The sequence below is a fragment of the Spermophilus citellus genome, assembly GCF_964194105.1.
Source record: "Spermophilus citellus genome assembly, chromosome: 18".
Taxonomy (NCBI): Eukaryota; Metazoa; Chordata; class Mammalia; order Rodentia; family Sciuridae; genus Spermophilus; species Spermophilus citellus.
The window spans coordinates 51,046,123-51,117,104 of record NC_138200.1 but is presented as its reverse complement, the minus strand read 5'-3'; the positions used below and the strand labels follow the sequence as shown (position 1 = coordinate 51,117,104).

Below are 70,982 nucleotides of genomic sequence, written 5' to 3'. Positions count from 1 at the left end.
CTACAGGCAACGACACAGGCCACTCACAAACAGGGTGGAGTGACAGTAGCCAGACACCGTTTACTTCCATTTATATTAAGTCTCAAAGCATGATGTTGGGAGTCTGGGCAGTGTTTACACTGGGGGTGATGGAGTGACAGAGTGGGGGCTTCAGACGCCCTGGGATGCTGTTTTTTTGATCTGGGTGCCGGGTACACAGGGGTGTTTTGTTTGTGCAAATTCTTTGAATAACACACTATGTACATTTAAATGTATGTGGATTCTACTTTAATAATAAGAAGAAAAGGATGGGCAGTCATTGTGCATGTGCCCCGCTGAGGCAAGAGAGCTAGACACCCAGCTTGAAAGTGGAAGAGGAATTTGGGATTTCAAACAGGGCCAGAGGGAAAGGAATTGATATTTATTCAGTCTGTGGGAGAACTTGCTTTCCAGGCTCACTAACAAAAATAGTTTCATTTCTTCTGAAAAACAGTTTGCTTTTTTGTTTAAAATACTCCTCAAATCTGGTGACTCTTAAAACAAAGGGCCTCCTTCTGCAATCCCTGCTACTTAAAGTTGGTTTTGTGGGGCCACCCTTTGGCAAGTGTGGGACTTGTGCCTTTCAGGGTCATCTAGGGCTTTTTCTTTTATTTCCTATCCTTATTTTTCCTTTGTCCCAATTCACTCACTTATATTTTTCAAAAAGTTGTAGTGGGTGTGTTTCCTTTGTCCTGATTCACTCCTGATTTTTTTTTTTTTTAAATCGAGATATGTGTATATTTTCTTTGACCAGATTTACTCGCTGGTTAGAGAAAACATGGTACCGTGCATGTGTTTTTAAGCGGCTTTGATTCTTTTGGAAGGAGATGGTGTATAAATAAACAAAACAGTGCAGAAAACATCCATAGAGAGCTTATGTGTGGGTGTGTGTGAGAGAGTCATTTCCACGGTTCATTTGAGAGCATAAGTGGAATAGGGTCACATTCAGGAAGGGTAGAGGCTGGCCTGGTACACAGATGGTGTCCACCCTCGTGAGGCATTGGCCAGCAGAGAGAGAAATTCAGAAAGCACAGAGATATGCTCTCAGGGCGGGCTCAGGAGCTCAGGGTTTGAAGCCAGGATACCTAAGTTCAAATCTCCTCTCTGCCACATACTTGTTTGTGTCCTGGGGCAAATCACTTGTCCTTTCCTAATTTCCATCCAGCCGAAAGGGTCTCACTCAGGCACCCCCTGGGATCTGTGTCCCTCTACCCCCCGTAGCATCTTCAGACTGTGGCCCCCTCTGCTAGAGTGGCTGCTGGGAAGGGGACTTTTGACCTTGTCTCTTCTTTGTGTCCTGGCCCTCTCTCCCAGAGCTTCTGGTAGTTTTGGGGAATGCCTGAGAGTCACACTGTCACCTGCACACATCCATGACTCAGAACAGGGAATCCCAGAACCCAATGTGACACAGGGGACGAGGGTGTGGGGGGGTGCTTCCTTTTCAACAGACTCCTAGGAGAACTGCCAGAGTTTGTGTGCCATTCATTTTTTGCTTATTTATTTATTTAGTTGTAGATGAACACAATACCTTTACTTTATTGATTTATTTTTATGTGGTGCTAAGATGGAACCCAGTGCCTCACACACACTAGGCAAGTGCTCTTCCACTAAGCCACAGCCCCAACCCTCATTTTCATTTTTAATGGACACATGATAATTGTGTGTATGTATAGGGTACCCTGTGATGTTGTGATTACCATTCATTTTCAACTGACCATAATAAACTTGAAATGCTACCGAGGGAAGTTTTTCCCTAGAAGAACCTTAATGGTGTCACCTGATTGCAGTATAGTGGGTGATCAATTTACATACTGGACAAAGCAGCTGAGCTGTCTACCACGCGGCCTGCGCAGTGGTTTCATTAATGAGGTTCTAGGCATAAAGTTAGTTAGAAGAGATCGAAATAAAACACACAGACAGTACCTTATTTATATTGCTAGGTCCGAGACGGCTCACCTCTCTGGTTCCCACCTCTAGCCGCCCAGCAGGGCAGCGAGGATTACTCAGGGCTAGCAGGAGAGAGAGAGAGTGAACACGCCGGGGAGTAGCCTTTTATTTGGGGAACAAGAGATTCAGGGGAGAATTCCATCCAATGAAGGTTGAGAGGGGGCTGCACTCCAAGATCAGGGTCAGTGATTGGGTCCCCGGGGTCAGTGGTCAGGCACACCCCCACACGGATGGGCTCTCTCATCAGGAAAGGGTCGGGAAAGCTTCGACAGAGCCAAAGCGCCTCAGGCCCTTAACGGGAGTCACCCAATCACGTGTCAGAATGGCTCCCCACAGAGCTGCAGGTGGAATGAGGCAGGGCAGCCTGGTGGTTAGCAAAGACTTGAATTTGGCCTTGTGGCTAAGGACAGCTTTTCTGTGTGTATTATTTCCTTGGTCCTTTGCAGTGTCACACATGTGCTGCCCTATAACAGGGCCTAGACTCAATATCACCTCTCTGAGACTCAGACACTTGAAGGGAAGACACCTCCCTGCTTTGCAGCCTGGGGAGCTTCCTTCTGCCCAGCCCTGACCTTGATGGAGCCCTTCAGGGGCTTCCCATTGCTGCAGGATGGAGTCCCTCAGCCCTGGGGCAGGAGAGTGTCTTTCTGACTTGGGCTCTGCCCATTTCTAGTTCCCTCCCAGCCACTGTCTTCCAGTCTGCACCCCTGTGCCGTATGCAAGTTGCACCTGTGATATCCCAACACTCCCTCCTTTGGAGACTTCTCTGGCCTGGCCTTTCCCCAGGTTGAATAAACAGCTATTTCATCTGGGGACCCACAACACCTTTTCTATAATTAGAAAAAATTATAGAAATTGTGAAAGCTGTTTTTTTTTTTTTTTGATTTTGTGAATATTTGCTGCCAAAGGCAGAAACTGAGACTAGTTCAACACAATGTCCTCAGTCCAGTTTTATGTAGCCCAGGCCTCCATAATCCTCAGTTGCACATTTGGAGCTGGGTCATAAAGACACCAGCAATTGTGCTGGAACAGGGTGTGGGGCATGAGGCAGAAGGTGCCCTGAAGGCTCCCCAGGTGGACAGGCCAGTCTGCCCGGGCACAGGTCAACTTAGAACTGCCTCCTACTACTTTCTCTATCCCTGTCACCAGGTAATTATGTCCCTTCCAGCTCTCTTCCTCTGTCTATTTGGGACTTCTAAGCTTCTAGGTTTCTTGACAGAACAATATGCATGATTGAGAAATAAAGATACTATGTTCATGAACAGTCCAGTGAAGCAAAAACAGGTTTGGTGGGAAGGAATTTATTCTTGCCTGGATGTTGCTGGCTGCATAGTTCTTTAAAAGACAAACAAAACACCCTTTTAATTTTATTTTTGATAATTTTACACTTACAGAAAAATTACAAAAATAATATGGAGAATTCATACATGCCCTTCATCATTTCCCCCCAATGCTAGCAATTTAGCTAACCATAGTACAGTGGTCAAAATATTGTGCCGTTTGCAAGTTGCACTAGTTTTTCTCTAATGCTATTTTTCTGTTCAGAATTTGACTCAGAATTTTGCATTGTTCTTTGCTGTTGTGCCTCCTGGTTCCTTTTTCTTCTCTTGCTGTTGTGGCCTTGACTCCTCTGGTGAGTATTGATCAGTTCCATAGAAGCTTTTTTATTTATTTCCGATTCCTGGTTGGTTTCCAGACAATTGAAGTTTCTGGAAGTTTGCCCTAAGGCTGAGCTCTGAATAAGTGCTGCTTTTTCTTTCCTCCTCTCATCCTCCTTGCTTCACTTGAGATTTTTCCGGAGCAAGAGTCAGTTAGAAACACATTAGAAGGAGGGGATTCGTGTTTCTTGACCTTGTTCGTTCCTCTCCCTTTTGTAGCTAGAGTTCCTGATGCCACGTGCAGTTGATTTTGTGATTCGCTATGCACATTGACCTTGGGATTAATGCTGACTCCTTGATCCACCTCTTTTTCTGCATATCTTCCTTCAGTTCCCCATCCTGTGGGCTGGTTCTCTTTGCTAACTGATTGGCAGGGGTAGGTCTCCAGGTCTAGTAAGTGGGTACATCCACTTCCTAGGAGTCATGGCACTCTGGGACACCTGCCAGGCCTGCAGGAGGAAGTGAGCAGTGGATTTGGAAAGTGGGGCTGTTTCTGTTGCTCCAATGTATTTGCTGATGGGGTCATGGGCTCCATGGGGTTAGGGATAGGAGCAGTGGACTGAGCACAAAATGTCAATCAGTGCAGCATCCCAAATTGTGAACTAAAAGTAAGACTCTTTTCTTTATACATTATCAGGCTTTGGGCATTTTTTTTTATAGCAGCAGAAAATGGACTATATATCATAATAGGGAGAATGAAGTGGGCCCAAACTAAGGGTAGAAAAGTAGAGAAGGAGAGAAGAAGGATTCAAGATGTCAGGAATAGAATTAAGGGAGTTTGGTTGGCACATTCTTCAACAGATGTTTTAGAAAAAAAATGAGTGAATGAATAAGTGAGAAAGTGTGCCTGAGCTGCTGTACCGATGAAATCACCAATAAATTGATCATTTATAAAGTAAGCTAGACCCGATTAAATCTCTCTCCATTCTTAAAAAGTTTTTGTTAGCAATTTTTAAAATTAAAATCATACAGGAACATTCAGTTTTGGAGTATGATTCTCTGATATTGACAAATGTATAAACTTGTATAACCACAACCACAATTAAGATATGAAATAGTTCCATCACCCCAAAATTGTCTTATGAAATTTTTTTTTGTCAAATTCTCTGTCTTCCCCCAACACCTGGAAATCCTGATCTGTTCTCTGTTGCTAGTTTTGCATTTTTAGAATGTTGTATGAATGCATTCACACCGTATGTAGTCTTTTGAGTCTATTGTCCTTCGCATAGCAAAATGCATTTGAGATTCACCTAAATTCTTGTATCACTGTTTTCTTCTTTTTAATTGTTCAATAGTATTTCATTATGTGGTTTTGCCAGAGTTGGTCTGTCCATTTGTATTTTCCATTTGGACTCTATAACAAAATGCAATGGAGAAGGAGGCATACAAACAACAGAAATTTATTTCTCATGGATATAGGGGCAGGTATTCCAAGATCAAGGTGCTGGCAGATTTGGTGTCTGATGAGGGCTCACTTCCTGGTTTATAGATGGCACCTTCTAGCTGTGTTCTTATGTTGTGGAAGAGGATCCTCTGGTCTCTTTTAGAAGGCACCAATCCCACTCATGAGGACTCTGCCCTTATGACTTAATTACCTCCCCAAATCCCCACCTCCAAACACCTTCATACTGGGTCTCAGGTTTCAGCATGCAGATTTCAGGGGACAGGGACATTCAGACTATAGCATCTTTCCTCAGCTGAGGAATATTTGAGTTATTTCTAGTTTTTGTGTTATAAATTAAACTGATATAAACATATGAATTCAGGTTTATGTAATTTTTTTGGGGGGGGGAATTAAAGTCAGGGGTACTTTACCACTGAGCTACATCTGCAGTCCTTTTATTTTTTATTTTGAGACAGGATCTCACTAAGTTGCTGAGGCTGGTCTTACTTTAACTTGTGATTGTCCTGCCTCAGCCTCCTGAGTTGCTGGGATAACAGGTGTGCACCTCTGTGCCTGACTCAGGTTTATGTGATAAAGAGGTCATTTCACCTGAGTATTCATTGGGATTGCTGGGTCATGTGGTTAAGTGTCTAACATAAGAAACTTCCAAACTGTTTTCTAAACTGTTTCTAAACTTCCAAACTGTACCATTTTGCATTCCTCAACAACACAGAGTTTTAGTTGCTCTGTATCCTCAGCAACACTTACCAGTATTTTTTCCCCCCATTCTAACAGGTATGTACTAGTAGCTTATTGTGTTTTTAAAAAAATATTTTTAAGTTGTCAATGGATTTTATTTAATTTATTTTTATGCGGTGTTGAGAATTGAACCCAGTGCCTCTCACCTGCTAGGCAAGTGCTCAACCACTGAGCCACAACCTTAGCCTTCATTGTGGATTTAATGTACATTCCTCAATGACTAATGATGCTGAGCATCTTCTCCTGTGCTTATTTACCATCCATGTATATTTTTGGGTGAAGTGTCTCTTTATATCTTTTGCCCATTTTAAAATTGGATTGCTCATTTTCTTATTTGCAGAATCCTTGGAGAATCCTTTATATATTCTGGATGTACTTTGTCAGTATGTGACCCATGGTAGATTATCTTTTGATTCTCTTAATAGTGTCTTTCATAGAGTAAATATTTTTAGTTTTAATGAAATCCCATTTACCATTTCTGCCTCATCTCAGGTCATGAAGACCTTGCCATGTTTCCTTCTAGCCATTTTAAGGTTTATATGCTTTACATTTAGGTCTATGACTCTTTTACAATTAATTTCTAAATATAATGTAACACACAGGTAATTTGTTCCTGCATATGGATGTCCAATTGTTTCAGCACCATTTACTGAAAATACTATCCTTTTTCTATTGAGTTGCTTTTTCACCTTTGTCAAAATCCAGTTGATCACATATGTGTGGATCTATTTCTGAACTCTCTGTTATGTTCCATATAGATACATAGATAGGTATACATGAGAATTATTTACACACACACATACACACACACACACACACACTCTCTCTCTGCCAATACTATGCTGGCTTAATGGCCATAGCTTTTTATAAAATCTTGGAACCAGATGGTTTGAATCCTTCCCCACCCCCCTCCTCCTCCTCTTCTTTTAAGGTTGTTTGGCTCTTTTAGGTTCTTTGGATTTCCATATGGATGGATGTTAGAATCAACTTGTCTGTCTGTCTATCTATCTTTCTTTCTTTCTATAAAGGGCCTGTTAGACTCAACACAATCACAATCAATGTTCATGTTGAGTCTATAGATCAACTTGGACAGAATTTACATTTTAATAATTTTGAGTCTTCAAACATGAACATGGTATATCTCTATTGATGTATATCTTCTCCAACATTTTCATTGGTATTTTGTGCTTTTTAACATACAGATCCTGCACATATTTTCTTAGTTTATAAAACTTAGAAATATCACCTCATGAACTTGCACCTCTCTAGTCTTAACACTTCATCTCCTGACTTGCCACCGGTATGTCTTCCTTGGTGAGTCTTTTCTTACTGTAGAATGCTCACTGCAAAGGGAAATTATAACTCTTGCAAAGGACAACTGATTTCATGAGGTTGATGAGAGTGTTTTTGGAGAATTACTGTAACCCACACAGCTGCTGATAAAGGAAAGTCCATATGAGTTGGGCGAATTAACAACAAAGAGAAATTCGACAAAGAAAATGACAAAAAGTGACTTTAACGGAGAAAACTTTGATCATCAAAGGATTATGAGATATCTTTGGGAAAACTAATTAGCCTGAAATATTTGTACAGAATTGCTCTGTGTAAATCAAAGATATAATATAAGGAAGCTACATATATACATTTTCCTCTGTACTTTTTGCTGGGAAAATATCATTTTGTCACTTTAGTTAGAAATGGTTGTAGTTAAAGCCTAAATTCTCTTAAATAAAATATGAAAAATTTTCCATAATTTTTATTTTCATTTCATCCTTCTCTCCCTCCCTTTCCTTCCTGTTAACACTGAATGATTGCTATGTTCCATATTTGATATCTCTTCTCTTTTTCAAGATTTATTTCCTTTAAATTTCACAAAAACTCTGAGAGTGGGCATTGTATTACCCTGTTTTATTTAAGGGTAAGGAAACCCGGGCTCAGAGAAGTTAAGAAATGTGACTCTGTAATTGGCAAGTTCTGACTCCTGTAGGTTACCAGCTTCTAGAGCTCTGGCTCACAACTGCCCCATAACCTGGCCTGGGACTGAGAGATTTTCCAGCACTCAGGATTTTAGTTAAACCCAGGAAAGTCCGGTGCAACCCTTCAGCACTCTTGTCACCAAGTTATGATGTTGGTCAGCAAGTGCCCCGGATCACTTTGCCAGCTTCCCTGTGCTCTGCAAAATGTTGGCTGCATCATGTGGTACTCCAGGCAGGGCTCTACTAGTTCCTGCTCACTGCCCCGTGCCTATAGCTCTCTCCCTACTCAGCCAGGAAGAGTGTTCTCTGGTTCTTTGAGTTCAGAAGTAGAGTTTGGTTTGCTTGGTAGATTCACTTCCTGCCCCCTTGATCAGCACAGCTCCCGTGTAACATCCTTGAACATCCCCCCAGCAACCATCACTCAGGAACATCATAAGTAAACTGCACATCCTATACTCTAAGCTACAAAAGCACACTGCAAAGTCCTGCAAGTCTCTGAGTGTTGGTGGATTCCCAAATTTTCCAGAGATCCCAAATGACCTCTGATGAGCTGAAAGAAATTGGTCCTAGCTGTTTCTCTTATGGCCTTGAGACAGAGGAATATTAGGCATTTCTATGCATTGCAGAATCTGTGGGGGATCATCTGCCTGGAAAACCAGCTTTCCCTGATCCCATAGATCCAGAAAATGAGTGGAAATTTTGAGGTTAAAGAACTCTAAAGGGACTGGGCACTGTGGCGCTTGCCTGAAATCCTAGTGACTTGGGAAGCTGAGGCAGGAGGATTGTGAGTTCCAGGGCATACTCAGCAACTTTCTTGTCTCAAAAACCAACCAACCAACCCCCTAAAATACAAAGGCTAAGAGATTTTGATCCTACAGACTAAGTTCTCTAAGTTCTAAGTTCTCTCCAACAACAGTTTTTCTGTTGTTTTTCCAAAGTAACAATTTCATAAACAATTTAGTTAATAAAAGCTTTGTTACATTATTAGTGAACTCAAAAACATTTTAAGACAGAACTTTCAATATTAAAAATGTAAACTAGGGACAAACTTTGCTTATCAATTCACTGTTTTTCAATTGCAAGCATACTTAAAATGAATGTGTTTTAGTCAGCTTTTTCACTACTGTGATTAAAACCCGACAACTTTAAGGAGCAAAAATTTATTTGGGGGCTCATGGTTTCAGAAGTCTCAGTCCGTAGCCATCCAGCTCCATTTCTTGGGGCTCAAGGTGAGGCAAAACTTTCTGGTAGAAGAGTGGGGTGGAGGGAAGCAGCTCACATGAGATCAGGAGAGAGAGAGAGAGAGAGAGAGAGAGAGAGAGAGAGAGAGAGACTGACTTCACATATCAGATATAAAATACATACTTAAAAGGCACACCCATAATGACCCTCCTCCTTCTGCCACACCCTACCTGCCTTAAGTACGCGCTCACCCCACCATCCAGTTAATCCCTTCAGGTAATTAATTCACTGATTAGGTTAATGCTCCCATGACCTAATCATTTCACCTTCTTACATTGTTTCACACATGAGCTCTTGGGGGACACCTCACATACAAACCGTAACATGATGTTAAAATAACTTCTCTGATCATAAAATTACAGGCGGATTATAGAAAACTTGGAAATGCAAATAAGAAGGAAAAGAAAAATTATTCACAATTTCATATCCTAGAGGTACATATCTACTAGAAAAAGAAAATTGTTGGGATCTGACTGTAAATAATGTATTAGGTTTTGCTTAACTTTTTTTTTTTTTTTTTTTGCTTTACCTTGAATTCAGTTCAAGGTGATCATGTCACAACATGATGTTTAATGGCTGCCCAGCACTGTTTTATGACTTTGCTATAATTTACCTAACTAATCTTTTATTGTGCGACATTGACATTGTTTCCAGTTTTTTGCTTTGTGAGTAATACTGAACTTAGCATAGAGGCAGATACACCCTGTGCTAGCCTCTGAGGCTAATCCTTAGAAGGGGGATTGCTGGGCAGCTTGGAATTGGGTTGTGAGGATCAGAAATTCAATGGGTCACCTCTAGGACAGTGGGATTTAACATAAGGATTCTTGACCTGGGAGGTTCCGAGAACTGAGACAGGTAGGGACTTCAGCTGTTTCTAGCCCAGAGTCGACCCTCCAGGACCGGCTTGGGACACCCCAGAGGGACAGAACAGCAGAGTTGGATGTGGACACCAAGGCAGGGGCCCCTGGGGCGGGGAGGGCTGATGGGGGTGGGTTGATGGGGGTGGGCTGGGACTATCACAAGCCCAAGGTCCCAGCGTCCTGGGCCTGTTACTCCTGTGACTTGAAATTCTCCGTGTTAGCTGCAGGAGACCTCAGTACCCCATCCTCTGGAGAGGGATGGGTGACTAGGTCCTGCCTGTCTCTCCCCAGTTAGAACCTGGCACCAAGGAGGAGCAGAACCGGAGCCTAGGCGGGTTGGGTGGTTGGACTCCGCGGCCACCTCTCTGATCCAGGTTGTCTGTCAATGTCCAGGACCCCTAGAGCCTGCAGTCTGTCAATATGTCCCGGCACGCAGCTGCGGGAGGAGTAGGAGGTGACCCTGGAGCCGAAGGGGAGGGTTGGTGATGCGGTTCAGGGTTGAGCATTTGTGGACACAGCTCGCCCACTAGTGGTCATTTCCCCATGATAAGTGCGCCGTGTGCGGAGGGTGAATACTGGTCCAGCCTTCAGCTCCCAGGTCTGGGGAAGCCAGGGGGCCAGATCCAGACCCAACTCTACTCTAACTTACTGGGTGGTTCTGGCCACATCCCACCCATCTCTGGGTCTCATTTTGGTCATCCGTGAAATAGAAAAAGTCCTGTCTGCCTCATAGATTTGGCCTGGGGTGGGGAAGGATTCTAGCTGCTGTTCCTCTTTGCCCATTTTGGTCAGGCTGGAAACCCCAGCATGGTTTGAGCACGCATGTGCAGAATATCCTAGAGAGCACTGGGTTTGGGCTCTGCCATGGTGCTGGCTAAAGCCTCCAGACTCAGGGTGGGCCCTCAGCCTCCATGAGGGTCTCTCCTCCTGCCTCTGGTTAAACAGGAGCCAAACAGAGGAGATGGATGGAGTGGCCAAGAACTCAGAGCCAGGCCCCACTGGAGGGTTGGAAATGACAGGCACTATCTCATTCGGAGGTGACTTAGGGCCTGGGCACTTCTGATTTGAAGCTCCCTTGATGCAAACAGCCTTTTCTCTTTGGGCATTTGTTGGAAACAATCAGTACTGACTGTTTAACAAGGCAGCTGTGTCAGTCAGGGATAGCAGCTGGGCAAGCAAGGAGCTGACCAAAAAATTTAAAAGGAAAAGTTGAGGAATGAGCTGTCCATGGAGGGTTTTGAAAACTTTGGCATATTCATAGGACTCTAGAAGTCCATATATGTGTAGGACTGTGTGTGTGTGCTAAGGAAAGGCCCTGCCCTATTTGCCAATTGCAAATGGTGTTGCAGCCCCAGGTACCCGAGGCCCTGCCTTCCGTGTAGACTGTGAGCAGGAGGGCTGGGGTGTGCATAGGAGGTAGGGGAGGGTGCTGGGCAGAGAAGGCTGGACTCAGTGTCCTTTGTTATTTTCTTTTGCAATCCATTTTGCAAACCCACTAGGTTCCTTTGATGATGGCGGTGGCAGTTGTATGTGTACCCGTGTATATGTATGTGTGCAAGTGTTCATATACGTGTGTGCACACACGTGTATTTGTTTCACATGAGCTCTCCCAGCTTTAGAAATAGAAGAAGAAATTCAAGATTTTTCTTTATTTAGGTATAAAAAAAATACAGTACGTCTCATTCACCAGTGTGGCCAATATATAGTCATTATCTGTAGAGCAATTACTACAATTACAGAAGATAGAAGGTTACAAGAATTGTTTATTCAACTAAAAATCCTGAATTAAAATTGTTAACCTAAATAGCAACCTGCTTATTATGCAAAAACCCTATTCTATATGTTTGTGAGGGCTACGAACTTTGTAAGTATTATTAGTAAAATAATTATGAAAAATTAATCATTGGTTTAAAAAGACAACAGTGTTACCTACAGTGCCTGGCAGTGTGAGGGGCCTTGCAGGGGAAGGAGGCTTGATCTGTGATGAAGGGTGGGCTGGAGAGCTTGTGTCCTCCCTTGTCCCTCTCCTCATCTGAACGCCACTTCCACAAGGCATGTTTGCAGTGAAAAGTTCCACACGCAGCTTAAAGTGGGCAATGCACAGGTGCTGCCAAGCTCGGGCAGAGCAGGGGCCTCGCCTTCCGCAGGGTGTGCCTGGGGGTCAGTTCCCTGAGATGTGGCAACCACGAAGCGTAAAGGCAAATGGCATGGCTCTGTCATACACTCACATTTGGGTTTGGACATTGGCCAGACTTGTTGAGGGCCACATCTTGGTTGCCTCTAAATCAAGAGATAAGTAGACGGAGAAAATAAAGGGGGAACTCGATGTGACCTGTTGAGGCAGTGACAGGGAGAGCTCATATGCTCCAGAAACATCTACCCCCTCACAGGCAAGCCTGGGTGGGTGTGGATGAGTGTCAAGTTGGGGTATCACCTACACCAGATGCCCTCCGGAGATGGTGGGTAAATGGAGGTGGCCCTCACCCTATGATCTGTCACTCTTAGTCTTCACTGTCTCTCCAGGATGAATTCACAGTTGCTTCAGGTTCAACAAGCCACTTCCCTGAATTTGGCTGACCGGGTCAATGCTCTGTACAGCACAGTTACTGGAGTGGCAGGCCAGTGAGGTCACCTCAACCCAAGGTCAGGAGCTGCCAGGTGGCCCCTTCTTTCCTCTTGTCAGGCCTGGGGAGGGGCTGGGGGATGGTGGGGCACTAAGAAGGCATGAGGGAGTCACAGCAGGCAGGCTGTGAGGGCAGGCATGATGGACAGGCTTAGTCTCCTTTGGAACAGGGCTGCAGAGAGTCTTATCCCACAGGTCATGCCATCCAGCCCTGTCACCAGGCAGACAGTCACCAGGATCTCACCAGCCCACTTCCCCAGGGACCCCTGGGGAAGACCTCCCAGCTATTGAGCACGATATGCTTTGCTTGGCAGCTTTGCAGAGCCAGAATAAGTCTTTGGGTTAGATGTGTGGTCTGGGGGCCAAGCCCAGAACTGACTTTCCCAGCATTTGGGGGTAGCCATCACTGAAATATGCTCCTAGATATTTCAGAGACCTGGAGTTTGCTACCCTGGGGATGGTGAGGTCTTTGGTGCCCACCAGAGAGGGTGCTGGACTGGAAAGTCAGGGCCACACTTGGAAGGCTTGGTGCCTGGTGTCTGAAAGGCCTGGGATGCAGTGGGTTCGGGTCCCCAGGACCAGAGGGCTATGACCTCTAATACACCAGCTCCTCGCGGGGGTCGGAGCCGTAGAGCTCCGCCAGCATCTTGAACCTGGGACCCCAGTCATTGAGGAAGTCGTAATCAATATCGGAGTCAGAGGAATCAGTGCCCAGGGAGCTGAGCGACTCGGCGATGGACTCGGAGCCCTCATAGCCATAGATGTGCAGCGTGTCGTAGGGGGGCCCGCCGCCATCCTGGTCCGCCTCGTCCTTCTTCACCTCGATCATGGTGGCCATCTCCCCGGGCCCGCCGTGTCCCCCGGGCGCCAGTCGCGGTGGCTTCTGCACCTGGGTGTAGACCGCCGGCTGGGCGTCCAGCGCGGGCCGTGGGGGCTTGGTCCCGCCGTGGCGCACCGAGTTCAGCACTGACACGTCATAGCTGGTGGTGTCCATCTCGCCGCCGCCCTCTTCGTCGTAAGTGACCAGCTGCTCGTGGATCTCTGGCACACTCTTACCGTGAGCACGGGCCTGCTTCCGGAGCCGCCTCCGCAGGAAGATGAGCAGGGTGATCACTGCCAGCCAGCAAGAAGAGCGAAGGGCCGTCAGACCAGACTCAGCGCCCGGTGTCCCCACCCGAATCACCTGCTCCTTCCTGCCACACTGCAGATTCCAAGGCCAGCCCAGACTCCCAGGGATACCTCCAGGGCTGGGCCAATGTAGGTTTGGTTGGGTCTAGGCACCAGGTGGGTCCACCCCACCCCATGGGATAGTCATCCTCCCTCCCCCATGCTCTTGACTGGGCGGAGTGTGTGAACAGAGTAGGGCTTCCTCAAGTTCATTCTCCTGCCAGTCTCAGTCCTTTTTACCTGCATCCTCATTTCCTATCTCACTATTTCTATTTTATAGTTTTTCTGTTTTATAGCTATTTCTATTTTATAGTCAAGAAAACTGATCTCATGGAGGCTGAGCGACCCACCTAGAGTCCTGTGGATCTCCACCCTGGTGGAAACTCTGAGGGGTGTGGCCTTATCAGTGTCTAAGATCCCTGAGAAGGGGTGGACCATGTGGTACAGGGAGTTCCTAAAATTAGGCTCAGGTCATCACCCTGGGCTCTGTCCTGCTCCCCTTGAGTTACTTCACAAGCTCTTCTATACATAAGGGAAGTTGGATGCCCTGGGAGACATCTCCCGGAGTCTCAGTTTTCTTGTCTGTAAAATGGAAATGATGATTTTTTTTTTCCTGCTCTGCTTATATTTGGGGAGGGTGGTTATGAAGCTGAATGCAATTTTATAGGTGGTGGCAATGCCATTTTGTTCTTATTATTAAGCATTATTTGAGGGAGAATCTGGGTCTCGACTCTGTACCATGGAAGCCAGGGGTGGGGCACACCCAGGGGAGACACTATCAGGAAAGGCCTGAAGCATGTACCATGTTGCCCCACAGCATCCTAGTCCTTGTCACTGTGGTGCGAAGCTGACCTGATCCCCCACTGGCTTCTTGTAGGACTGACCCTGGGCTCATCTGATGGCAGGGGAAGTATAGGAGAATTTATCCCCTTGGGAGGAGCCCTCAGTGACTGGCATCACTTTCCCCATCTCCTGTGGAAGGATGCTAAGTGAACTCCATGCTGCTTTCTATTCCTTCAGTGGGACAAAGCTTATGGCCGTGGGTAATTTCTGTGACAACTGGTCCTTTATGGCTGTCTTCCTTTCTACTCCAATCCCCCTCCTGTTTATGAGGTCTCCAAATAAACTACTTGCACCCAAATCCTTGGCCCAGGGTTTGCTTCCTGCTTCTGGGGAACCCAAACTAAGGCAAACTCCTAAAACGTATGAGACCCAAACCAAAAAAACAAAAACCAAAACAAAACAAAAAAAACAAAACCAGAAAACAAAAAACAAAAACAAAAGCAAAAACCAAAAAACTATGACCAAAAACAAAAAAATAGATAAATATCAAAGTTCGAGGAGAAATTCTATAAAAGCAAAGAAAATCTCCAGTGACAATCTGGAGGTTTTCAAATGTTGCATTTTAGAACTTTTAAATTTTTTTTAAATTAAAATAGGTTTTATGTAAATAAATTCCAAGAACAGTGCTTGGCACACAATAAGTGCCCCAAATGTATATTTTGAATGAGTGAATGTGTAAATAGAGATTTTCATTTTTATTTATTTTTTGGTGCCGGGGATTGAACCTGGGGCCTCACACATGCTAGGCAAGTGCCCTATCACTGAGCTACATCCAGGTCCAAGCTACTTTGAAAAGGAGTTGGCTTGAAGAGTGGGGCGGGGTCTTGCGCCCTGCCCCACCCTCCCCTCTTCCTTGTGCTGTCCTCCCACCTTAGTACCCAGGTGGGTGGAACTCAGCATCCCAGTATTCTGCACATGGAAACTTGAGGCCCAGGGTGGTGCACTGGCCCAGGCTTCCTTGTGGGCTGGATGCAGGACTGAGCCCGGATCCCTGGCTTCTGTGAAGCCCCCTCAGAGTTTCCTCCCCACGCCCTGGGCACTGACCTGTGATGGTAAGGATGCAGAGGAAGATGGCTACCAACGCCTGGATGCTGACGCCCATCTGGGCGGCCGCCTCCTCACAGAAGGTGAACTCTCCCCACTCGTTGCACTTGCACACGGCTATGGACAGCATGTTGGTGCTGGTCAGGCTCGGGTTCCCATTGTCCGAGATAAGTATGGGCAGGTAATGCATCTTGGCACGTTCCCGGTCAAACTGCCCATACTTGACTGTGACATTGGCTGTGTTATCTGGAAACACCAAGGTGATAGAATGAGGCTGTTTCTAGGAGAGTCCACCCCCTTGCATGATGGAACAAGGGAGCCCTCCTCAACTGCACTAGCCCCCTGCTGCCTGGGCTGCTCCTCTGCCCAGTGTCTCCCTGTCTCATTTCCAGCCATTGGAGCTCAGGCCTGTTCCTTCCTAGAGGGGATATTTTGGGCAGTTGCATGGTCCCAGCTGAGAAGAGTGGTTCATCTGGAATTTAAAATCCTGTGGGCAACTGATGTGCCAGTCCCCTTCTTTATCTCCAAAACCCTTTCCAAGAGCAGGGGACTTTCTCTTTGGCTTAACTAATTACTGTGTTGCTTCAGGCTTCCACAGCAATCAGAAAAAGTAAAGTTTTAAAAAGTCTTTTAGCATTGGGCTAACTCCTAGACCTGTGTCTGCCATCTTAGCGAATCCTTTGTTATAGAGGAGATTTACAATAGCAAAAATGATATCCTGATCCCCAGCAGTGAGAGAGGATGATTGCATTTGCCATTGAGGGTTCTCTGGCCAGTTTACAACTAGGAATATGCTTTGTCTAAATATTGGCTTCCCCTCCTAGCTCCACTGGTTTCCTGTACATAAGAATCTCCCATGGAGCTTACACACACACACACACACACACACACACACACACAGACACACACACACAGACACACACACACACACACATTCTCTCTCTCTCTCTCTCTCTCTCTCTCTCTCTCTCTCTCTCTCTCTCTCTCTCGTTCCTGGCAAGTGTGATGCCAATGGTCAGAGGGTTTACTAAATCAAACAAGGTGGACATGCTCAGGAAACCAGTTGAAAGTCAAGGCTTTTCAAATGCAAGGCAATTACATTTCATTATTCATAATTACATTGAAGTCTTAAGTCTAAATCAAAAATAAATGATATGCCATTGGCACTTTGTAGGAGAAATGAGGGATATTGACATTTAGGACATTCATGTGTAATTGAACCTGAGATCCATAGGATCTTACCTTCTGGGTGCATGTGTCTTTAGGGTGGAATTTAAACTTCTACCCCATGGCAGGTCCTACCCAGGTGCATTTGAGGTAGACATTAGGAATGGTATTTTTGCCACGTTACTTCTTATGAAAGAGAGCCAAGTGTTGAATGGTCTGTCATTAATTGTCAACACATAATCCCCTTCTCATCCCACAGGAGGCTTCTTAAGACAGGTCTGTGGCTGATCTCTGAGTCTGCTCCTCACTGACAGGGGATGTCAGTGGGCTGTTTCAATATAGGGGTCCTCACAGGCTTCTCAATAAGGAATGGCAGAGGTCACCTCCCCTGAAGATCCTGGGTGAAGGATTGCTTTATTTAAACCTTAGGAGGATTTCCTCTATTTTTTTTTTCTGAGGAAGTTGCAGATAAGGTCATGAAAACCTTTGCACTTTTGACTAGAATTAAGTCAACTCAGCATCATCGTTGCAGTAAGTGCACATCCATCAGAAGCTCTGATCAGCCACTACTGACCTCGTAGTGGCTGACCTCTGGGTTTTGATTGGTGGGTCAGATGTGCTGTGCTGTGCTGTGATTGGTGGACCAGATCCTGTTTAGGGGCCACCTGATGGTAAGTAGTCATTGTAGCTGAATTAAAACAAAATTCATGATATTCTTGGGATTGAAAGCTTCACAGTTTTGACTATTTGGGAGAGATCTCAAAGCTCCATGTGGTAGAGCGATTTGAAATCTTTCTGAGGCACAGAGACCCCCCCGGTGTGGAGAGGGATGATTTGACTCATTCGTGAATGGACCTAGCTCTATTCTGTACTCCTATTGACCAGAGCATCTTGGAGGGGAATGGCAAACTATGTGGATGAGGCAGTTTGGTCAAGGCGGCTCTGACCACTGTATGATTTATATAGTGGAAATTGTACAAAATGTCCTGTAACATAAAAATCCCTGTGGGGGACTGCCCCCATTTTCTGGCTTAGTCCTCGACTCTGGTGCCTCAAGAACTCAAGTAACCCCATTCCGGACCCTGTCACAAGCCTGCTGATTGCTGTGTTGCTCACCATGATTATCCGTGAGGGTGAAGTTGCTGTCCTCAGTACTCAGGGCGTATTTGAACTTGACGTTCCGTGGAGTTATGTCCTTGTCTATTGCAGAGATCTGCACAACCAGCTGGAGTATGGGAGATGGGGGATGGTCAGTGTGGTTTTGGAGTGGCCTGGGGTTCAGGCATGGAGACTTTGGGTTTAGACCTGAGCATGGCTGCCTCTCACCTGCAACCCTGACCTACATGGTCTCCACAAAGCCACTCTTTCCTCCACTGTCTTTGACCCCTGACCCTGGCTCTTCATCTACACTTCAGACATTGTCTGAGGCTCAGTTTCTCATTTGGAAAATGGGGATGGTATTACTTTCCTTCAGAGCTGTTGCTACAGAGTGCAGGAAACTCACTGGAACTGCAGCTGGCTGTCTGCCCCTCAGCCTGCCTCCAGGGGGCACTGCCTCACCCTCCGCCCAACCCAGACTCACCTTGCCCGCAGCCACATTCTCACACACTTTGGGCTCGTAGGGCTGGGCGAACATCGGAGCGTTGTCATTCTCATCTAAAACTTCAATGTGGACCTGCACAATGGATTCTTTACCTGTGGGGACCCCTGTAGGGGAGAGGATTGGTCACCAAAGTGGGCTCAGCTCATGCCAACCCCTGGGGGATGGAAAAAGAGGGGAAGCCACTCTTTTTCAGGAAGAGGGCTCCGTAGGCCTCTAGAGGAGAGGCCAGGGGTAGCATTCTGGATGGAAGAAGTGTGGAGGAGGTGGCCGGTAACTCTTTGCACAAGAGGAAGTGTAAAGGTAAAATTTCTAAGCTGATTCTAAGCTGCAAAAGTCTGAGTTAAAGTGTAAAAGACTAGGGCATTGTAAAGCTTCTAGATTACAAGGCCTGGGCTAAAAGGTAAAAGCCTATTGTTACAATTCCTCTGCTATCCCCGGAACCTGTAAGTTGTTAGGACAATGCGGGAGCTGCTCAGTAAATATCTCCATTGATTCCCTGGTTGTTTAATAGCTAAGGGCTCCAGGTAACATGGCACGAACGCATATAGGCCCCAGGACCAATTAGTTTGAATGTGTGCCCCACTTGGAAGTGACCAATCACCCCTGCCCAAACTGTTCCCTCCAATGAATGGACTAATCATGTATCAGAATTGTTGTTCAATTTCCCCGCGCCTCATGATGATTTGTTCTGATGTATGCAAAGCCCACCGTCCTCTCCAAAAAGTGTACTTAAGCTCTGCTTGACCTCTGCTCTGGGCTCTGGGCTGCTCTCCCTTCTTGAGTGAGCATGGAGCCCCAGCACGCTGGAACGGATCCCCAATAAATCCCCCTTGCCATTGCATGGAGCTAGTCTCGTGTGGTCTCTTTCTCCGACGCTTCGCCGGACCCTTACAGAAGTTCGCTGAAGTATTACTTATAAAAAAATCAAAAAGGTAAGCAGCCTAAGTGCCTCTAAAAAAAGTTTAACAACAAAATTAATAATTAGAGTAAGTAGCATAATTCATTAAAATAGAGTAAGAAACATAATTCATTAAAATCCTGTAATTTAATAAGTAATTGTTATTATTCAAATAATAATTCACCCCCTCTCTGGGGGTGAATTATTATTTGAATAATATAATATTATTATTATATTATTGGGACCAGTGGGACCTGGGTTTAGTGGGAATATCTATCCTTCCCCTTGAGGGTGGTTGTGATTTTCTCATATAGGTCATGCTGAACCTCCATTTGTCAGAAGTCATACAGTTTTTGGAGAATCTAACAATCTTGAATTGAAAACTGCTTCAGGTTTTGAATTAAACCCATTAACTGGTGCTAATACTGTTTCCCTCCCCTACAAAAAAAAGAGTTTACCGAATGTCCTTGATGATAAGAATCACCACGTGGTTCTTGTTACATGCTCACCCTTGGCCCCGTCTCTGATCACTGCACCAGAACATCGAGAGGGGAGTCCGAGAAACTCTATGTTTAGCAGGTGATGCTCATCACTGAGACATCTACTTAGCCTGTTTTTATAACAGTGCTTCTCAAACTCTGTTGTACACATGAGATTCTGATTCAGTCTGGGGTGAGGCCTGAGATTCTATACTGCCAGCAAGGTCTCAGGTGACATCGATACAGCTGGCCCGAGGACCACACTCAGCCATGGAAGCTTGATAGCATCCCAGCCAGGGATGCTTTGCAAGGAGCTTGTAATACCTCTACAGACCCCAAATGACAGATGATACCAGCTTTGAAAGAACAAGGGAAAAAGAGAAGAGCCTGGGGCTGGGGGAAACCTCTGGAGATGGGGACACTCACCACTAGAATCCAGTTCTTTGGCCTCCACAGTCAGGTTATACCAGGGGTAGGTTTCTCTGTCTACTTCTTTCTCATTGAAAATGTGCCCCTGTTTGGTTATGCGGAAGAATTGGCCTTTGTCACTGGTCCTGCGGATGGCGTATCTGTCCAGGGGAAAGAGTTTCATGGCTTTCCATTATTTTTTAAAATATATTTTTAGTTGTTGATAGACCCTTATTTTATTTATTTATACGTGGCACTGAGAATTGAACCCAGTGCCTCACATAAGCCAGGCAAGTGTGCTACCACTGAGTCACAGTCCTCCATTATTTTTTTGTTGTGTCCAAATTCCTCAGCATGACAGACGAGGCCCTTCAGAAGCTATCCCCACATCCTTCTCCATCCTTGTATCTCAGAGTTCTGGTTGTTTTCTACCACCCAGAACAGTGAGCATACAACATAGAGGGATTCAGGAGAGTGAGACCATGTCTGATCTGAAGAGTGCTGGGGTACCTGAGACTATCAGTAGCCCTCTAGAGCTGAGCAGGTGACACTCTAATCAACCAGATCACAGATGTGTGTATGATCAATGAAAAGATAGGAGGGAAAGAGTCAGGAAAAAATAGAAAAGGAGCTGAAAGAGATAAGAAGTAGCAAATAAGATAAAATTTGTGAAATAAAAAATGGAAAAGTTCTCCCAGAAATCAGGAAGTTAGAAAGATATGAATATGTGTGTATGTGAGTGTACATGTATGTATATATGTCAATATACATATCATATGAATAAAAATAGTTGCTATGACTGAGAAAGATCCCAGAACAAACAGAACAGAAGAAATAACAAAAATATAATAAAAGAAAACTTTCCTGATCTGAAGAAAAACTGGAGACCATAGATTCATAGATGCCGTTGATATCAGGCGTGTTTAATTAGGCATATCTTGATGGGACTTTTGAATTTCAAGGTTGTGTGAAGAAACTTAGAAAAAGAGGACAGACTCTCAGGAAAAAAAATGAATTCCTTATTAATAAAGAGAAATAAGACTCACCCCAGATGCCCCCATAAAATTAAGTGGGAGAAAACATTGATAGTCTTTTTGAAGGAAAGTGTTTATTATCTGAGGATTATATAAGCACACCCAGGTGATATTAAAATAAGAAGGAAAAAAAACATAAGTTTTTCTGTAAATATGCAAGAACTTAGGAAGTATATCACCCACAATAATGGGTCCTGAAATTTGTTTTTGAAAACTTACTCTAAGAAATGTCTCAATAGGAAGTAAAAACCTGGCTTAGGAGGAATTAAAATAAAGCTGTTGATTTCTTAATCATACATAGGAATGCAATGGGGTGTGTGTGTGTGTGTGTGTGTGTGTGTGTGTGTGTGTGTGTGTAGTGTTTTAACTAGAAAATATAAATCCAGGAAAACATTTAAAATTTTATACATAGAGGTAAATCTGATAGGTAGAAGTAAAAAATGGATATATTCCACCCAAATATCTAGGAGGGGGAGATAAATAGGTTTATAGCAAGGATGAAGGACAAGAAACAACACCATTACATTTGAGAAATGGGAAGTGTTAAACAAGAACTAAAAGAATTAAGATCAAACATATCACTTATGGTAAAAAACGTAAATAGGTTGAACACAAAGTGTGTCAGTTTAGATGAAAGAGCAAAGCCACGTGCATTCTCCTTTCAAGAGACAACTTAATGTCAAATGACCTAGAAAAGTTAAAAGTAAAGGATGGAAAATTTACATCAGGCCAATAGAAACACCACGAAAACAAACCAAACCAACAAACTCACCATTAGGCAGCATGGAACCAAAGGCCAAATATTCAAGTAGAACAAATTGGGTGATTTCTTAGCACAGAAGTTACAAGCCATAATGAAGGTAAAATAGTCGTAAATCTTAGTAAGCTGAATAGAAAAATTAAAAGGCACAAAGCAAAAGCTTTGATGTTTTAGAGAAAATAGGCACAAGTACCATTGTTATCACTGTTGTTATGGTTTGGTTATGAGGGTCCCCCCAAAGCTTCTGTTAACACAGGAATATTCAGAGGAGAAATGAGTAGATGATGGGACTTGTAACCTAATCAGTTCACCCTAGTTTGAATGGACTGATTGGGTGGTAACTGTAGGCAGGTGGCCAGGGCTGGAGGAGCTGGATCACTGGGGACATGCTCTGGAAGGGTTCATCTTCCCTGTGGCTCCCGTCCCCCTCTCTTCTGCTTCCTGGTTCTCATGTCCTGAGCTGTTTTTCCCCTCCAAACCCTTCTGCCATGATGTCACGTCTCACTTCAGGCCCAGAGCTATGGAGTCAGCTGATCATGAACTGAGCCTCTGAAACAGTGAGCCAAAATAAACTTTTCCTCCTCTAAGTTGTTCTTGTTAGGTCTTTTGGTCACAGGGACTTGAAGCTGACTAAAACAATTACATCACAAAACAAACTAAAACAAGTCAAAAAAAAAAAAACACCAACAACAAAACAAAACAAAACCACCCTACCACTTGTAAATAAAAAGAAAAACAATCCAAGTCAATGTCTTAAACAAACCTATGGATCAAAGGAGTAACAAAAAATGTAATTATTGACTATGGAATAGAATGGCAAAGAAGAAGTCGTCCCCAAATTTGTGAGATGTAACCAAAATGCGGAGACTTGTTTTATCCTTGATAAGAAGGCCTAATACCACAGAAACATTAGCTCTTCCAAAACTGATTCATAAACATAAGTCTTATTGGAATTCAAATGTTTTTAAAAACTAGCTAAAGGATTTTAAAATTCATATGGAAGGATGAACATTTCAGAATGGATAAAAATTGTATAAAACTAAAAAGAAACAATGGGGGAGAGACTTGCCTTACACATACTAAAATTTAGCAAAAGCTGCCACAATAAAACAGAATACCACAGAACAATAGAGAATCCAGAAAGAGATTCAAGTCTACACAAGAACTTAGAGTCCCACCATGCTGGGGAAATAATGACATTTTTAAAAAATGGTGCTGGCATTGCTGGCTACCCAGGTAGAATAAAATAAGATTGGACTGAAGTCATATTTACTATCAAATATCACATAGCTTGTTCCAGAGGGTGGAGGAAAGACGTCTAGTTAGGATAGAGTAGCAAGTACTTTGGTTTGAACACATTCCCCACATGTTCATGTGTTGGAAACCTGATCCCCAAATTCATATGTTAATGGCATTTGGAGATAGGACTTTTGGGAAGTAATTAGGATTGGATGAGGTCAGGAAGGTGGGGTCCCCATGAAGGCATTAGTGGCTTTAAAGAAAGAGGAAGAGAGAGCTAGGCTGGAAGCCTGCTCTGTCTTGCCAGGAAAGCCCTCTGCCATGTTATGATGCAGCAAGGTCCCCACCAGATGCCACGTTCTTGAACTTCTCAATCTCCAGAACTGTGAACCAACCTCCGTTCTTCATAAATTACTCACGTCTGTGGTATTCAGTTATAGGAACAGAAAACCAGGTAAGACAGAAAGTGCCAATGAAAAGGACATGACACCATCCAATAAAATTTTAAAAAACACAAACAACAGCAAAGTCAGTATAAATCTGTCTATGTATCTGTATGATCATAAGGAAAGGTAGGTGGGCAGGGCTGGAGGAGGTGGATCACTGGGCATGTGCTCTGAGAGGGTTCATCTTCCCTGTGGCTCCCGTCCCCCTCTTTTCTGCTTAACTACAAGCCACTTAACATGAGCTGTCTGGATGTGGGAGTTATCAGTTTTCTTTACAGACCTTTGTACTGTTTCAGTGTGTGAAATAAACATGTCTTTACTTGTGTCATTTTTGGGAGACAAATTTAGCAAAACATGTTTGGTGAAGGGGCTTCAGGTATGTTATCTGATTGGCTGCTCTTTTACTGTTGGGTCTCTTAGGTGGACTTGTGGTCCAAAGGACAGGCCCTTCAAAGCCAAAGAGAGATCAAACAGAGGGAGGATGGCTTGGACCATGGGGGTTACCTGGGAGGGTGAAAGCCCAGCAGGCTGGAGGTGTTGGTGGAGAGGCTTGGGCCACTGGCCCTGATTCTTCCACTTCCCATACTAGTGCAGGGGGAAGCCAGTTTTCCTCTCTGATTCTTGGTCTCAACCAGCAGCCACAAGAACATCAGTGCTAGGACTGTCATGGTCATCATCATCAACACGCCCACTGCCCCTTACCCAATGCTGCGCCGGGCCTCATCGGGATCTACAGCCATCACGGAGCCGATCAGAGGTTTCTTCTGGTTTTCCCGCAGCTGGAAGTGGTAGAAGTGTTGCTGGAAGACGGGGGGCTCGTCCACATCTGTGATGTTGATGATGACGCGGGCTTTGTTGCTGCCCGAGATGCCACTCAGGTATCGGAGGTTGATGGTGGGGTCCGTGGCCTCGATGGTGAACACGTACTGCCGGATGAGTTCATAGTCCAGGGGCTGCGTGAGGGAAAAATATGGTAACGCCGCTCTGAGCCAAGCATCCTGCAAGGTAGGACTAAAATGACAACTGTTTGGCACTAGAGCCCAGACCAGTGACATTTCCAGGGTCATCAAGACTGGCCAGGTCTAGTGTCTGTTTCCAGCTGCTCTGTACCTCATTTCAGCAGTCTCAGGGCCACACCCCCCAACCCTGGCCCTGTTCCCAGTAAGTACTCTGCTCTTAAGAGGATCACAGACTAGTGGCTTAAGCCTTTGCTCCAAAGGCTTCCCTTGTGCTTGTTATCCCTCAAGCAGCTGTGAGAAGGTAATCAGAGGCCCTCTCAGAAGCCCTCCTAACTGGTGATGCTCTCTGCCTTCTGTTGCTGTGTAGCGATAAACACAGTGGCTGTACTTTTTTTGTTTGTGGGTCTTTCTTCCCCACTTGCTGAGAGCTTTGTTGACCCGGGAGGCTGGTTGTCTCCCCCTGGGTCTCTGATCTCCAATGCGGGGCTTGGCCATAGAAGAACTCAGGCTCAGGACCCCTGGTCCTCTGCATGGCCATTCTGGAGGCACTTTTAGCCCCCTGACAGGACCTCTCCCTCCTCTTCCATACTTAGTCTGACATTAGCAGCTACTGTCCATGGCCACCTGTGTCCTCATGCACTCATTGTTTCCATGCATGCTGATGACTTTCTACTGGCCAGCACACAGGGAAGAACAGAGAGTGTCAGAGCAGTGCTCTGTCAACACTTGGTATATACATACCCCCACTCCCACCCCCTGCTGCAACTCTGAGATGCGCTCTTACTGTCCCCCAGATGCCCTCCATGGGATGGGGCCCCATTTGCCCACCTGCTCATGAATGAGCTGAGTATCAGCTTCCTTCTTTTCACCTGAAATTGCTCCCAGGGCTTCCTAGAATCACTTTCCTTGAATAAGCAACACACCCAAATCCTTGCTCCAGTCTTCCCAGGCACATAGCCAGTTCTGAGCTGATCCAGAACATTGTCATTTGATGTTCTCTGGCCCAGGAGAAGCCCCAAGGTAGATCCTATGGCCACTGCAAGCCCCAAGCCCTACATCTGAGGCTGTGGCTGCAGACCCACAAACCTTCATGGGTTTGATGATGCCCTCGTTGCGGGTGGGATCCGTCTCGATGGTGAAGGTATCCCTGTATTCGCCCTGCACGATGCTGTACTTGGTCATCCTGTTCTGAGGCTCGTCTGGGTCATGAACAGACAGAAAGCCCAGAGGGCTGCCCACACGGATGTCTTCAGGCACCGTAAAGGTGTACTTGGCTGATGCAAATAGAATACCCCAAAAGGCATTGGATTAATGAGATGGATGAGGTTAGTGCTCTTTCATATCATCCTACCATATTTTGATCCAGAAAATGGACACAATAAAATAATGATGATGAGAATAATAATACTCCTTAGATTTGGGATCTTAAGGCAAAGGGGTCTATTCTATCTGTTGATTCATCCATTTGTCCATCCCTCTGTCCATCCAACACATGATTATTGAGCACTGACTACACGCCAGGCACTTTGCTAGGGACCTATTAGTTGATAAGAGAGATAAGCTGTGCCTTCAGGGAGCTCATGCCACACAAAACAAGGTCACTGCAGAATTGGCTGGTTCTGCAGCTGGCTGAGCCTCTGATTTACATTAGCACTGAAGGATACAATGAGTACAGCCAACCAACTCTCTTGCCCAGACCCACCAAGGACACGGGACAGGCTCTTGTAAGATATTTTTTTGGGGCAGGATTCAGTTTTAGGTGGGGTAAGGCTCAACCCCAGCTGTAGATCCCTGCTGACTGGCTCATGGGGATTTTCTAGCTGGGGCCGAGTCTCAGGGTCTGGATTCTCCTGAGCCCATGGAATCTGAGTGAAATTTCTCCTATGTCCTAATGGGACCCTACGCACAGTGATCACATCTAGCAGGGCCTGTGATTTCCCTTTGGTCTATGAGGAGACCATCACCAGGGGCAGCTGGACAGCCTTGGGAGTGTGGAGCAGGACCCATCTTGCACCCAAACATCTTCTCTGGGTCTTAGGCCCACCTGGGGTTGGGGGAGAGGTAGAGGAATTTGGGACACCTCCCTCAGAGTTCCCAAGTCACTGAGTATCCCAACCCCCGCCCCCCACCCCCCCCCCACACACAGGGCCCTAGGGAGGGGCTCACTCTGAGTGAAGATGGGGAAGTTGTCATTGACGTCTTGCAGAGTGATTAGCACGGTGGCTGTGCCTGATTCTCCATGGAGGCCCTGTGCATCTCGGGCCTCTACCATGATCTCGTACCTGGCCTGCTTCTCTCGGTCCAAGTTTTTGGTTGTGGTGAAAATGAGTCCTGCAAAAAGTAGCCCCAAGAGTCATGTTACTGGAGGAACTCTGAGAAAATACAGATGTCTGGGCTGTACATAGAGAACCTATAGGTGATTCCACTGTTCAGCCAGGCTGAGAACTACGTGTCTACAGGCTACTGTTTTGTGTCCTACCCCTTGCTCCATTAAAAATGACCAAACAGGATGGTCTAATATTGGTCTAGCTAGCTGGAGCATTGTGTTGAGAAATACCATGAGGCCACATGCAGGCTCAATGTGGAAGTGTTCTGTGATGGATTAATGATGTCTGCCTTGGTACACCATAGGGCAGTGCTGGTGTCTGCTATGTATTTGTTATTACTCTGAAAGACACTGGAGCAGCCCAAACAACTGGCCTTCTTGCTCCCAAGATTCAGTCTTTACTTTTCTTTTTTTTTTTTTTATCTGTTAAATCAAACTAGGTTTGACCTGAGAATTCCTCTGTACTTGCATATTTAGGTCCTTATGTAACCGAAATGCAATCTAACTTAGCATGTAAATGAATTGAAACCTAAATGTGCTTCGGTCAATCCCAGGCTGCCAGATGTTCAAATGTTTGAGCTGTAACCAGTCTAGCTTTTTCTGGGCCTCACTTCTGTTTTCTGAATATTACTTTCCTTTCTTTGTCCATAAATGTTATCCAGACCTGGAGTTTCTCCAATCCTATTTTGATTCTGGGATTGCCTGATTTGTGAATTTTTTCCCCTCAATTTAACTCTGTTAAATTAAATTTGTCTAAAGCTTTTTTCTTTTAAAAATTCATGAAACACTATGTGGCTATGCTCTCCCGAGATTTATCTAACTCCAGCTTTGCGGCTATCATAGGTGATGATGAGCAGTCCTATTTTCTGGATGAGGGGAGTAAGACTTCCAGAGGTTAGTAGTCTTATCCAAGGTCTCTAGAGAAGGGAAGTAGCTGAGTGTGGAACACAGGTCAGATCTATTTGAAGCTGTCCAAAGAACTGTTAACCAGCACTCTCTGCTGCTTCTTGCTCACTGCTTGGGTACCGAGATCCTGAGGTCCCCTGGGTTTGAGCCCATGTCTTGGGTACCTATTTGCTTCCTGTTCCCATAAACCATCTATACTTTATCTTTCTGCAGGCTATCAATCAATTCCATGGGATAGTGCTGTTTAGTAGTTGTTGACACACGTCAGGCTGGACTTCCCTCAGTATCTGTACCCAGAACATTCATGTCCCCTACTCCCCCAAGCTGGTGCCTGCCTGGGAGGGTTAATCACACAGACCAGAATTATCGATGGCAAAATACTCTTCCCCCTTCAGGACTTGGTATGTGATAGTGGCATGGTCTGACACCGTGGGGTCATCTGTATCCACTGCTGTCACACGCGTGACCGAGGTTCCTGTGGAGAGAGAATTCGGGGGTTTCTGTCTCACAACAATGGCCCCTCTCTCCATTCCTGGGTGAGGGCAGATGTGATTCTGTTGTTCCTCTGTCCCCGTGGGCTGAGGGGGGGGGGATCCTGACTGAGGATAAAGGGCTGCAGTGGTGGGACGCACCCAGGCCAACCTGGAGGGGGCCAAGAGCACAGGTGTTTGTGCCTTGAGGGGAGAAATCAGGGTCAGGAGTAGAAGCCCAGAAGAGCAACGGCTGCTTCTCCCTCTCCTGAAAAAAAGTGAGAACAAGGGACTGGGAATGCACACAAAGGAGTGGTGACACTTCTCATCCCCTTGAATTTCAGGGACCTCACACTTAACAGGAAGTTCTGCCCCCAGGGCTCTGATTGGGGATCCTGGACTGAGTGGGTAGAGAGGAAAGCTCTTTCCTGGCACCTTCTGGACACTCGGACAGGACTGAGGAAGGAGTAGTGACCTTCTTAGGCTGGTGACACACTTTGGGTCCAGGTCTCTGTCCCCCACCTCTGCTCCTACATGACCCCTAGAGATGATTCTTCTTAGTTTGGTGACAGAGCCTGTCACACACTCTCAGTGTGTCAGTCCTGGGGTTCAGAGGCAGTGGGTAGTATGTGTTCCAAAGAGTAGTGAGACATATGTGTGTCTCTGATGGCCAGGGCTCAGCCCACGGCTGGGATCAGGGATCAGTCTGTGACTGATCAGAACTCAGGCTGGGGCCAGGTCATAGTGTAGCCTTTAAGGATCAGTTTTTTCAAATCATATTAAGTGACAATTATAACTCCTGCCCTGAACCCACCACATCCTGATCATGACAGTGAAATGGCTGATATGATAGGAACCTCAGCCTGGGGAGGAGCGAGGAAGGAGGGAGAGAGACAGATTGGGCACGTACCCACAGCTGACATCTCAGGCACAGATGCGTTGAACAACCGGTGCGTGAACACAGGCCAGTTGTCATTTACATCATGAACTTTGATAGTGAAGCTGGAAGGAGGTTCCAGGTTTTTGTTGGTTTCCTTGTCTACAATGAGGGCAGTGAGCTGGTATTCGGGGACTTTCTCCCGGTCCAGTCTCTCAAAAGCATACACGTCCCCTGTCTCTGCATCGACCCGGAAGACCTTGCCAGCGGAGTCTCCTTGGAGCACATACTTGGTGTTCTTGCGATTCACGCTAGATTTGATCTAGGAAGGAACAGAATATGAGCTGGGGGGGGGAGCAGTGGTGGCTGGGTATATGTACACATGTGTGTGCATGTACAGAGTGTGTGCACACAGGAGCATGCACATGTAGGCATCTGCATGTGAGTAAGTATGTGTGCAGGTCTGTGCTCATGTGCACGCATGTGTGTGTATTCATGTGTGTATGTAGGTGCTGGTCAGAGATCCTAACTGTGACACTGAGGTTTTTAACAAGAACCTCCACTACTGGTTATTCTCAGCCAGGTCACTGCAAACACCAGCTGGTATAAGTTGCCTAGCAGAGCCCAATCACCAAAATGGTGCTGAGGGCACAGCAGGGGCTTAGGAGGTAGTTTTTTGAGTGAAAGAATTTGGTGAATTAGAAGACAAAGAGTACTTTTGCCCCTTAGAAGGCACCTAACCTCAATGACTTGGGATGGCCTCATCTGTAAAATGTGGCTGCTGCTGCTTCTGAGGTTGACTTGCCCTCGTGAGTAGAGCACCCTTTTGAAAGTGAGTCCTGGGAAACCTCCTCCTTTGCCCATGGCTTTTGAGCATCAGCTTAAATGTTCAGAAATATTTGTGAGCTGACTGTTAAACACAGCCATTGTTTAAAAACGAAATCTTATAGACTTACCATTAAATAAATCATATTCAAAATAAAGACCACAAACACTCAGAATTTATCACTTCCTAATTATTTTAGTATGTTCTTGAGATTAGGTGTGTGTTTTGTATGAGCGTGGTGGGAATACTGAGAAAGGACACGTCCATGTAGGCCTTCTCCCAACTCTGTTTTCTGTGGTATCATGTTGGTAACTAAATCACTTTGCTGAAAGCTTTTACACCATGGAAATTGGCAAATGCTACCCAATCGGGTCCTTTTCCCCTGAAGAGCCAGTTTCAAATAGTTATCAGCCCTCCACTGATCCCCAGTGAATTCAATTTTGGAATGGCACATAAAAAGTTCTCTTCTTGGGGGTTTTCAATGTCCAGTCCTGGAGAAAAGAACTCCCATGAACTTTGTTAAATTCAGGATTTCCTGCACCCCTTAAACCATTGAACCATTTTTCTTATCACACGTGCTGTTAGTCTACCAAGAATTTGATTGGAGAATAGTGTGGGTCAAGTATCTTGCACAGAACAGAGCTCTCAATAAATGACAGTTATTATTAATGATACATGCACAAATTAAAGAATATTATTAGAAGTTTAGAAGTGCTGAACATTCCATTTATAGAATCTTAGAGAAAATCAGCACCACAAGACTAGGTAGTATGTATGCACGTAAAATGGTACTCTTCTGGGATGTTGGAAAGTCCAGAAAATAGAATTTAAATTTAAGTGTAAAAAATAAAAAAATTGGATGGCTACAAGGTGTCAGGCCCTACGTAGGCACACAGGGATAACACAAACCTAAGCTGGCTCTCAGGCCTGAGGCTCAAAGCCTCAGGGACTGGAACTCCAAGGAAGGACAGCTCTTAAGGGTCAGATGGAGCAAGGGCCTTAGAATGTGTCCGAGGAGGACTCATCAGGAAGGCCGGAAAACTGAGAGCTTGTGGGGCCTCAGGAGTGAAGAGGGAGGTTCAAGAAGGTGTTGTCCAATCCCATGAAGTCTTCAAGGTGTCCCTAGCATTTACCAGCTGTATAGTCACTGAAGTCCTTGGTGAGAGCAGTGACATCTGGCAGTGGGCTGAGAAGCCAGATGGCAGTGTATAGAGAAGAGTCTGGAAGGCGATGGAGTGCAGATAGGGAGAGAGGACCCTTTCCCTCTGGTGGGCAGTGGGAGGGGGAGGCTGCAGCAGCAGGTGACAACAACCATCCTGGAGCAGGGCTGGGGTGGGCAGTGACAGGTGGGTCCCTGGGAAGGTTCCTAAGGTCCAGGAGCTAGGACATGACGAACAGCTGGAGAGGGCAAGAAGCCTCCTCTGAGCTCTGTAACCAGGGTCTTGTGACAGTGGGGACTCAAGGAGAAGGGACCGTCTGGGGCTCTGAGGGAGTTGCTCAGGTTAGGATAAGATGGCAGTCTTCAAACTGGGCCCCTGGTGGATGCCTGAGGACCCAGCGGACAGGAAAGAGGAACAAGTCAGCTGGGGATTAGAAGGATGCGTGAGATTTCGTGTGCATGCAAATTTCTGTTTCCTTCCTCCGAATTTTTCTTAAATAGTTTTCAGTTTTTGAAAGAGTTTTTAGATTTCCAGGAAAAGGGAGAAGCTGTTTTATAGAACTCCAGTCAGCTGCTCCCCTTGGCCCCTGATGTCAACATCTTAGGTGAATGTGCTACAGTTCATGATAAAGGAACCAATACTGACACAGGATTATTGACTAGAGCTAATAATTTATTTAGATTGCCTTGGTTTTTACCCAATGTCCTTTTTCTGTTTCAGGATCCTGTTGAGGATATTGTGCCACATTTAGTCATGGTGTTTCTTGGAGCTCTTTTTGGCTGTGATGGTTTCTCGGACATTCATTGCATTTGGTGGACGTTGACGGTTTTGAGGAGTTCCAATCAGGAATGTCACAGGATGGCCTTCTACTGGGATCAGTCTGATGGTTTTCCCATGGTTAGGCTGGGGGAACAGGTTTTGGGGAGACACCGTTTCTGACATCACTGTATTTTGATGGAACATCTCAACAGCACAAATCACGCCTACCCAGATTTGTGGGTGCAGAGACTGCTCAGAGTTCACTCCCACTGTCCACCAGCTCCGTAAACAAAGGCTTCAGGCTCTGACCTGAAGTCCCTCGATACACAGGGACTTCCTTCCCTGGGATTACGTCCTTGGGAGCTGGGAGCCAGGAGGTGGTCCTTGAAGCCCTGTGCTTCCCTCTCCCAAGCACCTTGGTTTCCTCCCAGCATGGGGACCACACGTGGCTCCTCTGTCCCCAACACTCTGCCCTTTGGTCTCATGCCAGGTGTCCAGTGACTTGATGCAGTCACTCAGATTGGCATCAAGCTCTCAGTCTTGATGATTTTCCTGTTGTTTGCAGACCTTGGGGCGAGCCCCCAACAGTTGTCCTGGCAAGGGCTGGCATGATGCAGGTGGCCCCCACTTTCCGCTGACTCTCCCTGACTCACTGCACAGATTTTCCTTGGGGCCAGTCCTTTTCCTCAGAAGATGATTCATGGCACAGTTATTCCGCTAGGAAGGATGTAGGTGGGTTGATGACATTTCCCTCTATGACACAGGGTTCACACTGGTGTTGGGAGTCAGGAGCCCCAGTTTCTCCGAGGGCTCTGTGCTGGTCTTATTATGTGACCGTGGGCCTGGGTCTCCCCTCTGATTGGCCATGCTGTAAGATTTACTTCTCCCATTCAGCCATTCAGGAGAGACAGAAGAGCCATGGGCTCAGCTGGCTGTGGCCATGGAGAGACTCCAGTTGTCCCCAGCCCCTTCCTTTGTCTGTGGGAGCATTTCCAGTGTCATAGTCATACTGGGCCTGATCATCCAAAGTCCCTCTTCAGCCTGTTTCTCGATCACCAGTGAGCTTCCATTATTACCATTTGCAGATCAGCTGTTCCTCTAGACCAGGGTGGGTAAACTCTTTCTATTAAGGGTCAGAAGGTAAATATTTTTGGCTTTGTGGGCCATATGGCCTTTGTCACTACTATTCAACTCTGCTATTGGAGCAGGAAAGCAGCCAACTTGTAAATAAGTGGATGTGATCGTTTTTCAATCAAACTGTATTTGCAAGTCCAGGCAGGGGGCCAGATTTGACCCACAGGATCCCTGCTCTAGACCACCATCTCCATGAGAGTTGGGCCCCCATCTATCTTTGTCTGCCTTTGTTTACTGCTCTTTCCATTACTCAGTCCAGTGCTTGGAGCTGTCTGTCCTTTTCCCAGGACATTTGACCTACTATTCTCTCTTGTAGTTGATAGGTAGATTCCAAGAAGTTGGCAAGGTGAGATTTTAATGCACTCAGAAATGTTCTTCCTCACAGAAAACTCTCAAAACACCTAGGCCATCTACTTTTGTGTAAAATCCCATCATGCGTGCCATGACTTTGAATTAGAGTGGATAGTTTTGAGGTCTGTGACAAATGGATATGGTGAGACAATTCAGCAGTCACTCAGGTTGGCATCAAGCTCTCAGAAAATGGGCTTGGGATGGTCACATCTTATAGGAGGACAAAGTAAGGATCAGAGCCGTAGGCACTGCCCTGGAGGTCAGGCTTGGGTAGGCACCTTGTGATACGTGTCCTGCTTTGGGGGAGCTGTGTGAATCAAAGGCCTTGATCAGGATTGGCAATTATAGCCTGAATGATTAACCCTGTAACCAGCACCGTTTTGTTGAAGGCTGCTCAGTCTCCTCCTGATCTCTCAAATGGGAACACTTAATAGTGACCATGGCTGGTTCTACCATAAGCCCAAAGCCCCTAGGCCAGGCTGGGTTCCTTAGCCTGAGCATGGATGGCACTTTTGTTAGTGAAATCTGGTCTGTAAAGCAAGGTCTTAGAGAAAATGAGCCATAGTATTCATCACCACCACCATCGTTGACACCACCACTTCTACTACTATTGCCTCCATTATCACCTACTTCTTCATCATCACCATCATTACCATCACTACCAACATCACCCCAAAACCACTATCACCGCCACCATCACCAATCCTCACACCGTCATTACTTCCCTTACCTCCCCTTCATTGTCATGGCCACCTCCATTACTACCCTAGTACTTCCATGATCACCACCATTATCACCTTCTCTATTACAATCACTATTATCACCATTGTCACTGCCAATAATACCACCATCACCACCACCGCCACCATCACTATACCACCATACTACCTCTTGAATCACCACCCCCAACATCACCCTCAATTTCCCCTTCTCTGTTCCCACCAGTGCCTCAGTCATCACTACCATCTCTACCACTATCACCTTCCTCACTTCCCCTTCACTATCTCTATTATCATCAGCATTACCAACACTATTACCACCAGAACAATCACCAGTACACCATTACTACCACCATCACCTTCCTGTTTAGTCAGCTTTCCATGTGATGACAAAATACCTGATATAAAAAACTTAGAAGGCAGAAAAGTTTCAGTCCATGGCTGCTTGGCCCTGTTGCTTTGGGAGTGTGGCAAGATAGAGCATCATGGTGGAAGTGTGTGGTGGGGTTCTGTGTCTCTCATGGAATCTGGGAAGCCAAGAGAGAGGAGGGGCCAGAGTGCCAATATCCCTTTCGCCACCCTGGGGATTTAAATTCTTTCCACAAGTCCCCATCTCCTAAGATCCAAACCATAACATTCTACCCCAACCCTTAAGGGCTCATGCCCATCTAATAATTCAAAATGCATTTAGTCCATTTCCAAGAGTCCCCAAAGTTTCAACAGTTCCATCATTGCTCCAAAAGTTCAAGTCCAAAGTCTCCTCAGAGACTCAAGGCAACCTCTAGCTGTGAGCACCTTTAAAACAAAACAAAACAAAACAAAAAACAAAACAAGAAAACAAGATACATACTTCCAAGATACAGTGGCACAGGGTAAATAAAAGTTGCTTGGTTACATTGCTTGGCCTGTGACAAATGGTAAGGAGTCAATGATGGGTCAAAGTTACTCACTTCATGGCAACTGGGAAGCAAAGAGAGAAGTCCTAATATCCTCCTAACGGGCACCACCCCAATGACATAACTTCCTTTCATTTGTTTCCACCTCCTGAAGTTTCCACCACTCCCAATGGTGCCACAGGCTGAGGACAAAGCCATTAGCATATCACACACTCAAGATTCAAATCATAATTCTCTCTTACCTTCCCCATCACTAGCACCACTACCTTCTCCATTACCACCACCATTACCACCAATACCATCACCACCACCACCACCACCATTAGCACTACTATCATCACAACAACCACTTTCACTACCTCCACCATTGCCTCCCTCACCTTCCCCTTCACTCTTACCATCATCGCCATTATCACCACCACCAGTGCCAGTATTCCTTTCCCCACCTTCCTCTTCACTGTCACTGCCACCATCACCCCTATTACCACCACCACTAATACTATTACCCCTACTACCATCACCATCACCACCTCCCTCACATTCTCTTTTACTGTTACTACCACCACCACTATTACCATTGCCACCATTATCTCCCTCACTTTTTCTTTCACTGTTACTGCCACCACCACCACCACCATTACCACCATCACTACCACCATCACCACTACAATGACTACCACAGTTACCACCATCATCACCACCATTAGAACAACCATTACCAGCATAATTATCACCACCACCACCACCACTTTTACCACCATCACCACCATTATCATCACCACCATTACTACCACCATAACCATTACCACCATCACCACCACCACCACCACCACCACCTTTACCACCATCACCACCACCATTACCACCACTATCATCACCACCATTACTACCACCATCACCATTACCATCATCATCACCACCACCACCACCTTTACCACCATCACCACCACCATTACCACCAGTATCATCAACACCATTACTACCACCATCACCATTACCACCACCACCACCACCACCTTTACCACCATCACCATCATCATTACCACCAATATCATCACCACCATTACTACCACCATCACCATTACCACCACCACCACCACCACCACCACCTTTACCACCATCACCACCACCATTACCACCACTATCATCACCACCATTACTACCACCATCACCATTACCACCACCACCACCACCACCTTTACCACCATCACCACCACCATTACCACCACTATCATCACCACCATTACTACCACCATCACCATTACCACCACCACCACCACCACCTTTACCACCATCACCATCATCATTACCACCAATATCATCACCACCATTACTACCACCATCACCATTACCACCACCACCACCACCACCACCACCTTTACCACCATCACCACCACCATTACCACCACTATCATCACCACCATTACTACCACCATCACCATTACCACCATCACCACCACCACCACCACCACCTTTACCACCATCACCACCACCATTACCACCAGTATCATCAACACCATTACTACCACCATCACCATTACCACCACCACCACCACCACCACCACCTTTACCACCATCACCACCACCATTACCACCACTATCATCACCACCATTACTACCACCATCACCATTACCACCACCACCACCACCACCACCACCTTTACCACCATCACCACCACCATTACCACCACTATCATCACCACCATTACTACCACCATCACCATTACCACCACCACCACCACCACCTTTACCACCATCACCATCATCATTACCACCAATATCATCACCACCATTACTACCACCATTACCATTACCACCACCACCACCACTACCACCACCTTTACCACCATCACTACCACCATTACCACCACTATCATCACCACCATTACTACCACCATCACCATTACCACCATCACCACCACCACCACCACCACCACCTTTACCACCATCACCACCACCATTACCACCACTATCATCACCACCATTACTACCACCATCACCACTACAATGACTACCACAGTTACCACCATCATCACCACCATTAGCACAACCATTACCAGCATAATTATCACCACCACCACCACTTTTACCACCATCACCACCACTATCATCACCACCATTACTACCACCATAACCATTACCACCACCATCACCACCACCACCATCACCACCACCACCATAACCACTACCACCATTACCACCACCACCACCACCATGACCACCACCACCACCATCAGCACCACCATTACAACCACTACCATCACTGTCACTACAATCAACATTACCTCCCTTACTGTCTCCTTTACTGTCACTGCCACCATCACCATTACCACCACCACAACCATCATCACCACCACCATAACCATCATCACCACCACCATTACCACCACTACCATCAGCGCCACCATTATAACAACCCCCTCCCCCACCCCCACCTCCCCCACCTCCCTCACCTTCCCCTTCACTGCTCCTGCCACCATCACCACCATTGTCACCAGCATCATTACCATTAACACCACCATTACCACCAGCACCATCACCATCACTACCACCACCTCCACCAGTACCACCATTACTTTCCTCACCTTCCTCTTTGATATAACTACCAGCACCTGTTACCATTTCTCCTTTCTTAGCACCACTACCACCACACTCACGAGCACCACAATCACCATTGCTGCCACTACTACCACTACCAGTTCTACCACCTCCCCCAGCTCCAATTCTGTTGCCATCACCCTCACAACTATTGCCCCCACTCCTACAACTACCCTGGTATCTATTACCATCTCTGCCACCAGGACCATTGCTCTGGGCCAGCTGCAGATGGCTTCTCCTCCCATGGAGGCTGAGCCTTACCTTGCCCACATGGTGGGGCAATGAGGAGTTTTTCTCTTCCTCAATGTGCATCTGGTTCCAAATCCAGGCTCTTTTCTGGCGCTGGTGAATAGGCAGAATGCCAGGAGTGTCCGGTTGGGTAGGGTTAGAGCCTGCCACTGCTGCTGTCACCAGCAGGCCTAGGTAGGCACCCAAAGCAGCCACCAGCATCGTGAGCCTCTGCATCCCCTGGGGAGGAGCCAGTCTGGGGAAAGAGGAGAGACACCATCAGGACATGGCCATTATCCTAGGGTCTGAATAGTTCCCGTAGAGAAATGAGCTCCCTTTATCTGTTCATGCCTTCATCCGTCACTCTGCAGACAGAGGAATCAGACCCTGTTCCTGACCCAGGGGAGCTGGGAGTCTGGGAGGAGAAGGCAGACACAGAAATGATTCCTAGTGCATGCATGTACATGGGCTAAGATGGAAGCAGGTGCAAGGGGTATGGGGAGCCTCAGAGGCTGCTGGGGGGTCTCCTGAAGGAGGGGGAGATGCTGATGTTAATCACAGTTCCACGAGCTCCACCCAGGAGGCATTTGGGCAATCGCCATTTTACCAATGAGGAAACTCAGTCATGAGGAGCTGAAGTCCATGTAGGCATCAGTAGCGAGGCTGAGAACAGAGCCAGGCTTCTGACCTCCATCACCAACCTTTTTTGAGAACTTGGTATTTGTCTGACTTTGTTCCAGGAGCTGTATGTATGTTAACTCATGTAATCTTCCTAATATCCCTCGAGGTTGGAATAATTGTGATCTTCATCTTACAGATAAGCTCATAATCAGAGAGGTTTTAGTAACTTCCTGAGATCACCCAGACTGTAAGGAGGAGAGACAGGACTGGAACTGACTCTATCTGTCTCAAAAGCTCAGACTGTTTTTCCTGTCCCAAAGCTGCGATGGGGTGGGATTTTAAGATTCCTCTGAACAAACATGCCCTCCCGGCCAGCATGCCGTTTGGTAGGTTTGCTCTGATGCTGTCTCAGAAGGTCCCCAGGAAAACACCAATGTTTGAACTCAGAGGTTTGCACCTCACTCTAAGAGGCACAGGAGGTAGTCTCCTGAGGATCTGTCATAAAAGCAAGGCTTGGCATGTGGGGGCTTGAGAGTCCTGCTTCATGGATTTGTAATTGGCAGACCCGGTGCAAAATAGAAATGTGGGTCCTTCATTCGAAAGTTACGAAAGTTACGAGACAGATGAATACTAAGCTAAGCACTTTGAAATGCAAGCCCTGTGCAGTTTTGCAGGTTGTACACTCTTGAGGGCAACCCCATGGGCCAGGAATATGGTGACCCATGTCACCCAGAGATCAAGGCCTGTCCTCTGCCTGAATTTCAGAAACACACATTTTCTTCATTTCCCCAAAGCAATTGGAGGCCATGCCCTTGGCCGTCAACCTGCCTTCTCAACTCTGACTCTACCTGTCCACCCATTCTGGGTCCCTTGTATCACTGACCTGCAGCTCCTGAGACGGTGGAGGGAAGAAAGTCGGTGAGTGGGAGTGGGGACCAGTGTGCATGCTTGGCAGGACACAAGGACTCACAGGGTATGGGGTGGGACTGCCTCTTGCTCAGCCTGCCCACGGGGGAGGCTGGACTCTGTACCTCATAGGAGGCTTCTGAACTCTTGTAACGTTTCCTCTGAGCCACTGGCGCCAGGCTGGCCTCAGCAGGGCCCAGGGAGTCTGTGCTGGGCTAGCTGGTCTCAGGCCTGCTGACCTTAGCATCCAAGGGCCCTGCCTCTGTCCCAGGAGGAAGTGACCTCCCAGGGTCCTGGAGTCGGGGTGGACCCTAGATGCAGGTGCTATGTTTTGGGGGAGCCCTGCCTCCTCTAGGCTTCAGCTTCTTGGCCACCAATGAGGGGGTCTAGCTGGAGGACGCCTGGTGCCCTTGGAAGTAGGGTGCTCCAGGCAGGATGAAGGCAGTGGACAAAGGATGGAGGAGGGAGGGGGAGGCTGGAAGTCCTGGCCAGGAAGCTGTCCTGACTCAGGGAGGCAGCAGGCAGATGTCACAGCTGCTGCTACCCCAGCCCCAGGCCCAGCAGCCCCCCGGCCCTACGGGGCCATTTCCTTCCTCCCAGAAAGAAACAGCAAATCTTGGTTCTTTCTGCCTCCCTCATGTGAGAAGTGACTCTAAAATGCAAAAGCAAAACAAACAAGTGAAATCAGGAAACAGCAGGAGAGAGTTCTCAGGCCTCAGGGCAGGACAGGGTGAGTCTTGTTCAGTGTGGCACGGGGACAGGACTCTGGGTGAGGGGTGGCTGACTGAGACTGAATCCAGGGAAAACTTCTGGGAGGTTTTGGATTTTTTTGGTGTTGGAGATGGAACTCAGGGCTTTTTGCATGCCAAGCAAGCGCTTTACCACGGGTACTCCCCCGCCCACTCAGAGAGAGATGTGAGCCCACGTCTGAGGGTCAGCTTTAGGGATGGCAGAAGAAGGAAGAGAATATTAGGCAGAAGCACCGACAGATGCAAAGGCCCTGAGGCGAGAAACTGTTAATGTACCTGAGGAACCAAGGAGTACCCAGGGTCAGAGGAAATGAGCAACAGGGGCTGGGAACAGGAGAGGTGGCCAGATCTGTGTAATAGGCTGAATGACTGTCTCACCCCCAAGGGTCCGCGTCTTATTCCCTGGAACCTGGGATGTTACCTTATATGGCAAAAAGGGGCTTTCAGCAGATGTGGTGGGTGTTTGGGGTCTTGAAATGAGAGGTTAACCTGGATGATGTGGGTGGACCCCAATAATCACATCATCCTTGAGCGGGGAGGCAGAGGGCCAGAGTCAGAAAAAAACAGACAAAGTAATGACAAGAGGCTTGACGTGAGGGGAGCCACCATCCAAGGAAGGCCAGTGGCCCCTAGGGGCAGGAAGATGCGGGGCAGGGATTCCCTTGGGCCTCCAAGGGGAACGCAGCACTGACTTCAGCCCACTGAGCCCCATTTCAACCTTCTGAGCCGCAGAATGGCGAGTTAACCCATCAATGAGCTTGTGTTGCTTTAGACCCCAGATTTGTGGCAGGTTATCCCTGCAGCCCTGAGGGGGGTCTGTTCCCACTCCTGGGCCTCAGCTTCTAATCACTTGCTGGGGGGACAAGCAGGCTCTTCTGCTTTCCCTTCCATCCCTGCCAGATCCCACCCTGCCCCACCAGCCTCAGCTCTGCATCATGAAGGCTGCTCTGGGCTCGCGTCCCTGGCCTCTGGTTGTTTGGTCAGGAGCTGCTCCCGCAGACCTTCCAAGGACCAGAGGAGGGATGTGGACAATGTCTTCCCTGCTCCTCTCTGCTCTCGCTCCTGTTTTCAGCTGTGGTCACATTGCTCCATGATGCCAGCTGCTGGTGGGCGGCCCCTGGGTCCTCTGTCCCTCCCTAGGTTCTGGAAACGTCCTCCCTCTGTCTCTCTGGTCCTGAGACACTAACAGCTTCCCCTGTCCCTGGCCTCTGGGTGCCTCCACATCCCGCTTGGCCCTGTACCCAGTTCCGGCTGTCCTTTCACAAAGTCTCTATGTGGGACCCAGAGGACGGGTCATGGTTTTCTTTATTTATCACCCAAATTAATAGATGACTACACGAGACCTCAATAAAGCCACGTCCACTGGCCCCGGGCTCTGGCCACATGGTTCATGTGGGGCATTAACTCCTCGGTGGGCCAAGGCGTTAAAGTTCTTGGGGGGAGTAGAGAAGCCCTCTGCATTCTATTCTGTGTCCATCAAAGGCCCATGGTCCACACGGGTCAACTTCAAGTTCCTCCCAGTCAACTATATCAGTATGTCCCTTGTCAAGGGAGGGGGAGGACGCTGGCAATGAGGGCTTTTAGGAGATGGGATCGTGTAATTATCCCCACGTGACACGGAAGACTTAGGCACTCTGAAACAGTGTTTTCTTGTCTGACATCCCTGAGCACCTCCCCTGAGGCACATTATCTCACTCACATCTTGCAATAATCTTTGATGTAGTTGTCAACCATCCAATTTTGCAGGAAGAAGGAGGCTCAGAAAGGTGGAGTGAGCCAACCCAGGTCACACAGTAGCAAGAGATGGAGCCAGAATTTGAACCTGCCCTCAATGGTGCGTCATGCCCCTCTCTCTCTCTCTCTCTCTCTCTCTCTCTCTCTGCAGTGATACTCACATGTAATATTAATAAACCATTTCCAGTGCTTGGCTTTCAGAGGCACCACCTCATTTAGTTTTTGCAGTATCCCCAGCCTCCTGAAGAGGTAGGAATTGTCATTCCCATTTCACAAATTAAGAGCCCAAGGCTCAGAGACAGACAGCTTATCAGTGGTAGACCTGGACCTCTTTGCCCAATCTGTCTTTTTCTAAACCCTGGGTTCCTTCTACACCCAATCTCAGAGGAACCCGAGGGAACTCATCATTTGAAAAACCACACTCCACTTCTTTATGATTTTTGCTTTTGTGTTAGAAATCTGGCCACCAAAACAGGGCCAAAGGGAAGGGTTTTGTAGACAATCACTCATTCTCCTCCTGCCCATGGAGAGGAAGGCAGGCGGGTCAGATTGGCTGTGGCCACAGCCGGAAACAGAGTGTTCCTGGGCTGCAGTTTGGAGGTGTGGCCAGCAGATAGTTGGGGTCAAGCTTATTTTAGGCTTTTTGCTTTTAGCAAGCCGAGTCACGCCTTGTCTACTGTTCTCACCACTTTTTGGAGAGGTTTGGGGTGTCTCTGGGCAGATTTGGGGACTGTGGACGTCCAGAGCACCTGAGGACCTTGGGCATAGTTTTGGGGCTGAGCAGTTCCTGGCTGAACGGTCTGGGAACCTGCCTGAGCTCAGTATGGGTAGAGAGGGGGTCTTCTGGCAACTCAGCTGTGGGTACTGGACACCCAGAGGCCAGGGCCCTGCCCATGTCCCTGTCATCCAGAATCTGTGCTGATGTCATCTCTGAAGCCATGTTAGTTTTGTAAGCCATTCCAAATGGATGACGGGGGACTCCTTTGTGGCACATACTAGGATGGAGGGACTTAGGAAGCTGTGACAGGGAATGGGAGAGGGCCCAGTGGGTGAAGCCTAGTCCCTGGAGGGAGCCCTGCCTCTGTCACTCATCCCCATGAGGCTCAGGCAAAGTCCCCTTTGGTCCTTCTCTTGGTGCCAATCCATCTCAGGGCTTGAGCTTGCAGTGGGCTCAGCTCCATGCTCTCTAAATCATACGCCGGAAGGAGGGGAGGGGACATGGCTGAAGAGGGGAACTGTCGGGTAGGGGGGGCTGAGCCTTCTCTTGGGATTCCCCGGGCCTTCTGCCCTTGTGGTTAAGTAGATGCTAGGAAATTTGGACCCAATTGGGAGCCCTTGGGTGGGGCTCTGAACAAAGGCCTAGGCTGGTTCTGCTTCTGACCACAGGGCAGAGCCCTACCCCTCCATCTGATCAGAGCCCCACTCAAGTTTTAGATTTCAGGGGCCAAGTCTGGGCTTTGGGGTGATGTTGAACAGGTCTCTGGGGCTGTGTGGAGGAAGGCTCCAGGTCAGATGCACACACAGCATCCTCAGGCCACACAGACCCCCAGCCCTCACAGATGCCTGCCTGAGGACACAGCCCTGGGCACAGACACTGCCCACGCTGTCTGAGACCCTCTGCTCCTTCCCTGCACACAGCCTTCAGCCAGGATGGGATCTAGCAGCCGAGCCCGGCTCCAGGGACAACCTCTGGAGAAGGACGGAATGCTAGTCCCAGCCCAGCCTCCCACCGGCTCTGGACTCCAGCCCAGAGGCCCTGGGTCAGGGATGAGGGTCAGGGTTGTGGGAGGGGATGGCCTAAAACACACAGGGGGTGTGCTTGCAGGCAGGGTGGCTGGAGCCCGAGCTCCGTGGGTGGCCTTGGAGGCTCTCTATCACCCGCTTGTCCCACTCCGCGAGCCTCTGTCTAGGATAGAGTGGGACCCACTGATCCCCAAACTCCCCCAGAGACCCCCACACTATCTGCTCAAATCCCAGCACTTACAGCTGGGCCTTGGCAGCTGCCCACATTGGGAAGGCAGAGGCCAAGGCCCTGGGAGCCTTGGGGACAGGGTGAGGCCCCGCAGCTACGAGCCGGCTTCTGGTGCTTTCTTTTATTTGTGGCTCAGCTCAATCCGGAGTCTTCCTCCTGGGGGGCCCAGACTGCTCCTCTCCTAGCAGAGTTCTGCCAACAGCCTCCCTGTCTAAACTGTACCCCTGCAGGTTGAAGTCCAGCCCCTGAGCCAGTCTTCAAGGACCAGCTCAGTGCGTCGCCTGCCCACCCTCCAGCTCTCCTCTCTTCCACCCTTCTGCCCCTACCAGCCACGAGGAGAATGAGAAGTCTCTGGAATGCACGATGCTCTTCCGGTCACCAGCAGGGTTTTCACACAGGGGCCCGGAGTGCCCTTCGTCCTCTGGGTGATGCTTTAATATTTTCCAAGCCCAGTCTCCCCTCTCCTTGGTCTTCCAGTGGCCACCAGGATGGACTAGGCCTTCTGGACCAAGTGTCTCTGCCCAAACAATTTCTGGGTCTAGGTCCCCACTTCATTCTAGCATCCAAGTATGAGGACTCAAGGGCCCAGACCTGGGGGTGTCAAAGTCCCCCTCCATGGCTGTCAGTCTGGCTCAGTCTCCAGTTCTGGTCTTGCTACTGATTCCCTTGCCGCTCCCAGGATTTAGAAACCAATCTGCATGTTTGCAGACAACAGGTAGGGTGGGCAGAGCGGTGGCAATCATCAGCATAACTCAGAGAAACTTATCCCTACCCCCAATGGCCCATCTCATTGTCAAATACACCACTGTAGGTTTTTGGGGAGCAATGAAATTATCCTTGCTAAGGGTCCCCCTGAGTGGGGGGCCTCTTTAGGGAGGACTGGCAAGACAGAATTCAGAGGTGGCCTCTCACCCCTGCCCTCACCCATGGCAGACATTACCAATCAATCAAAATTTCATAACCACCAAACTTGAACTCAGTCCCTGAATCCTCAGTGCAATCTGTGAGGGAGAGATTACCAAATGACCAGAACTAATTTATGATTTGAAACAAATTGGCAGCCTGGCCCATGGGTTTCTGGGCTCCGGGTCATCCATGCTATCTTCCTGTCCTAAGGAGACAGGAAGGAGCTTCATGCATCTGCCTGTCGGAACCTGCCTGACTGCTCAAGAGCTGTGCGACCTTGGGCCCATCCCTTGCTCTCTCTGAGCCTCAGCTTCCTCATCTGCAATGGAGGCAACAGTAGCGGCCTCCCTGGTTGGGAGAACTAAGTGAGGTCACAGGTGTAAGCCCAGCACACAGTAGGTACTCAATCAGTGAATGTGTCTTGACCGCCATCTGCCCACCCGTTTGGTCTGGCAGCTGTGGCTTGGACTGCTGGCTAGCCCCTGACCTCATTTCCTGGTTCTGCTCTGGGCCGACCTCCTGCTCCCCTCGGTCATCTCCAGAAGGAAATCACATTCAGCAGGGCCAGCCAGCGGGTCTGTGTACCCGCTGGGGTCTGATAAGCTGGAGGGGCCTGCGTAAGTTTCAGGACTAGCTCTGCCCTGGAGAGGTGGGGAGACTGAGGCAAAGGCAGGGCGATGTCCGAGGCCTCCCCGGCATCTCGGGCTCCTGCTCTTCCTCCAGGAACCCTCTGTTGACTTCTCCACCCAACACCCCAGGTTTCTCCGCATCTCTCCCGGCAAGAGCAAGTTCCTGCATGCAGAGCCCATCTCCTAGAGCATTCTCTCCCCAGGGTCGCTGTTCTCCTGGCTGGTTCTTGGGCCTGCTTCTTCCTCTCTGAGCTTCACTATGGGCTGTAATCGGTATGGGGCCCAAAGGGCTGTCCTCATCAATGTTCTGCTTTACTCTGTACTAGCTGTGTGACCTTGGATTGATCTCATGATCTCTCTGGGCCTCAGTGATCCCATATATCAAATTGAAATACACGTAGCCTCACGTGAGAAGGGGGGCTACGGAGGGGTGGTGGAGGTAACAGGTATGGGTCCTTGTGAGGACAGGGCCTGAGATTTTTCCTAGAATGGTGGCCACAGTGTCCACTGCTTGTCCCTAAGGCAGCAGTGGAAGTGTGAGTCATCTAACTTTGGAAGAAAATAAGTGTAGCCCCTTCTGGCTTCCTGCCCCATGTCCGGCCCTTGTTTAGCTTCACAATGGTTGGGTCTGAGGCTGTATGTAGGGTGGCAGCTTAACCCTTTTGGGGCTGGCAGACACCTCCCCTAACTTTCGGCACTGTGATCTAGAGCTGGTAGGGCTGCTTGGGGTGGCTCCTGGGCTCCTGGTGGGGGGGTACCCTCTGACCTTCAGCCTGGGGCCCACAGATGGCTAGACTCGGCCAGACAGGGGAGGAGCCTGTGGCTGCCCCCAGTGAGGATGAGCCAGGGCTTCTGGGCCTCAGGCCACTGGTCCTCTTGCTGCTTGGCCTCTACTCCCTGCTCCCCAGGCCCTGTGAGCTTCCCAGCCGTCCCTCCTCCTGGGATGCCTTTCATCTCCTGTCAATCCCGTCTGCCCACCACCTAGGGCCAGGGGGCATGGAGTAGGTGCCCAGAGGTGCTTGCCACCCTTCCCCCTCCCCCTCTGAGGGCTGACCCTTTGCAGGTAGAGTGGGATGGGGGGCTTGGTGCAATGCCTTGGAGTCACAACATTATGCTTTCATAGCCACTGAGGCTGGAGGGTGGCGGGTGAGTTCAGCCGCACGCACGAAGGTCCTCCCAGATCCCCTACTATGAGCCATTTCCAAGGCCAAATGTGAGCATCTCAAGTAAATGACCAAGAAAAAGACGGTTTCCTCCATTTACACCTGAGAATCCCGAGGCGCGGGGGAGCCACAGGTGCTGGGGAGAGCCTGGGCTCTGCAGGCCAAGATCTCGGCTCAGATCTCACCCCGCCCCCACCCCAGCTCTCCAGATCTCCTGGGCTTCACCAGATGTGAGGAAAGAATCTACCCGCTGGGACCGCTCCTGGGCAAATAGAGAATCCAATTGCTCAAGAGCTTTCGAGGTGCACCATTTCTAGTTCTCAAAATAAATGGCAGAGACCCACTAGCCCCATCGCCCAGACAAGCAGACTGAGGTTTGGAGACTGGGTAAGGTCTCCAAGGTAACACAGGAGCGGCCAAGCTGGAGTCTGTTCCCACGGTGGGTGAACTTCTCCAAACCTCCGAACCCCCACCCCGGCTGACCACCAGCCCTCATGGCTGGCCGTCTGGGGGGCTTCCCCTGAGATCTGGGGCCACTGGCTCCTGATCCCTAGGCTTTGGGTATCTGGGTGTCGGGGAGGAAGGGTATCAATGAAAGCCAGTAGGGCTGGGTTCACGCTGAGGGTCTGCTTTTGGGGGAACCAAGCCCTACTCCCCCTCAGCCCTGAGACATCCACTTGTGCTCATGGGCCCACCACCGGACGCACCTTGCCCAGCCCTGCCTTGACCCCAGAGGAGACCCAGTCCTCCCAGGAAGGGCTGCTCCCCACTGGCCACCCCACAATCCCATTCCATAGACAAGGAAACCGGGACCCTCCCCACTCTGGCGCACACACCTGGGTCAGAGGTGGAGAAGACCGAGCGTCCCCACTCACCGTGCCTGTGGGCTGAGAGCTCTCTCTGTTCTGTCTGGCTGTCTGTCCAAGGCCGAGTGAGGAGCTCTGCTGACCGCCTCGAGGGCAGCCACACCCAGCCAGCAAGGGAGGCCTGGCCACCGCCCCTCAGGTTTTCCAGCTGGCCCTGGCCCACTTCCCCCCGGGATGGTTTCCTGTTATTGTTCTTTTGTGAGGGCCAGGCTGCCTGCAGATAGGCAGGCCCCACGGTGGGCGGCTGCTTTGGCCCAGCGAGAGTGTCCCCACAGAGACCTGGCCCTGGCCCCACTCGGGATGCTAAACTCGGAGCCCATATCCAGGCCTCAGCTCTGGACCTCTGAGCCCAGCACCTGCTAAGGGCCGGGCCTGGACCAGCACACAGATTCCCTCTTTGGGGGCCCCAAAGGCAGGGGCTGTCATTCCCATCTACAGCCTGGGAAGCGGAGGCTCTGTGGATCTGAGCGGCTCGTCTGCCCAGCCGGAGGCAGAGCAGTGATCCAGAAGCCCAGCCGCGGTCCACCTCGCCCAGAGCTGGGTTTCCCATAACTCTGTGACACTGTGGTGACGCCATAGCCTATGCGGTGGGTCCCTGAGGGGACTTCAGAGGTCTCAGGGTGGGGCAAGTGAGAGACAGAAACAGACAGCAGCTCTGGGCACAGGAGGACCAGGTTGCCTTCCCTCTGGGAGCCGTGCGTGTGTGTCTTGGAGTCTGAGGCACCAGTCTGGGTCTATGGGGGCCACTTGGGTCCAGAAATATTAGGTGAAGTCAGGAGTCCTGGCTCTGCTTCTGATATGACTGTGGCCCAGTCATGTTCCTGCAGAGCCTTGATTTCCTTATCTGTACCTTATCTGCATGGGAATAATTGTGGCCTAAAGGGTCAAAGATAGACAGAGCACCCCAGAACCGAGAGGCTGGAGGAGGTGAGGATCCAAATTCTATGCATCATGAGAACCATAGAGGGAGCTTTAAAAACTGGAGAGGCCTGGGCCCACCCAGGACCCATTGACTTGGAATCCCCCCAGGGCGAAATTGGAAACTCTGTCCTTAGAGAGCTGCCTTGGTTTTCAGCAGGGCCCACTAAAGGGCGCCCTGCTCAGGAGCAGTCAGCAATCAGAGATGGGGAAGGGGTTTGAAGAACCCTTTAGGGAGAAGAGGAGATAAAGGTCTCTCTGTGTTGGACAGGTTGAATCAGAGGTGCTTACGGGATACCTGAGTGGAGCTGGGGGGATAGTACCTGGAGATGGAGTCAGATCTGGTTTGGGGATGAGGCAAGCCAGAAGTTTATGGCTGAACCCTAAGTCCATGGGAATGGAGGTGCTTACAGGGAAGGAGGCCCAAAGAAGAGAGTCCAGGAGAGGACAGAGGGGTGGTCAGCAGGGTCAGGTTGCAGCAGCAGAGACTTGCTGCTGGATTTGGAAAATGAGGTCACTGACTTTGACAGAGCAGGTTAAACAGAAAAGAGTGAACGAGAGCAGAGCTATTGGAGGGGTGACAGATGGGGGGCCAGGAAGAGGAGTCACAGTGATGATTTCTCTCTTCCCAAGTTTCGCAGTGAACAGGAGAAGGGGCGTGTGTTTTTAAAAGCTTGGTGGCATGTTTGTGTCCTGAGGGAGTGTCCCGCAGACAGGGAAGGCAGACGTTACTGGTGTGAGCAGGGCCACCTGCTGGTAGCAGAACAGTCCTTGGGGTGGACTGAGACCCAGCGCCATCTATCACAGCATACGAGATGACAAATAGTGGCTCAGTGCTTCCCTTGCAGCGGGGCTGATCCTGCCTCCTCCGGCCTCCGAGATTCAAGCCTGGCCAGTGCTTTATTCCCTGGTGCCCCTGCCCTGTCCCCCCACACAGACTGCCTGCCCTCCTGGCCTACGTGCTCATGGGGACTCGCTGGCCTGGGCACCACTTCCTGCTGCGTCTCAGACTTGGCACTGGTGGCCAATGGGGACAGGCCCTGTTCTGGCAGCATCTGCCAATTCCCTTTGTCTTCCCAGTCCTTGTGGAAGTTGGCTCTGCCCTGAACGCCGCTGTTCCTGTGATCCGTAAACAAGGGAATGGCCGGCCAGGCACGTGCCCTGGGTGTGGGCTCTGGGGTGGGCATCGAGGCCAACAGAGCAGAGGAAGTTCAGACCCCAGGAGGGGAGGCTAGAGACCCCCCGGTCCCCGGAGGGTCTCATCCCTGATCTCTGGGCACTGCCTGGCCCTGCTCCAGCCCATCCAGAGGAGGCAGGAGGAGGGCCCAGGGACAGGAAGTGCCAACGGGAGCCAAGGGCAGTGTGGGCCACGGCTGGCAGGAAGCGGGATGGTCTGCAAGACCAGATTAGCAGCCTGAGGAGGAAGCAGGGCTGGGGCTCGGGGTGGAGTGTAAGAATGAGGCAGGGGAAACCCACCGGGCCTCTGCTGGGATGAAGGCTGGCCAGGGAGGGATCCCAGGGTAGAAAACTCCAGACCAGCAGCCCCAGGGCCTGATCAGGTCCTCCTGTGGCCAGTCGAGGCCTGTGTGACCCGGGGCAACCACTTTACCTCCCTGAGTTTTTCTCTCATCTGGGTAATGGGAGGAGGAGCTTGGCAGGGCTGTCTGGAGGATCAAAGGGACAGAGGGAATAAACAGAGGTCACAGGTCTTACGTAAGGTCTGTTTCTCTTCAAGCATCTGCCTCAGAATCACTTGGGTGGGCAAAGGGACTCGCCCCAGGCTGATGGAAGCAGAAGGGCTGGTGGAGGCGGCTCCTTAGGTCATGGAGGACCAGGGGAGGCCAGGCCAGGAGTCAGGTATGCCCCGAGATCTCAGAACCTTTTGGTACGTCTCCAGAGGCCATCTCTTTGCCAGTCCTGCTTTCTTGTCCCTCTACAGCCTTGCAGGTAACACTGAGCATAGTAGTTGCTCATTCAACAAAGATCGCCTTTCCTTCTGCTCCACAGCACGGGACATCCAAGGTCTGGGCAGGTAGATCTGCGCTCCAGCGCAGGCGGCATGCTGCGCCCCCCTTCTTCCCTCCTCCTTTGCTTGCAGAGGGCCCCTCCGCCTTAGATCTCTCCTCCTCTGCTCTTCCAGAGCACAGGCACCCATCAACTCGCACCTGCTGCCCTCCCCCGTCCCACCTGGGTGGGTCTTGTTTGTGAGCCGGTTCCTGCAGTGTGGACACTGTTTCAATGTGGAATGGAAACTGTGTGCTCCCTAGTTCACGCCTCGGCCACGGTGGGAACATCTGCAGCTTCCCCAGGGCTTCCTAGGGACTGGGGACTCTACGTCTGCTCTGTGCCCGCCCTGGCTGCAGCTCTCAGCAGAGCGGGCTCAGGAGGCCCCTCCTCATGCCCACCTGCTCTGCCCACCCTGGCCCTGCGAGCCCCGCCTGGAGTCAAGTTGTCCCTTCTTGCTGTGGCTGGCATGCTTGCAGCCGCTCTGTTTGAAGCACCTACTATGTGCCTCCCTGCCTCAGGCTCTGTACTTATCTCTAAGGCTCACGGTGGCCTCCAGAGGGGTTATGTATCTGCCCATTTCACAGCATCAAGTAACTAGCTCAGTCAGTGTCCCACTGACCAGTTCAAACCAGGTGCACGTGTGTCTGCTGAGCCTTCTGGAACCCTCTGGATCCAGCCTGGGACTGAGCAGCTCCAGCTTCTGCCTCCCAGCCTGCCCAGGCTGCCCTTGCCCAGCAGATGCCCTCCCTCCTGTCCTTCCCGATGCCATTTGGCCACTCTTACCTTTCAGTGCCCTTCAGCTCCAACTCACCTCTGCTCCATCAGCTTCCTATTTTTTAATGGGACCCCCCCCCCCGCCCTGCCTCTGGGGTATTTGTGCCACACTACGCCCCTCCCCCACCTGCCCCCCTCTGTTCAGTTTCAAATCTCCTTGGGCCCTTCCCCCATTTCTCCTGCAACCATCTTCACAACAGTCTGGGGGTTTCTATTCCAGAAAGGCTGTGTCACCCACCTAACCAGCTCCACTGTGTCCCTCTCTCCGTTTGCTTTTGAGGCACTTACCCTGAGCACCTACTCTGTGCCATCCTGTCCCAGGCTCTGTAGCTTTGCTGCTCAATGCCCACAGTCACCTTGGATTCCGGGAACTGCGGTCCTGATGCCTAAGTATGTTTGTGTCAAGGAACTGAAACTACCCCCAGGCAAAGGTGAGCCCTCAGGACAGATGGCCCGATGGCCAGGTGGCCCCTCTGAGCAGGAACGATCACCCCATGATCAAACGGAGGCTGACCCAATGCAGGAGCAGCCATCCCACTGGGACCTCAATCGCCCAGGAGCAGAGTCACAGAACCAGTACTGAGATAATGACCCACCAGGACACGTCTGACCAGGATGACCTCCTCTGCCAGCTGTGTAAACCCCCAGCCACACAAGCCCCCAACCCTTGCTTTTATTCCCCTTCAATACCTTAAAGTTTCTGCCAGTCCCGTGAAGACAGGTCTTTGGTCACTGTACCCCTGTATCTGTTCTTTCCGGCATGGCCAAAGCTCCCTTCCTGCCCTTGGTCTCTGCCCATTTCTTTGATTGGTATATTGGGATGAGTGGCTGAGCCAGGTCCGTTGGGACTGCTGGGCCCACAGCCTTCGCTCCAGGATCCTGGTAACATCCTGAAGAGTGAGCTGAGTAACTTGCCCAAGATCACACCAGAATAGTAGAATCAGGGTTCTCACCCTCACCTCCCTGGTACTCCTGATAAACTGTGATTGTTTTAAGTGCATTTATTTTAAAAATACACTTGATGATACCCAGCTCTATGCTGGGCGTGGGGACACAGAGATAACCCAGGTCATATCTTAACCCTTGTCTTCCATTCTAGTGGAAGAGACAAATATGCCCACGTGAGCGTGAGCCACATTGGGTGGGGCCGGGCTGGTGACAGAGGTGTGTGACCCATTCTAGGGGTGCCCAGAGGAAGTGGCCTGGGTTTCCAAGCTGCTCTGAAATGATGGTCAGGAGCTCACGGAGCACAGATGGGGGGAAGGGATCACAGGCAGAGGGACAGGGAGGTCACAGGCACAGAGCGAGACAGGCGGGCTGGGCGGAGTGTGGAGAGCACAGGCAGGAGGCTGCAAGCCCCGCAGGCGCCCAGGGTCAGCTTGTCCAGGCCACCAGGTCCTCCGTGGCCGCGGGTGTGGGTTGTGGTCAGGCCCTGGATGCAGGCTGGGGCAGCACAGGATGCCAGCTGAGGATGCAGCCAAGGAGCAGTGTGGCCCCCAGGACCAGGAAGGGGCCCAGAGCAGGAACTGCCTTCCGGCCAGAGAACAATGCCTGTCTGCAGCGGGAGGGAGCGGGGCAGCGAGCGCTTTCCCAGATGGATCTCACTTTTCCCCACAGCATCCTCCTGGCTCTGGCTCTGGGCGCTCAGGGAAGTGGAGCTGCAAATTCTGCCAAGTAGGAGCAGCCAGACCAGGAGGGTTTGGCGTGGTGCCCTGTGGGTGCCCGCTGGGGCACAGCTCCTTTTCCATTGTGGTCCAGCTGATCTTGAACCCATCACAGGTCCTTTGGTGCCTCAGTTTCCCCTGAGTGCCTTCCTCATGGGGATATTGGAAGGAGAAATTGAGAAGATTCATGTAAAGTGTACAGAACAATTCCTGGTATACAGTAGGTGCTTAATACCCGTTAGTCATGAAAATGGTGCAGTAGAGGTTATCGGCAAGGCTACCTGCCAGTGTGTGAACACACCTGTGTGCAGGCTGTTTGGCGGCCTGGTGGTGACGCCAGTGTGTTAGCACATGTATGGACCAGGCCACGTGTCCCTGTGATGTGGCCATGTGGGCGTTTTTGGTGCAAGAGTGAGCTGAGGGTGCTGCCAAGCTCAGGGAGGGCCAGGCCTTGGGCAGCTCCTTCCTCTTCCGCGATCTGGAGTCATCTGCCCATGTCATACCACTGACTAAGCCTCTTGTACCCTCATCTCCTGAAGAGGGCAAGGCTTGGCTCAGAGCAGCCCAGCAAGCTGGGCAGGGTGGAATGGAAGGGTAGGCCCGGATCTAGGCCTCTGGAAGCTGAAACTTCCTATGTCAGGGCCTCCCAGTCCTTGCACCTTCTGTCAAGGCGTCCTGCAGAACAATGGTGGGGGCCTTGCCATTTGTGCAGCAGGAAGGCGGGTCAGGGGCCAGTCCACCTTGATGGGACAAACAGATCCAGCTCTGGCCCCGGGCTCAGCTGTGTACAGCAGGTTCCCACCAGGCAAGCCCAGGATGTCTGCCTCCTGCCTGCCCTCTTCTTTCTCCAGGCCATTTCCAGACCCATCAGCACACACTGCTCCCTGGGGCCGGAAGAGGGTCTTTTGAGCAAAAGCTAGGAAGGTTGAGTCAGCTGGTCCTGGGAGGGAAGCTGCTAGGGAGATCCAATCTCACCGGCTGGTGGAGGTCTCAGGGAACCTCCAGCCTCACCCACCTTCATGCCACAGTGACTGAGAGGGAAACACAGGCTCTACCAGTCAAAAGAAATCCGTCTACGCTCCTGTGCTAAGGCCCCAGATGCAGGCCATCTCTGGGCCTGTGTCTGCATGGAGCTGGCTCTTAGTCTGCATGTAGTTCTAGCAAGCATGGTTCTCCAGGGCAGAGGGCACAGTCTGGCATCAGTGAAGGGGAGCCAGGAGCCTTCATGCTGAATTTAGGCCTTGCCACAGGCTGCCAATCACTTTCCTTCTTTGTGACATGACTGGGATATGCTATGTCCCGTTGAACTCATAGGCGTTCTGAGAGGCCACATAACAGATCTCCAAATACTTTGTAAACCCTAAGGCGGCCTCCTCCTCCTCCTCCTCCTCCTCCTCCTCCAGGACTGCACTACTCCAACTGCCACCAAACCAGGGGAGACCACAGGGAAAGGGGCAGAACTTAAAGCAGGTGAGCAGCCTGAGGCGGGGGCCCAGCATGAGAGAGCCCAGGTGGTGGGGAAGAGCAGGCCGGGTGGTTGCCATCCTGCAGGAACTCAGGCCTCTCTGGGGGCAGAAGCTGGGGGTCTTTGGTCTGTGCAAATGACTTCTCTGAGTCTGGAGCTCTCTCTGACCCTCCTGACCCCACGGCTATCAGGGTTGCCATCAGGGTTTCCATGCCTTGGGCTGAGACACCACCCCTGAGAACAGCCCTCGGGACAGCCTGCACATCTGGGGAAGTAGCCTCCTGCTCACTCTCTGCTGGGCCAGACACCCACGTGATGGTCCTCATCTGAGCAAGGGTCAGCTGGGGGCCCAGCAGGGTCTGGAGTCTCGAGTTTTCCTGGGTGAACTCTGGGGAACTCTGAGGTCCAGGGAAGCTTGATGGGGTGGTTTGCTGCTTTCTCTGCCCCAAGGGTCCGTCCTGCAGGGTCTTCAGCTCTGTCAGAGGACCCCTAGTGGCCCTCTTTCATCTGGGTGGGGGGGTCATCCATAGCTTCACCCTATCTCAGCTCAATTCTCACCAACCTGCTGCTATTCCTGCCTTGGGGCTGCCATCTCTCTCTCCCTGGGGCAAGATCTAATCTCAGCCTAGTATTCAAGGCCCTGCTGCCCTCTGTGGACCCTCTACAACTGCAGGGCCTTGACACATGCCGCCCCTGGACATCTCACACAAATGGAGTCCTGGTGTGTGGCCTTTTGAGTCTGGCTGCCTGCACTTGGCACGGCGTTTCAAGGTGGTCCAGGCCGTAGCAGGTGCCAGCACTTCATTCCTTTCTGTGGCTGTGTAACGTCCAGTGTCTGGATGTACCACGTTTTGCTTACCCACTTGCCAGCTGATGGACTTTGGAGTTGGGTCTGCTTTTTTGCTACATAAACAAAACTGCTAGGCACAAGTTTTTGTGTGAACATAACTTGAATTCTCTTTCACATACAGATCCAGGAATGGAATAGCCAGATGCTATGGTAGCTCCAGTGTTTGTCTTTCAGGGAACTGTCAAACTGTTGTCCAAAATAGCAGCACTGTCTGACCATTTTCCTGCACCCTCCTAATATATGTGATTACCTATCCTTTGGAGGATGTTCCTCTGAGTGGGGGTGACGTCCTATTTTGTTGTGGTTTTGATTTGCATTTCTCAAATAACTAATGCTGCTGAACATCTTTTTGTGCTTAAGGGGCATCTGTGTGTCTTCTTTGGGAAAATACCTGTTCAAATCATTTGTCCATTTTAAATTTTAATTGGATCATTTGCCTGTTTATTGTTGTGTTTTAAGAATTTTTATATGTCTGGATATAAGCCCCTCATTTGCAAATATATAATTTGCAAACGTTTTCTCCCAATCTCTGGGGTGTCATTTTTTTTTCTGGTACTGGAGATTGAACCCAGGGTCACTTAACCACTGAGTCGCATCCGCAGCCCTTTTTTGTGACAGGCTCTCACTAAGTTGCTTAGGGCTTTGCTAAGTTACTGAGGCTGTCCTCAAACTTGTGCTCCTCCTGCCTCAGCCTCCGAAGTCATTGAGATTACAGGCATGTGCTGTTGCACCTAGACTGGGCTGTCTTCTTTACTTTCATGATGGTATCTTTGAAATACAAAAGCTTTTAGTTTTAATGAAGTTCAATTTATCTATTTTCAGTCTTTTTTGCTTTTGGTTTTATGGGGGGAAATAGAACTATCTGTCTTCCATCTTAGGTTCATGGTTGAGGGCCCTATAACAAAAGATAGATTAATAAGAGAAAAGCATTCACTTTGATTTAATATAATTTTAATGCGATACAGGAGCCTTCAGAAATGAAGACCCCAAGAAACAGGGAAACCTGTGTAATTTTTACTTAGGTTTGATGGAGAGTGGACATCTGTGGGGAGCCATGATTGGTCAAGGGAGGTACAGTCTAAAGGCCATAAAATAAGGGGACTTAGCAAGGCCTGTGTGTTCAGACACTTTGGGGTCCCTGTGTCTCCAGAGATAGGATGTTCTTCTTCTCTGGGATAAGCAGGGGATTTCTCCCCCACACGTTTTTTTATTGGTGCATTAGAGTTGTACATAGTGACAGGATTTGTGGTTACATGTTTGTACATGCACACAATATAACGATATATAATTTGTCCAATATCAGGTGGGAGAAAGTCAGAGGGGGACCTTCCTGCTTCTGCTGATTTCTCCAATGCCAAGATGTTATATTTGGGGGTTGTGTGTTCTGAACCTCACCACTATCATACCTGAGAAGCCATGGCCTAATCTGAGGGATGTCCAGATGACATTGGAGAATCAAAGAACTGAAAAACAAAAATCCACTCCGCTCCTTTGGGCCAGGCCCAATGGCTCCTGCTTCATGTTTGATGCCTGGCGTTCACCCATCCCCCTTCTCTCCAGGACAGCTTCCCCAAGTGTGGCTTGATCAGTAGCATTAGCAGATCCTGCAGTCCCACCTGGAGGTGCTGAACCAGCCACTCTGTGGGGAAGCCCAGAGATCTGTGTTATAAAGGTTACCCGCCGTTCGGATGCCCACTCAGCCTGGGGAGCCCTGGCCCTGAAGCAGAGATTCTCACCCAGGGTTGTACATCAGAGCCCCAACTCCACCTGACCATCCCTAAGGATTAGAAGAGGAGAAGTCACATCTAGAGGTTCTGATTTAATTGGCAGGGGTGGGGGCTGGACTTCCCTGTTTGTGCACCCCAGGCTTCAGTCCCTGCTTTAAGAGGCAGGTGTCACCAATTATCAAAATGTGGAGGTGCAGAAGCACTGGGACATTAAAGGATATGCTCAGGAGATACATCCAGGTAGAGGGAGGAATTCTGCTTTTCCATCTCCCCTTCCTCTCATCCCTTCCTTTGGGTTTAACCAGGAACCACATATAAGTTTTCTTTGGAAAAGCAAATGGTTCCTGACATCGCCATCTAGTGGCCAGAAGCAAGAACTGACAAGCATCTTCAGGGCACACGAGGGGTCAGAGCCAAAGTGACTATTCAGTTTCTGGAACAGATATTTTTGGGAGACTTGGGTCTAATTTTCAAAAAAGTGTTCTGTAAGAAGGAAGGGGGGGATTGTGGAAGGGTTCGTGGTTGAGGGCTGTGGATGGGAGCTCCCTCCTGACTTTTGGAGTGGCAGGACAGATTGGGTCCCTGGAGGGACAGATGGAGAGTCACCCAAGCAGGACAGCCTGCCTCACCCTCAGGGGCTGCCAGACCTTTGTTTGCAACCTTGATTCAGTTGACAGACAGCCCGAGGGAGGCACTGGCTTTCAGACACCATGGGGAGAGGCATAGAATATTCTGGTTGCTCAGTCCCCCATGTTCCAAGCAGGTCCGTTTTTGAGGAAAAGAGTCTTCTCTGGAGGCAGGTGGGGTGAGAAGGAGGGGGTGCTCCCTGCTCAGATGTGGGTGTAGGAGTGGTTGAGGGAGGGGGACAGCCCCTTGGAGTTGGTGCCCAGGGTCTGGATAGGAGCACATAGAGGTGAATTGAAACTGGCTGCTGCTGTCCACTGTGCTGGCTCCTGGGGGCCAGACGAGAGCCCCAGGAAGTGTCTCAGGACTGCTGTGCACAGGCTTCTCGCCAGGGCAGGGCATAGGAAAAAAGAAGGCCGTGGAGGAAAGTGGGGGTCACTGGAGAGCATGAGTTCAGGGAGCTCCTAGGACAGAACTCCTCTGTAAAAATGACCTAGTAGATGGAACCGGTTTAAGGACTTGTGCCTTTGGAAGGTGAGCAGCCGTGTGCAAGTGATTATGAGAGGGTGCGTTGTCTTTTCACTCTGATGCTGTTTTATCATCTCTTGTGCGTCACCCACATCTGACTGCCAACTCCTTATTCCCAGACACATGTGGCATCCCAGGGGAGGCAAAAGTCCAAGGAACACAGTTTGGGGAACATTGACACAGAGGGAGGTGTCCATTGGCATGCCACAGGGCTCTGTCCCAGGCCCATCTAGATCAGTGTGGCTCAGTCACCAATGGGATCAGCCGGCTACGCAGAGCCTGCTGGGATGGGGAGTGGATGGGGCGGTGGGATCCAAAGGTTTTGAAAGGGAAAACAAGTGGTTTAGAATATTAACATGTAATGTTACAATTTTACAAGTGTGAGTTGAAGGCCCTGAACTTGAGCTCAACAAACAAAAAACAAACAAACAAACAAAAATGTCAAGATCAGCTGCCCCCAAATAGAAACAACAACAACAACAACAACAACAACAAACAGGTGAGAGAAATGGAGGGAACGTGGTCATTTGCTGGAATAATAATAACAATACTATTAATAAAAATAATGACAGGGAACATAGATGATCTTATTTGGCCTTCACAACAATGTGTTGGGTCGCTGTTTTTATTGATCCCTATTCCACAGCTGAGGAGGTTTAGACTTGTAGAGGTCGGATCATTGTCAAGCCACTCATTGAGAGACCCCACAGGGCCTGCCAGCTCTGGCCTGGCTAGACCGTGACTAGAACACTCTCTGTCTTCTTTTCAGGATAGCGTGGGGTTCAGGGCGAACCATAGTAAAGTTTAACCTAAAGTGGGATAAAAGGCCCTTGGGGGTGCTCAAGTAGGGGCTGGACCATCCTGTCATAGTGTTGCGATGATCCCAGATCAGATGGGGACTAGAAAAAAACCACATTTATGGTTCTTCTTTCCTCTGCAATTCTATAGTTCTGCTGCAGTAACTTACTACTTTCAAAGTCAAGTTTACGATGCAGGAGAACTGTAATTTTCACATGTGGAATGTATGTAGTATTTATGATACTTGGGGTTTCTCCTATGATAAATAGATACACTATGTTTATTCCCGAGTCCTAGGACTTGTGACAAGTTTCAAATGACCATTTTAAGGATTACTTTCTGGCTGAGTATTAAGATATTCATAGTTACGTGCCTATCCCTGGCACCTCCTTCCTTAATGAGGAAAGTGAGGCACAGAGAAGTTGAGAAGCTCACTCAGGTCACACAGCTAAGTCAGTTTTGTCTGCCTCTAAGTATATGAGACGTCCCTGAGTCTAGTGACTATAATATCACCCCACCCAGGTCAATTTGTCACAGAATGGGTTTTCATAAAACAGGACTCATATTGGGATAAACAGGACTAAACTTTCCTTGCATGGCCTCACCCTGTGCCTGGCTTGGCATCTGGAGGGTATTCAGAGATAAGTCCTCCATCTCTTTTGTCCTCCTTGGGACACAGGTGCCACCGTGGGAACCCTGACTTCTGAAGGTCAAGGCTGCTCTTCCAGAGGGGCTCCAGCCTCCAGATACTTCCCAGGAATCCTCTCACCAAGAAGCGTCTTTTCAGCCAACCTTAGAATTTTGCTCTGGGCTTCCGAACTAAACTAGTTCCACCTTAAATACCAGAAATCAATGCTCACGGCTGAGCTGTGGCTACGACATTGATTTGGCATAAATTTCAAGACAGCCTGGCTAATAAGTAAGCTGAAAGGCTGTAAACACCAGGGAGGAATATTCTGCAGGGATTGGGACAGGTAGCTGCAGATGAAGGATGGGGTGGTTGGCTCCACACCCCCATCCAATTCTGAGACCCTTGTCACCTGGATGTCAGCAGCAGACGACACTTAGGCAGTACACTCTGGAGTGCGGTGGATTTGGGTAAGTAGTGGAGATTCTGGGGTCTCCCTGGGCCTCTCCATGGGGGAGACAGCCTGGCAGAGCGAGGGAAGACCTGCCCTTCTTCTGGCCCTGACGGTCCACCCACTTCAGTGTGAATTAAAAGCCTCGAGCTGTGTGATCCTGGGCAGGTGAATTAACCTCCCTGGTTTTCTCACCTGGGAAACAGGAGAGACTTCTGGTGGGCATCGTGTGGGATGCAGGGACAGTGTCACCTATAGTCAGCTTGCCAATATGTGGCAGCGATGGCTGTCACACCATGAGAGTTAACAACGAAGCTGTCCCTCAGGGGCTCAGAGCCTGTAGGTGCTGTATGAGTGGCAGGTGGTGCTGATTTGGGGGATTTTGGTCCCCCCCCCAAGTCCTGGACCCTAGCTCTCCCTCACCACACTGCAGCAGTCCTAGGAAGAGTCATTGTCACTTCCCCTAGTGCTCTGGAGGCTCTGAATGTGAATGTCCTCCTGATTCTTTATCTCAGAGTTCAGGGTCCTTGAGTTCTGCTGGCCATCCCATCCCCTGCCACCACTGCTGGCCTCTCTGGGTTCCCACATATTGAGCAGGGGCACACGGGGGTTCCCAGCCCTGCTTCCCATCCTGCAGGGGATCCCTCACCGCATTGCCGCATTTGTCATAGATGTCAACATCTTCAATACCGACTCATCGGAACCTCCCGTAAATAACTCTCTCTGCTTCTGCTTACTGGCAGGTGATGAGGAAGAAACACACGCAAATTTGGAAAGTAATATATTTCCCCAACGTGATTTCTGTCTCTGGTCATAAACGTCAGAGATAAATGAGTTGATTTTATTAAGATCAGCACGTTGTTGCAGGGAGGCATTGGCTGAGCTGTGAATCATGGAGCCCCTGGGAGCCCCTCACCCCTGCACCTTCAGGGCAGGTGAGCCTGCCTTCCTGCGTGAACATTGGGGGCCCTGGCAGAAAAGGGCTGCATCTGTTCCTGCCACCTAGCACCCCTTCCCCTCCCTCCAGACCCAGGCCCTCTCATTGCACCAGTGTGAACCAGTGTGAACCTGGCGGATGCCACACATTGTCCCTTTGGCCTGCCGTTGGGACATCACTGTCTGCCCCACCCTGGACTGGCCATGGCCTGTTTTCCCCATCACATCTCATGCTTTCCTGTCACCCAGGAGGGCCTGTGTGTGTTGAGTGGGTCCTGCGGATGACTCTGGAGTCCACCTTTTTGAAGTCGATTTTAGGAAATTCAAGCAGGTTCAATACCCACAGGTTCTTCCTTCCCTTATCCCCAACAACTGGCCCAGTGACTGAAGTTCCATCGGGTCTGGGTTTCCTATTGCTATGGAAACAGAGTACCACACATTTAGTGGCCTCAAGCAACCCAGACTTATTATCTTACGAGTCTGGAGGGCAGAAGCCTGACATGGAGATGACCTGGCCAACATCCAGGTGTCCGCAGGGTGACATTCCTTCTGGAAGTTCTAGGGAAGAGTCCACTTCCTGCCTTTTCCAATTTCTAAGGGCTGCTTGCATTCCTTGGCAGTGGCCCCTGCCATCTTCAAAGCCAGCAGCCCTGGGCCTCCAACAGCCGCTTCTATTGCCACACCTCCTTCTCCAACGTCAACCCTCCTGTCTCCTTTGTCAACCCTCCTATCTCCTTTTGCACACCTAGAGCCCTTGGGACTACCTTGGGCCGGCCTAGACAGCCCAGGACGATCTCCTCATCTCAAGGTTGTCTGATCAGCAGGCTTACTTCCATGTGTGATGTTGATCTCCCTGGTGGTGTTGTGGACACACTCAAGGTTCCGGGGAGTAGGATGTGGACATTTTTGCTCAACCCACTCCATGAAAGCTTCATGTCTTTGGCTTTGATTTGGATCAGGGAGGTGGGCCAGCCTGAGATAACTGGGATCAAAGTGGGGAGAGGTGGGGCTGGGATTGTGGCTCAGTGGCAGAGCGCTTGCCTCACACGTATGAGGCATTGGGTTCGATCCTCAGCACCACATAAAAATAAATAAATAAAATAAATGTATTATGTCCATCTGCAACTAAAAAAAAATTAAAAAAATAAAAGAGTGAGGAGGTGTTTTGAGAGAGGGTCTGGGCAGGAGCATCTTCTAGCAGTTTCTATCTTCTCAATGGGCTCAGGCTGAGGAAGGCCAGGGTCAGGGGAGATTGAAAGCCAGGAAGGAGGAGCTCACATCATTCATGCCTTCATGCCTCACCCCCATCTGCAGCTGATTTTCACACTCAAGTGACAGTGACAGACTTTGCTAATTGATCTCAGATCTCTTTTATCCACATCCTGGCCAAGGCTAATGGCAGAGACTACAGTAGAGACTGGATGTCCCTGATCCTGCTTCTGCTTCCTAGGAACAGGAGGCTCTATTTCCCAGCCTCCTTGCAGTTTGGCTGGAGCCATGTATTGTGGCTAATGTGCCCTGGCCATCAGCCCACTGCATAATCCTTCATAGTCCACCTTTCTCTTCTGGGGTGATTGTGGAGGCCCTTACTGGGAGGTGGGGGTGTCATAAAGTGGAAGGAGTCTGGGTGGCTGAATTCATCACTTGAAGGAAATTTGCTTGGGGGGGGGCATCTGCACTGGTTTGGATTGTAATGTGAGGCAGAAATAAGCAACTCTTTTGTTAAGTCACCAGGATTTGGGAACTGGGTGTTGTTGCAGCTAATGTTACTTATCCTAGCTAATATGTAGTTCCAGGCAACTTCCTAAAACTAACGACCAATCAGTCAGGGTTGGCCCTGGAGGTAAAAGTATTTCCCTCCCTTCTCCCATGTTTTAATTGATGCTTAGACTTCTAATTGCAGTCAGACTATTCTGAATTTCAGGCCCATGTATTTAACAGTTTACCAAGTAGCTCCAAAATGGGACATTCCGTTTCTTCCAAACCTGCTTCATAGCCTATGTTCACAGATTTAGAGACACAGGGAAGCCCAAATTCTCTTTGATTTATTTTTTCATCTTTCATATCCAATATTTCTGAGAAACCTCCTTCCTAAATACCCCAGGAACCCGTGCCTCCCTCTCCTTTCTCTGCCTCCCATTCCCTAGTTGGGGCCTCCCTCTATGGGGTGGACACTGCTGAGACCCTGTTTAGCTGCCCTCCAATCTCTAGCCTAGTTGCCATGGTGATCTGTCCCCTGCACAAATCTGGGCACCTCACTTGCAGACCTAATGCCCTTCCTTTTGTGGAAGTGTTTCCTCATGGCCCTCAGGACCAAGGAGTCCCCACTGGGAGCCCAGCACCTGGAGAAGGTGCCTTGGTGCTTGTGGGATGAGGCAGTGGTAAAAGTCAAGGGGACTTCCCTGCAGGTTCCACGTGCATAGACATCATCTGCTCCCTAAAAAGAATAAACCGAGTCAATTCTGGAAATTTTCCTCACTCACTACAACAGAGGATGACATGATGTGAAGCTGGAAGAAACCTGAAAGTTTGTGAAGACCAGTGGACCAATTCACAGAGGGACCAACTGAGACCCAGTCAGGAAGAGAGCTCTGGGCTGGAGGTCAGGAGACCATATTCTAGTTCTGGCTTTGGCTCTGACTGGCTGTGCAACTGTGGGCGCAAACCACTGTCCATTCTGGCCTCAGCAGTCATGTCTCCAAAACGGAGCAACTGAGCCCAGTGCCATCTCTCCTCTGCTTTCCCCTCAGTCCTGGTGACTGCATGGCACAGCCTGAACTCCCAAGTGTGTTTTGGGGTTCTGAGGATGTCCAGAATTAAGCTCACAGTCTAACCTTGGGACTAGATATGCTTCTAGAGAATTCTGGTATCTTCCCTGACCCCTCTGCACTGTGTAGACCTAGCAGGGCTCTCTGGTGGCGTTGGAGAGTAGTTGGGGTGTGGGCTATGAGTGAGACTTGAGAGCCCTCTCCTAGCTGGGTTGGGATGCTTCCTACAGACCCCTTCAGGAGGCCTGCAGGGCTGCTTCACTGCCTCTGGGAAGAGGGCCTGGCAGGACCAGGGAGGCAGGAAGAGCGCCCCCTACAGGGCAAAGCCCTGCAGGTACAACCACAGCCCCCATCTGCAGTGAGGAAACCTCCTGGATTTGGTGCCACCTGATGGCCAGCAGGTTTCTACTCTTAAGAAAACATGCACATAGTAAAGTTCACACATCTTAAATGTACGGCTCAATGAAAAAACTTCAGAACTTTCCTTATAGCCCCCCCCCCCCCAGTCTGCATCAACCCCCTCTCCACCAGAGGTGAGCACCAGTCTGGCTAACCACACAGATTCCTTTGGCCAGTTACTTTTAAATAAAGAAAGTCACACGGTCACACACGCTCCCCTGTGTCTATGTTCAATATGATGTCTGTGAGAGTCAGCTGCCTTGGCTTTTAGCAGGTTCGTGAGGCTGCTTGTGCACCTCTGAACTGCCTTCTTGGTGCTTATTTCTGGAGCTTGGAGTTTTATCAGAGAGAGAGAACTGGAACTCCACTGCCTTCAGAAACTGTTGTGCTGTAAGTTGGGGGACAACTTCCTGGCTGTCTTCCTGGCATTTCTTAGGTGTGGGAACTGCTTGTCTATATTAACAATTGTGGATGTCTTTTTTTTTTCTGGGGGGGGGGTACTGGGGATTGAACTCAAGGGCACTTGACCACTGAGCCACATCCCCAGCCCTATTTTGTGTTTTACTTAGAGACAGGGTCTCACTGAGTTGCTTAGCCCCTTGCCATTGCTGAGGCTGGCTTTGAACTCGCAAACCTCCTATCTCAGCTTCTAGAGCCGCTGGGATTACAGGTGTGCACCACCACACCTGGAACATGTATGTCCTTAAATGTGTTTTTCTGTGTAATGTGTGTGTGTACCGACTAGCTCTATGCATTCCCACATGTGACCATGCATTTGAAAGAAATTTCCCCAGAGATGTGTATTTTTGTTTTAAAAGGATCTCTTCTGTTCTTTTTGTCCACTCCAGCAAGAGTCAGCCACTCAGGGAAGTACTTTTTCTATTGATGGAAGGAGAGAGCCAAGGCCACGCCCAAAATATTTCTCCACCTTTGACCTTGGCCTGGACTTGTGCAGCAGGCAGCTCACGTCCTGCCACATGAAAGGCATTCTGGTAGGGGCTGGAGTGAACTTGAGTTCTTGTCCTTCTTGGGAAGAGCAGCATGAGAGTCTTACCTCAATGCTGGGGGATGATAAAGAACTTGAGGGCTATGGTGAATGCTTGCGGGCCAGAAGCCACAGTTTCTCAAAGAAGCAGAGAATGGCCCAAGATGAGGCTGGAGAGGAAGGCAGGCTGGGTCATGGACGGGAGTAGGCGTTTCATGCTAAGTTGCAACTTCTGAGATCACGGGAATGCTGTATATCTGTATCAATCAATATGGTAGCCATAACCCACATGTGGCCACTGAGCAATGTGGCTACTGCAACTGAGCAACATTTTGGTTTTATTCCATTTTAATTATTAAAAATTCAAATTATATATATATATATATATTCAATAGCCTCAGGTGACTGATGGCTGCTATACCGGTCCACCACTAGAGGGCAGCGCTGGAGAGTTTCAAGAATAGCAAGAATGTAAAAATGAAAGGAAGGTGACTCTCTTTGTTCCCCTGATGATTTTTTTTTCCTTTGGACAAGGAACACAAAGCCTGGGAGTGATTGGCTTTCTTTGCAGGGACACTGGATGGCAGCATTGGGCATTCCTAAATGCCCAAATGCATTGGCTTCCTGAATCCTCTGGCAATGTTTTGCTTGTGACTGATGCTCAGCGGGCCACAGGGGGAATGGCCAGAATGCTGTTTGTTGAGCTCTGTCCTCTCTGCCTGAGCTGGGGGAAGGTGGCGTTTGGCTGCTTTACAAGCAAATCCAAGTCTTCCTGGTGGCTGGTCCCTGCAGAAGTGGGGCTCTTGGCTGCTCAGCCTGTTTTGTTTGGAAACCAAGTTCAGAAAAAATAAAGGGAGGAAAAAAAAACCGCTCTGAACTTGGATCCAGGATATCTGAGTCTGAGGCCCAGCTTGGATGCCTGCCTAGGATCCTGGGCAAGGTGCATGGCCTCTCTGGGTCTGTGGGTCTCATCTGTGATGTATCATTGCTACAGAGTTGATAATAATGCACTCTCTTCTGGCCTGGTACAAGGATCTGCATCCACACTGTCTCATCATCCCCTTTTCATTATTCCATAGGGCCCTGTATCAGTCCACTTCTCATCACTGTAACAAAGTACCTGAGATAATTGACTTATAAAGAGAAAAGTTTTTTTCTTTTTAAAAAATTTTATCACAGTTTTCCAGATTCCAGTCCATGATTGATTGGCTCTGTTGTTTTGGGTCTGTCGAAAGACAGCACATCATGTTGGGAGTGTATAGTGGAGCAAAATCACTCAACTTATTAATCAGGAAGCAAAAATAGAGGAGGGAAGGAGAGGGATCCCAGAATCCTCTTGAGGGCACTATACTAATGACCTAAAGACCTCCCATTAAGTCCCACCTCTTAAAGGCTCCTTCCCCCTAAGGACCAAGCCTTTAACATATGGGTCTTGGGGGACATTCAAGATCTAAACTGTAGCAGGCTGGAGAGCAATACCTGCAGTTTGCAGTTGAGGCTGCTCAGTTTCTGCCAGATAAGGTGATGAAGCAGTTTACCCAGATTACAAAGCTGATTGGTGGCAGAGCCAGGGTTTGAATCCAGGTGTGTCTAACTCCAAAACCTGCATCTTTCCTACTCGATCATGCCAGCTGGCACGGACCCTCTGCCCCTTAGATGGTGGGGATGGAAGTAGTGACAACAGGAGGCAGGAATACATGGCTTGAGTGTCCCCCAGCCACAGTGAAGGTCTGCTGGCACTGCCCAGGACCTGACCCCAGGGTCTCAGTGACCTCATCTGACAAATGGGAGTGATTCTACTGTGAGCTTCAAAACTCATTATAAAGGCTAAACAGAATTTTGATTGTGAAGGCATTTTGCACAGTGGGTCATCATCAATATTTAAAAGCAACAAACATTTAAAATTCCTTTTTTTTGTTTTTGATGGAACTGAACCGGGGGGTGCTTTGCCACTCAGCTACATTCCTCACCCCTTTTAAAAATTATCATTATTATGTTTAAAAATATTTTTTAGTTGTAGATGGACACAATATCTTTATTTTATTTACTTATTTATTTTTAGGTGGTGCTGAGGATTGGACCCAGTGCCTCACATGTGCAAGGCAAACATTCTACCCCTGAGCTACAACTCCAGTCCCTCATTGTTTTTATTTAGAGTCAGGGTCTTGTTAAATTGCTAAGACTGGCCTCAAACTTTCAATCCTTCTGTCTGTCTCAGCCTCCAGAGTCACTTGGATTATAGGTGTGCCATAAACACGGTGCCTGGCACAATAAGCATCTAGAAGAAGGGGGTCTGTGAAATCAGGGAAGTGGAAAAGAGCAGGTGGGACCTCTGCTAGAAGCCCTAGAGGATGGGGGGTTGTTCTGGTTGGGGATGTCTTGGGAAAAGATCCAGTGGGAGGCTCCACAATAACTGATCTGGCAGAGGAGCTCCCCCTAGTGGAAGCTAGGTGAAGCTGCAGCTGGGAAGGTGGGGGAGTATATCTTGTGGCTCTGGGGGCGGGGACTAGGAGGCAGAGAATCACGCAGTTGTTTTTGTTGCTTTTATTCCATTTTATGGGAACATCTGACAATTTGTGCACACCACAGGGGTGACCTCTATGGTCATTTTGGCATCTCCTGGGCTCTGCTGTGGGGCCCTGCCCTCTTCTTTGGAGGCTGGAAGAAGTTTCTGGCCTTTTCTCCCACCTCTCAGTCCCCTAGCCCGTCCACTCCCCGCCTTCTGAGGGTCCCACTTTCTTCTGGGTTGAGCCTGCTGGGGGGTCTTCCTTGGTCCTCCTGGTGGGAGTTGATTCTGAAGTGAGGGAGCACATTGGGGTTGGGGTGGGGGTGCTCAGATTGGCCCAGCTTCAGGTCACAGTATCTGAAAGCCAGTTGACCCCACGGCAGGTCACCCACACCTCATTGTGCTGAAGAACATCTGTTCCCTTTCTCCTGAGTTATAGTCAGAAATGTCCTCTCTTGTTTGGTTACCCTCGGGGGCAGGGTGAGGCAGTGTGGGCTGCAGGAGGGGAACAGGGGACTCCTTCCTCCAGATGGGAATGGGAGAGGGACACATGGAGAGTGGGAAGGACAACTGGACCACCCGTGTCTGGGATGCAGGGGCCATGTCCACTCCCAAGGGCTGCTCTGCTTGGTGCCCTCTCCCTCCTCAGCCTCAGACACCTGCTGTGACTTCTCAGGGTCCTCTGGTGACTCCACAGAGGCAAGTTCACATGCTTAGCCCAGCAGGCAGCTTAGGGACAATTCCATCAATCCCCTCCCTTGTGGGGAAACTGCCACCCTGAGTTGCTCCCATCTGCTGCCCTTGACCCCTCACCCCTGCCCTGCTCATCAGTGTGCCTGTGGGGCTACTGCCAGGAGCCTCTGGGCAGTCCTCCCTGCTAAAGTCACCACCTGGGACCAGGACGAGCCCTGAGAGTTTGTGCAAACTTGTCCAACATCACACAGACAAGACTCATCAGCTCTGGCCATGGCACTGGATTTCCATCCCACCCCCGAGTGGCATCTGTGCCCTTGTCACTGAGTTGCCCCCTTGCCCTCCCTGTGGCTCCCTAGCGCCCACTCCCCAGTTGCTGGGGCTTCCAATTGCCCCCACCATCTCCTTTCTTTGCACAGGAAAGAAGCAATTTGTTCAGGAAACAAGGGTGTTGGGTTTTACGTCTTTGATCTCTCTCTCCAAAGAACAATCTTGCTGAAAAATTTGAAGAGAGAAAAACAACCATCAAAAAGTTTTTCTTTCCAAGAAATGATATTTTCTTTATTCTTTGATTTTTATGTAAACAGCTGGGGGTTTGGAACTAACCTGTACCCAGAAAAGATAAGAAAGAGGTCCTGCTGTTTCCTAGGCTGTGCCCAGGTGTGATCCTGGATTAGAGAACCGAGTGGGGAAGTCCTTTAGCACTCGACATGGTTTTCTTCGCCGGTGTCTGGGTGACCCACCTTCCACTGTGGTCTCTCTCTCCAACGCTTCACCCCACTTCTCTATCCAGATTGATCGACTCTGTTCAGCCCTAGACTTTCTGTGTTAATGAATCCAGAAGGGTCTGCATTGTTTATTCCAGAGTTATCTATGCCAAAAAATTCAGGAAGGTCCACTCTGCCCAGCTCTGGATTACCTAGAGGGAGGATCCAATAATTGTTCTACGCCAGCTCTGTCCAACGTAAATTTTATGGGTGCCAATGTGCATGGGCACATTCAAAAAATATAAAAAGGAAACAGTGGAATTGATGTTGATAATATTTACTTAACTCAGTAGATCAAAAATATTATCAAATCAATACATAAGCAATATAAAATGATTCATAAGCTATTTCACATTTCTTTACAGTGTGGCTTGAAATTTGGTGTGTATTTTATACTTATAGCACATTTCAATTCAGATGTTAATATTTCATTGCAAATACTTGGTTAGTATTTAGGTTTCACAAGATATAAATTAGATTAAGGTGAAATAAAATATTGAGTTCTTCAGTTTCACCAGCCACTGTGCGAGCACTTGGTCACATGTGGCTGGTGGCCGGTATTTAAGGCCACACAGTCCCAAACTGTTCTCTCCAGGACTGTCCACTAGTGAATTCAGGGTGTTTTATACTTTCCAACTATAGACCAGCTCTGCTTCACCCAGGACAGTCTACATCAGGGTTTCTCAGCAGTGGCACCGTTGATTTTTAGGATGATTAATCTTCTGTTGGAGTGGGGGTTGACTGTCTTGTGCATTGGTAGGATATTTAGGAGCATGGTTGACCTCTAACCACCAGATGCCAATGAACTCTAAAGTGGTCTATATTATTCTGTATGCTACTTCTTATTTGCTTGGTCTTGGGTGATCTATGCCAGTGGTTCTGAATTGGTACTTCAAGAATAGAACCAGACTCACAGATCCAGTTCGTGTGGCTTACACAGTGTTTCAGAATATTTGAAGTAGTTGCCAACATTTTTTTAAATCAAGAGATTTCACTTAGAAATCTGGAGTTTACCTTCAGAACTCTGGCCTCAAAGAGGCCCCATTCCCATTTAGTGGTGGTCAGCTGGAACTGAGTCCCAGTTGCTCTCTTAAAGTGAGGGTGTGTGCTCTCTGAAACTTTGTGTCCACCGTGTCCTCACCCAACTCATTTCATAGAATAGTAATACCTCCTGAGCCCACTAGGCATTGGGGTCTTGCTCTCAGGTCCACTGACCTATTCAAGTCTCTACACTGGTCAGTCCAAGCTGGTCTGGGAGAAGGATATCAAGGAAGCCTGTAGATTCAAACCACCCATTCATCTTTTGAATGAAAGTATGGATTTCCAGGCCTATCTCAGACTTTTTGAAGCAGAAACTAGGGGGGCAGATGTATTTTTTAAAAGTTTCACAGTTGAGTCTGGGGATCCCCTAATTACAAACTACGTGTCTAGATGAGCCACTCTAGGGAGATTGTCCATAGCAGAAAGCTCACTGGAGTCTTTTCGGGTCTCCAGCTGGGCTTTGTGACTGCTCAAAGGCTCCTGACACCAGGAAGGCAGCTCCTGACCTTGGATGTTACCTTGAGGACCCAGGGGACACAAGAGATTACATTAGTGAACTGAACTAACTGCCATTAGGTCCCTTCCCCCAAATAGATGCTGTCCCTGAATCTGACTCTGTACAGTCTATCCTTGGAGAATTTATGGGTCAGGAGGCTAATGTGCATTTCCACTGTGGTGGTTATTGGGAGCTTTGTCCAGTTCCCTCCCCAGGGCTCAATAACCTCCCTTGCTGCTTCCGTGGTCATTTCATGGCGTGACACTCACTGGACATTGGCCTCAGCTGGTAGGAACTTCCGTGATCCTGATGAAAGCCAGACACTGATGAATGGCTGGTGGTAATCCTAGCAGGGCCTGTCTCTTTGCCTCAGTTTGGAGCCCGCCCAGTCCTGGTAGGATTGGCTAAGGTCTCAGGTGCATTGTGGGACAGCTTCTCCCTCCACTCAACATCTTCCTCCCTTCCTCACAGGTGGATCTCCCAGGAACATCTTCCCATAAACCTTCTGCATGCAAAATATTCCTTCCAGCCTCTGTTTCCAAGGAAGCCACTCTAAGACGCCCATCTTCTTGGCAGTTCTGTGCTGAGACCTGGCATCTTTTCAGCACCAAGAAAATCATCTTAGAACATCTGGGTCCCTTTATGGC

General features: G+C 49.0%; 1 protein-coding gene across 2 annotated transcripts; it reads right to left on the bottom strand.

The window, feature by feature from the left end:
- Positions 1-11,478: 11,478 nt before the first annotated feature.
- Positions 11,479-47,454, bottom strand: CDH5 (cadherin 5). 2 transcript variants are annotated; one of them, XM_081273110.1, is made up of 12 exons: positions 47,316-47,454; positions 37,798-38,020; positions 29,127-29,415; positions 28,105-28,221; positions 26,681-26,845; positions 25,601-25,788; positions 24,258-24,508; positions 20,095-20,237; positions 18,271-18,395; positions 17,805-17,913; positions 15,522-15,767; positions 11,479-13,580 (listed from the first exon to the last, which is right to left on the bottom strand). In XM_081273110.1, exons 2-12 carry the CDS (start codon positions 37,999-38,001, stop codon positions 13,063-13,065), a joined length of 2,355 nt encoding a protein of 784 aa, XP_081129236.1. In that variant the 5' UTR covers positions 38,002-38,020; positions 47,316-47,454; the 3' UTR covers positions 11,479-13,062. The 2 variants fall into 2 exon arrangements, with proteins under 2 accessions (XP_081129236.1, XP_081129237.1); XM_081273111.1 differs by having other exon boundaries at positions 47,320-47,452.
- Positions 47,455-70,982: the final 23,528 nt, after the last annotated feature.

What these genes read in the sequence shown, in the direction of transcription:
- CDH5 (XM_081273110.1), bottom strand. Translation starts at nt 38,001, where the DNA reads ATGCAGAGGCTCACGATGCTGGTGGCTGCTTTGGGTGCCTACCTAGGC. An exon ending in TTTTGCCATCGATAATTCTG is followed by an intron (nt 26,846 to 28,104) that starts GTCTGTGTGATT and finishes TACTTTTTGCAG; the next exon opens with GACTCATTTTCACCACAACC. An exon ending in CTTCCCCATCTTCACTCAGA is followed by an intron (nt 25,789 to 26,680) that starts GTGAGCCCCTCC and finishes TATTTGCATCAG; the next exon opens with CCAAGTACACCTTTACGGTG.